Source organism: Megascapheus bottae, chromosome 10 (assembly GCF_031878675.1).
Source record: "Megascapheus bottae isolate mThoBot1 chromosome 10, mThoBot2.hap1, whole genome shotgun sequence".
NCBI classification, from domain to species: domain Eukaryota; kingdom Metazoa; phylum Chordata; class Mammalia; order Rodentia; family Geomyidae; genus Megascapheus; species Megascapheus bottae.
The window spans coordinates 29,619,350-29,680,297 of NC_143518.1; the positions used below are offsets into that span (position 1 = coordinate 29,619,350).

General features: G+C 41.4%; 1 protein-coding gene and 1 pseudogene across 1 annotated transcript; one reads left to right on the forward strand and one right to left on the reverse strand.

The window, feature by feature from the left end:
• The first annotated feature begins 19,796 nt into the window (after positions 1–19,796).
• On the forward strand, positions 19,797–20,513 carry LOC150057817 (DNA sliding clamp PCNA pseudogene; annotated as a pseudogene).
• Positions 20,514–26,607: 6,094 nt separating this feature from the next.
• Tbx19 (T-box transcription factor 19) lies at positions 26,608–59,675 on the reverse strand. Its single transcript, XM_090340506.1, has 9 exons — positions 59,586–59,675; positions 53,935–54,152; positions 43,516–43,780; positions 42,081–42,215; positions 38,315–38,376; positions 36,409–36,470; positions 34,157–34,345; positions 30,402–30,537; positions 26,608–28,129 (listed from the first exon to the last, which is right to left on the reverse strand). Exons 3-9 carry the CDS (start codon positions 43,774–43,776, stop codon positions 27,835–27,837), a joined length of 1,140 nt encoding a protein of 379 aa, XP_090196632.1. The 5' UTR covers positions 43,777–43,780; positions 53,935–54,152; positions 59,586–59,675; the 3' UTR covers positions 26,608–27,834.
• Positions 59,676–60,948: the final 1,273 nt, after the last annotated feature.

Genomic DNA, 60,948 nt, shown 5'->3' on the forward strand with positions numbered 1-60,948 from the left:
ATAATTTAAAGAACGTCTGCTATGAAATATTCACTCAGGTCATAAACTTACAATGCTACAAGCATGTATGCCCAAACATAAATGTGAAAATAAGAACATTTTTTTGGAAAGCTAAAAGAAAAAATAAATCTAGGAATGAACAAACTGAAGGCTTAAATATTACCATTAAAAATACATAATATGGGATAGGTCACTACAACATTCACCTTGATCATATATTATTAATCAAAACTTTCAGGCAGGCAGTCAAAGGCAACTGACTTATTGTGACAGATTTTCATTACCCTGAGCAAGTGAAGGAAAAATACTATTAACCTGATTTTTAAATCCTCCAAGTATTATCTTTTCAGTATCTAGCACAGCCATCATCATTTTTACCTAAAGAGCAGTCTATTTAGCCTCCAATTATTTGCTTTTAAAGATTTGTTAAAGTTTGGACAATTCAATTGCCTTTAAGTTGTCATTGGTATTCCTAACATTTTGTAATGAACTAAAATTATATTGGCTACAAAGAAATCCCCCCCAAATTTGACAATATGTACACATTAGTGTTAAATTAGCTATTATTATACTTCTAATCCTTTTATAATATAAAGAAGTGAATAATGTGGCATTTCATGAAACAGAACTTTCTGACACCCTTCACCTCATGTCACCCCACTATCCATTAGCTCACATCCTTTCCATTGACCTAGAAATTAATAAATAGCCATGTTTAACACCATCTAACCCTCTGCACAAGAGGATGATGGGAACACCAACAGCCTTTATTAGTGTTTATCTGCCTGCTCCATCATGCTAAGTGCTATAAAAGCACATTAATCAGGTGTAGTATTCTAGATGCCTGCCAATTAAGCAGGAAAACTCTTATACACACACACCTACACGCACACACACACACACACACACACAACCATCTGGATCTGGGATGGTGAAAATAACACTAATGTGGAGGGAAAGAGACCTACTTGAGAAATTGCAACCTATTTTTATACTAGTTAGATATGTGATATAATAGAACTAGTTCAAATTTTTTTAAAAGAAAAACACATGTAGTTTGTATTTGGTTACTTGAAATTGGATAGGGAAGGGGGAAAACCAAAAGGGGGGTGGGGGGAGGGTAAGGGGGACCAAGACATGTGGAAGGGTATCAATGTATGTGAATTAATGCACCTTCTATCTGGCAAATATCATGTAACCCTTCTATTAATTACAATAAAAAATATTTTAAAAAAACACATGTAGGACATGTGTCCTTATAATTTTTCAGATGAAGTGGTGCTACACCAGGCTTATAAACTAGAGGACAATAAGCTAATGTAATGAATGCTAGACTGTGAATAAAAACATTGGCATTTTGAGCAAGGCAAGTTTCAAGTTCTAGTGTCCTAATTCTACATGTCATCATGCAGTCCCTAACATCACAGTATTAACCTTCTGCTGTCTCTGTGGTTTTTTCCTGAGACTTTCAACAGTGGGACACTTTTTAGTGGAAGCTGCAGCAGCTTGGGGACACCTAGCCACAGAGAACCCAATGGGGATGCTTCAGTTGAGAAGTACCCAGTTCTGAGCCAAGGTACCAAAACCAGCTAGGAAAGAAAGCTTAGAAGAGTTAACGTTGAGAGGTTGATGCTTGTGTGTATCCCAGACTGGAGCAAGGGATGTGTAGGGGTCATTGTCTTCTAATCATTGTACTCTTATAAACTTACTGAGACAATTTTTGGCAAGATATCAGAAGCATCTTGAGGAAGAATGGCTGAACAGATCTGAGAGCAAGCCCCAGAGGCAACATCAAGGTTAAACTGTAGTGGCTTTAGAAGGCTAATATAGGCGCACTTTCAAAGTTTTGACCAGCAATTTTGCAGTTGTCACTCAAATCACTACCTCTAAACTTGGCGTCTTGCTTAGCTTGTCCCTTAAGATTCTCATATTATTAAGTCCAAGGTTCAGACTGTCTTCTTTCAACTAGACATTCTCTACTTTCCCATCCCATATCTGTTGAAGGCACACCATTCTCCCATTGGCTGAACCTGAAATCCCAAAGTCAACATGGAAACCTCCCCCCACCATCCCTCTTCCACTTCGCCATCCATCCAGACCCAGAGTTTCTTCTTTGACAGCCTCAAGTCTCTCACTTGCAGAAATCCTATCAACACCCAGTTCAAAAACCACAGCTGTGGGCCGGGAGTTTGGCCTAGGGGTAGAGTGCTTTCCTAACATGCACAAAGACCTGGGTTCAATTCCCAGGTACCACATACATAGAAAAAAGCCAGAAGTGGTACTGAGGCTCAAGTGGTAGAGCTCTAGCCTTGAGAAAGTCCAAGGACAGTGCTCAGGCCCAGGATTGGCAAAACACACACACACACACACACACACACACACACACACACACACACAGCCGCCTAATCTTCACACCACTGATCTTCCTACTTTAATACATGCTATGTGCCACTCACAATTATCCTCAAACAATGCTTTAAACATGTCACTTCCTGCATACTGAATCAAGAAGGTCAAACTATTCCATCAGTCATCAAAATCCTCTGGTTCATAGCCAACTAGTCAGTAACCAGGGAAGACAATGTCTCTATTTCCTTAAATGGGGATATTAATAGTACCTTCTTTACATGAATGTATGTAAGGTTTAGCGTGTTACTGAATTTTCGGTTAACATCTCAGGAAATGCAGATGATGAAGTAAGTAATCTCCTCTAAACACCCTTGAGATTGTTTCATTTAAACTCTTTCATTTAAATTGCTTTCTTTCAATTCCAAACTAATTCAACTCCAGTACTGAGTCCAATCATTACATTTTATATGTCTACCTGCGTGGCAGTTTCTCCTTTAGCCCCTTCCAGTTTCCCATTTCTAACCCTCCAGGAATGGAATCTTCTAGGATTGGCATGAAGTAAGGGGGAGTCCACTGCACTTAAATACTTTAAAAAAATCCAAACCAAAGTTACATTGAAGCAAAGAAAAACAGCTGGACTCAACTATTTAAAATGTAGATCTTACCTAGCAATTCCACTCCTGGATATTTATCCAAAGGATCATAAACCAGGTTACAGCAAAGCCACCAGCCCAACCACATTCGCCATGGCAGTTGCCTGAATAGATCAAAAAAATGTGGCATATATGCACAATGGAATTTTATTCATCACTATGATGAATCATATGATCTGTAAAGCAATTGGAAGACATGGGATTATTTTAAGAGGATTAAGCTCAGAAAGACAAGATTGCATGCTTTCCTTCATATGTGATAGCTAGTATTAGCATATAAACCTATAAGTAAACACAATTGGGTGGTATGCAAGTGATGACAAGTGTATTAACTGAAATAAGGTAGACTCAAGGGACAAACCAAATAGTGTAATTCCTTAGAAAGGCAAAGTTCAATGAAATAAACACCAGGAAATTGATACTTGAAAAGGGTGGGGTAAGGACAAGGGAAAGAGTAGACTGATGAGAAGAAGTCAGAAAATGCAGTCCGGAATTCAATATTTATCTTACAAAATGAAGAAAAGTAAGGAAATGGATCAGTTGTGAGGAATGAGTAAGAATGTAGAAAGGGGCAATATAGATGAAGATGCATTGTATTCATAACTGTTAAATGCCTACTCCTTTATACAACTACTTAAAGATAATTAGAAAAAATAAAAATAAAATAAATATAGGTCTTAGTTGCCAGTAACACCTAACTACATACTTTTGAGAGTCAAATATAATTATTTCACAAAGGATATAGAAATTTGAGATAGCTGAAAAGCAAACTTCTCTTCCTAGAGTAAAGCAAAAAGTGTATGGAATTTGAATCTAAATAGATTTGAGGTATAAGGCCAGCTCTTCCAATTCCTCACTTAAATTCAGCTGATGAGCATGAATCTTCTCTCAGTGAAACTCAATGGCAGGAGTCTGTACTTACTAAGAAATTATTCTCTAAGTTTCCTCAACTTCCAAATAGAAAAAAATGTTACCCACTCTTGGGCTGCTGGGAGGATTAGGTGGTACTGTCTGTAACGGATCTAGCATAGAGACTAGCTGAGGTCTCGCTTCCTGTCCAACTTTAACTAAGGTGGCTTAAAGAATGCCTGCCACTGAAAGTGAAACTTTGTCTTTAAACTCGCATATGTACTTCTTTCAAAGTAAGACTGGTGGGCAACTGCATTAGTCTGCTCAAGTTGCTATAATAAAATACCATGGATGAGTGACTTAAGCAATAGCAATGTGTTTTCTAGAACTGAGATATCTAAAATCAGTGTGCTGGGAATGTAGGTTTTATTATAAGACCTCATATCTTGTAGGTCTTTGTGTATGTACATACAGAAAACCCTTCCCAAAGGTCTGCATTCAGAGGTGGGAAGTGTGAAGCTGATACTCAATAGGGCTATATGTTTCTTGGCCTTCTATTTATACCACACAAAAGAAATTATAATCATTGTGTAGTACATTGAGATAAACTGAGGGGGTTGATGTTGCCTAAAGAGGTCCCTTCCATTTCATTCTGTCATGTTTGCAAACAAAAAAAAATTGCCCTATTCCTCAGGGGATAATTTTTGATAAAGCCAACATGCTTTGTCACTATTGAAAGTCATAATGTAAAAACAATTGTTTCTCAATTAATGTTTCTAAGCAAATGAATGTATTAGTTAATCAGCCTTACTTAGAGAAGGAGAACTGATATTGCTCTGGCTCAAGATCGCCAATGATGAATAAGAAACGAGAGTGAAAAATACAAGAATAAATAATGGGGCCTTATCTATATAGAAGCACTTGGAATTTTCTCTTTTCATCTTTTTTGTACAAAAAGCTCTTACATACAACCAACTGGTGATTTCCTCTAAAGATCTGCGTCAGTTCTCTAGATAGAACTTTCTTAGTTCACCTCTCTTCTCACCAGGTTGTGAGAAATAACAATCCAACATCTCACAAAAACAAGGAGGTCACACTCCTTAAAGAGAAGAATCCCACCCTCTACATATGCATTCACTGCAGGTGGGTTGATAAACACTAGAAAAGAAATGCAAGGAGACTATTTCCCACCAGGGTTTAGGAAATGATTTTGTGCAAGTGGATTCAATTTTTTCATGATGTATTGTTTTCCATTTACAAGATTTATATAAAAGCAACAGGAATTTTACTCTCTGAGAACATAGCATTGATTGGAACTCAAAAGTAATTGTTTTATGCTCTGTATCTTTCATCAGTGGATAAAGAAGAAGAAATCAAACCAATGAGTCTATATTGCCTCCAATTTTCTTCTTTTGAACGAAGGCAAAATCGAAGTGTATCTTTGATCACACACGTATCCTCTACCATATTTACAAAATAACCATGTTTGTAAATGTTAGAATCATTTACATGAAAGTATATTTCTTCAGAGCCAACCTACTTCCGGGGCATCTTTTCCAGCTGATGAAAGAGAGAAAGGACAACGAAATCACAGAGTCTATCCTTCTCTTGACCATCACCTTCCACATAGCCCCAGCTGTTCTCCCTCTCTCTCTCTCACTCAATTTCTGCCTCATGCCAGTCCTGTGGCTTGAACTCAGTGCCTGGGCACTGTCCCTGAGCTTGTTTGCTTAAGGCTAACACTCTACCACTTGACTCACACAGCTCTACCTCCAGCCTTTTGGTAGTTTATTAGACATAAGTCACAAACTTTCCCTCCTAGATACCTTCAAACAGCCCTCAGAAGTGTAAGCCACCAGCACCTACTCTATTTCTTTTCACTTTTACTTTGCTTCACAGTAAAGAGTTCCTATTCTGATCTTCTGTGTCACTTTACAGCTTAAGGAGATTTTTAACAGAAAAAGAAGAAGAGAACATATTTGGGAAGGAAAGAACTGTAGAATTAGCAGTAATAGAAATGTGAGGCATTTTATATCCCTTCTACTTGTTGTACCCTCTTCCTCTGTTCTTTCCGGAGTTCAGAATCCCAGTGTTCAGGTGTTAAAGACACATGAGTTTCTGATATGTTAATATTTCTTAGTTGTTCCTTTGCCTTCAGCAAGTTTTTTTGTCTGGAATCTCTGAAAATGGAAATATCTCTGAGACAGAAAAGTTGAGGACAAAGTTGAGAACCAAGGTTTCAGTGAAATAGAAAATTATAGTAGTCATAATATTTCCATGGTAATTTACAATTGATGAGGCACTTTCACAGATACAGCTTCACGACTTAGATATAAGAGACGTTTGGTATTATCATTTGAATTTACAAGGGAGACTCATAGATCAGAAGTATTGACTCTGAACTCACATTGTAATCATGGTTTTAAAAAAAAACTGAACACAGGCTCAGATCCAGATTGGCCGTAGTCAGAATCAATCTTACTCCTCCCATCTCTGGGCTCCCTCCATTCTACGTCCAACCAGTTCCAGTCTTACTCTGCCTGAGCCCCAGCCCCAGGCTTGCACCTCACCTTGGGATGAATCTGTATCCATTTACTTTTTGAAACTATACTGCATGCTACCCAGTTCAATGACAAATACATCCTGAACTTTTATTTTCTGCCAAGCTTAAGGCTATAGTATTTTAGGATTCAATCCAAAAGCTTAGATTGAAATGACTGAAATAACTTTTGAAGAGCTTCCTTCTTCCATTATTTTTCAGGATAAAGGTGGCCCAGGCATATACATGTCTAGTACAAATGATATTCTAGTAGAATGAGGGCCTCATATCTCCAAAACCATCATTCATGCACCCTGCCCTACCTCTCCGCTCCTCAGTGTTGCAGCCTATATCCTAATAGCCATTCAAGAACCCCTTGTTCTCACAACTCTTGGGCTTGTATCTTCAACTCAGTCCAGCAGCACACTGAGAGCAATTTCTCGCTCATTGGAGTGCTAGGTCAGTTTATCCCAATCTAGCCTCCACCTTTCTTGACTCAGAAGAGAGTTAAGATATTAGCTTAGATATACCAACCACCACGACAGACACCTGAGTCACCTTCATCCTTTTAAACTGCCTTCATTTCTTCAACAAACAGTGTGTACCCAGTATGTTCCTAACAATGTATCAACCACTTTCTTTATATGCGGGATTTTTAAAATTTCTCCTGGAGACATCATTAGATTTTGACCACTTATGGTTTATATATGAGGAAATGGAGCTCTTGGTACTTTTCCTCTTTCTTTCTTCCTTTCTCTCTTCCTTCCTTCCTTCTTTCTCTTGAGCTCTTAGTTATTTATCAAACTTTGCAGGACGTAAAAGAATGTGTTAGGCTGGGAGCTCCTGAAAGCCAGGATTTCACGTCCCTGCCTCATTCCATTGGTGCGCAGCATGTAGTTGTGCCACTGGACTGGATAACAAGCCAGTTAGGCCCTCTGTGCAGCCTGCCTCCTATCCAGAACTGCTGTGGATGCTCCAGGGACCCTTCCTGCTCATATCCACGCAATAAGAATTGGCTTGGATGCCTCCTGCTTTGTCAGCAGTCACCACACATTTCCAGAGCATTGAAAATGACAAATGGCTAGGTATAGAACTCTCACCTCTTCCCCCACAGAGCAGAACGAAAACCAATTGTTCAGGGCTGGGGTGCCATGCACAAACAGTAAGGTGTCTCCACACACGGGGGGGGGGATTTCAGCCTAGGCACCTGGCAAATAATGCATACAATAGACACTCTCTCCAGTGGGTCTGGAGCCCTGGGCAGCCATCAGCTCAGTTCTGACATCTCCTGGCCATAATGAACCAATAATTCTTCTCCAGGACCATACCAAATCATCAGACCCCAAGGTGATGCCATCTGCTAGTGGCAAGCATACAGGGCTTCTGTTTCAAGGCAGAAGCCTTACAGAGTGATTTTAGATGAGGGATTCATGCCAGACCCTGAAGCACTAAAAGTCAGGTATAACCTGACTACAGGGTATAGAATTCAGAGCCAACAGATTCAACACCCCCAGGGGGGAAAAGCAGGTGATTTTTCTAAGCACAATGGTTTAATCTGTTGTTTTTTCTTAGGAACCCATTAGCAGAATGATAATAATAATGCTAATAATAAAAAATGAAGTCTCATTAAATGAATAGATTCAGAACAATCATTCTCTTTGGTGGGTTTTAATTCCTGTAACGCTGAGGGAACAGCTTTAGCTCTGCCTAGCAGCTCCCACGCAAGATGCAATCTGTCTGTGTCCAAGGTGAATGAGTCAGCCTGCAGCAGGGAGGTGGCCAGGACAGCCGCAGTGCATTCTTGCTGTTTCTCAGCAATAACCAGGGTGTTTATGCAAGATGAGCTTTTAACCCAAATAACAGGTCACTTCTCTTTGTTTCCAAAGGAAGAGGATCCCAGAAGCTTCCAAAGTGGGAGAGAGATGGCCTGTCACAGAAGCAACCGATCTCCTCCAGAGCAAGACAGGTGCCTGTCCAATTCTTTCCCCGGTCTATGTTTTCAAATGGCAAAACTCTGATAGCTGCTTCCCATCCATCTGTGACTCATGGCCAGTATTCCCTGATACAAATATGACTTTGAAGGACTTTCCTGTGTCTGCACTCAAGGACCCACTCCCAGGGCTTCCTGAGCATGAATTGTGTACCAAGCCCCATGTCAAAGGTTGGAGAACTTCAGCTATGAATGCTGAAGCCTGGGATCCATCTGGGTTACACCAGTAGTTGTTTCTCTCACCTACCCAACCCAGCACAGAAGGCCCTACAGGGAAAAAGGGAAGGCTGAGCAAGGCACATCATGCCTAGTATAAGAATTCCTGCCTCTATCTACTCTGCCTCCCAAGGTACTCTCGCAGGAGCTCTACCCAGGAGCTAAGCCGTGAATGTGGGAACCTGACAGCCCTGGTGTAGCTGAAACTCAGAGCCAGCCTAACTTAGTGAGCATGCTCAGGAGCCAGCCTAACTTACCCTTGCTGCTAAATGTGAACTCGTCTTCCAGCCCCAAAGACTGGACACTCTGTTCTGGATGCTCTCCCCTTTGCAATCTAATGAGAGACTGCAACTCAATCTCTATGCCTTCCTTTTTCTGCCCTCCTCCTTCCTGCTTCCTGTCTCCCTGACTTGTTCCAGCTCTTAGGAGGCACTTGTCTCAGTAATAGGTAATCCTGAACTTTAGTCACCCTCTTCCATTTCCTCTGGCATCTCTGCTCCTGTCTCCTAACCAGTACAAATGGGCATGTATTCCAGTTACTAAATAGCCCCAGCATAATGGATATGGTCACAGGCTCTCCTGCCCAGGCTGGGTTGGAAGATTCCGTCACAGCTGTGCTCACAACAGGCAGAAGACAATGGCCACCACTCCCAGTGTTCCCTGTCTCAAAGGCAGCTCCTCACTTCTCACAAGGAATCTGAGCTTCCCAAAGAAGAGGTCCCATCTTCTTTTTTTTTAATTTGTCCATAATGGGGCTTGAACTCGGGGTCTAAGTGCTGTTACTGAGTTCTTTTGCTCAGTGGTAGCACTCTGTCACTTGAAGCCACAATGCCACTTCCAGATTTTTAAGAGGTTAATTGGAGGTAACAGTCTTACAGGGACTTTTCTGCATGAACTTACTTCAAATTGACATCCTCGGATCTCAACCTGCTATGGATTACAGGTGTGAGCCACTGGTATCAGACAGTCTCTTCTTTCTATACCTTTCTACCTTCTCTGTTTGCCAAATAACCGTATAAGTACATGCAATTTGCTAAGTTAACATTCTGACAAAATTATCATCCGAGCGTTCGTAGGTGCCCAGCAAGTAGAATGAGGGTGCCATTATTTAGAGAACTCTGATCTTCCATCCGCAAAGACAGTTTTCCAAACACCAGGATTCCTCACTGTTTGCTGACCGTCTAGTAAGTATGAGGTCACCTTCCTTGCGCCCATAAGGCTCCTCTGTCCAGTGCATCTACGCATTTTAATTTCTGCTTCCTCTACTATCTTTCCTCTTCATTCCCTTAATTCTTTGGCCCCAGCAGACATGCTTTTAAAATAAACATGGAGGGAAATGCAAATGAGAAGAATCTACTAAGCTGCCATTTGGGGTCTGCTCTTTAATTTGCTTCTTATAGACTCAGTCTATTTCTCATAACTAATTTTTATCTAAAATGAATTTTCTTGACTTGCAATTTCCTTTCTTTTCAACAATGTTAGGAAACACGTTTCCTTGTCCTACATTCTCAGTGGGCTTCTTCAGTATTTGTCAGGGGACATCAGGAAACACATCACCTTGAATTACCTCTCGTTCTTCTCTGTTTTTCTTCCATTTTCTCCCTCTCAATGCCTTGAGTTTGCCCTTCCCAAATAAAACATGAATATTTAGTTCCTTTGGGGGGCTCTATTTTGTAGAATTAGTAGTGGAAGGAGAGGATGGCAGCAAAGGGCAAACCCCACTGTGATTTTACATCTCCTCATCTGACCCAAGTAACTGGACTACCCAAGTAACAAATACTAAGGAGCCTGCCCTGCCCTTTACTCCCTGGAGTTGAGAGGACAATGACTATTCTGGCCATGTACTCAGGTAACTGAGTACCTCAATTTTGGATTCACTTACCTATTTAAATGACTAGAAGGCTCATAGTAAAAGGAAATTTCATTCAGCTATCCAGTGGCAAAGCTATCTTTCCCAGATCTTTTCCTGGAATAGTGTCTTCTCTGGATAACGTCTGGTCCTAGCCTGGTTTTCAGCACTGTCAGATGATGACCACAAAGAGATAAGGTAGGTCTGATTCTTGTACTTCAAGGACTCTTAGTCTGAGGCAAAGAGGTGTCCACGTAGATGGAATGGCCATCAAAGATGAGAAAACCCACCCTGCCCAAACAGGGAGGAGAATAACATCTATAATCTCATTGGTGTCCAATAAACTGAACAGATGAATGAGGAGGGAAGAGCACTTATGTCCAAGAACACCGGACCTGGCTTCTGCAACCATGAGAGGGAAGAGCTGATAGAGATAACTGACCATGGAGAAACCTGTATTGATTTCTTTAGGTGTCATTTCTAGTTTAGGATTGATTTTCCCCAGTGCCATGAGAAGGCCAAGTCCTGCAGTAAATGCTGAAAGCAGTACTTCCCCACCTCAACACCAGATTGGGCCAGGTACAGCCTTGTTCACCTCAGCCTTGGTCCCCTGAGTAAACTAGTGGCTTTGTAAAGCTATTTTCAACAAAGTTCACGCAGATGGTCTGACATGCAAGAGGGCTGTGCTCTGCCTGTGTCCAAGTCCATATCCATGCAGTTAAAATGCATTTCTCTGTGGAATTATTTTACAAAAGATGGCTACTTTCTAAACTTACCTACAGAGGCTCATTTCTCTCCAATATATAACTGAAACAGTACTCACTTGCAAACAGAAAACTCACTTAATAGGGCAGAAAAAAATATCAGATTGATATCAAGAATAAATGCAAAATATTTTTTAGAGAACAGGTAGTAAAGGTGACCATTCCTTTTTTTCCAGTCCTGGAGCTTGAACTCAGGGCTTGGGCACTGTCCTTGAGCTTTCTCAAGGCTAGCATTCTACCACTTGAGCCACGGCACCACTTCCTGCTTTTTCTGTGTATGTGATACCCAGGAATTGAACCCAGGTCTTTGTATATGCTAGGCAAGCACTCTACCACCAGGCCACATTCCTGGTCTCTGACAGTTCTTTTAGGATATTAGGTATACTTTTTTTCTTGTTTACTTATCTGCCTTCCATGTGCACTTTCCTGCCTGTCATTGAATGCTCTGCTCACTGGATTTAAGTAGTTTGGAATAAAGGAAGTCCTAGAAGAAGTGGAATAGGAGAGATGTGAAGAGTCACCAGAAAAGTCACTTCCAGGACTGTGGGTCCCCCTACTTGCCTAATTTCATCTCCAGCCAAGAACTCTCTCCTTTTCCTGTTACAGATAAATTGGTGCCAATATTTTTCCATTCCCCAACGACAATTTTTAAACATTGTCAAAAAGAAAGGGAAAGGCAAAAGAAAAGGAAGGAGATGGATAGAGAGGAGTGGAAGAGAGAGGAAGAAAAGACCAAAAGTAGGATAGAACAAGCCAGGGGATCCTCATGCGGCAGGCTCTTCCCAGACAGGGAAAGGAACTCTGTGGCCAGAACAGACATTACATCTGCCATTCTGTTTGACGGTCCCGAAACTAGCTGTCTTAGTCTGCTTGTGCTACTATAACAAAATACCTGAGACTGGTTAATTTTTAAAAGGGTGGAAATCTATTTACCCATTCTAGAAGCTAAAAAGTCCAACATGAAGACACTAGCATTTGATCTGGTAAGGGTGTTCTCCTGCATGACAGAAGGCAGAAGGGTAAAGAAGGAAAGAAAGTGCAAGCTAGCCATCAAAACTAACACAGTGGAAATCCTTTTATAAAGACAGGGAGAAGTCCTTGCTGGTCAGTTAATGTTAGAATACTGTGAATTTGGGAGGAGACACATTTAAACTATTGCTCTTACCTGCTCCCTATGTACAAGACTTTCTGATCTGATGAGTCTTACTAGGAGAGTCCAGCTCCTAAACACCATAAGAACCAGTAGAGTTCTATCACCCAGAATTACTAATACCAACCTTTGTGCTCTCTTTTCTTTAGACCAACAGAAACAAATATGGTTCCCACTTACCTGCCAAACCTGGTTCTCTGGCTTCCTGATGAGTTTATACTCTAAGGAATCCTGCCTAGCACTGGAGTCAGTGGATTTAGAAGTTCTTCTGTTGCATTTCTTGTCCAGTAATGGCCTTTGTCACTGAACTGGATTATTGCCCTGCTACTCAGAGCAACCCAAACAGAGATGAACCATCTCCTCCCGCTAAGCCCAGACTACCTGCCTTAGCAGCCTTTTGGCTCTTGAAGAGCTCTGAGTTGAAGCAAGCTTCCGTTTTACCCAAACAACACGCAGCTGCTTGACTTCCACTCATGAAATCTGTTTCCTCACTAACCATTTACAGAGCACCTACTTTGTCCGCCAGAAGGTTGCATGCTAGTTAAAAACAACAGAAAATAGTTAAGAACTTATACAGGCATGCTCCCAAGCCCTTTGGAAGAATTAATTCCTATTATGTTTACACCCACCCTGAAGAGTGGGTACAATTATTATTACAGGTATGGAAATGGGAGTTAAAGAGGCTGATAAAAAAAACAAAACAAAACCCAGGACTTGAGCCTAGGCAGATAGACTTCACAGCCCAGCACCATGCATTGAGTCATGCTGCCTCTCGGAAACTACCAAACCATTAACATAGTTATTCAGTTGTAATACGTGCAATGAAGGAAAACACAAGAGAGGGTCAGGAAAAGAGTACCAGAGTGGTATTTTTGCAAGAGACTCAAAGAAGGACTGTGAGAATGGATTTGCTGTGATGACTGGCAAGAATGGATTTGGTAACCAGTTCTGGCCTGTTAGAACCAGTCAGTTCCTCTTCTGTGTAAACATCGGTCCCAAGCTTTGCAGATAATGCTCACATTCCCCTTTACTCTTCTCTGCTGTTCTGTAAAACACTCCATAATTTGGTACTATGCCTGATTTCCTGGTTTCCTTCCCATCCTGGAGGTCTGCTCTGAACACACCCCTCAATCTCCACTCCTTTAAATGGCAGGCTGCAAGGGACCCCAGAGCCAGCTCAGCCAGACCCAGCATAGGCACAAGTGTCTTCACACTTAATCTAGATTCTGCATGCCTAGGAATTCTCATTATCTCTTTCGCTGTTGTATCTAATTATTCCCAGATCTTTTTCCCATGAACAGCTCTTGGCCTATATTTAGCCGATTGTTTCTCCCCCTCCCCCAGACAGTGACATTTTCACTTCATCCTGTTAGTTTCAGCCTGCTGTTTCCAGGCTTCTAAATGATTTTGAAATCTTGATTCTGTTACCATCATTGCTAGATCAAGGTTCCTGTGCATATCTAGGCAGGAAACAACCCTACTTCAAAAATAACCAGTGCAAAACAGCTGGAGATGTGTCTACCATAGTAGGTTTGCACTCAAGGTCTCATCTAGCAAGCATGAGACACTGAGTTCAAACCCCAGAACCACCAAAATAAAAACTTGCTGAAAAGCTTCATTTTTCAGTAGTTCAATTTGATTAAGATTTAATAAATTTCATTACTGTTAAAAGAGAAAATCACAGCAATTTGAATTTTGTAAATTTTTTGAGACAGGTTCTCACTTTAGGTCAGACTGGCCTCAAATTCACAATCCTTCTCAGGAGGCAGGGAACCTGCTGAGTGTTGGAATTACAGACGTGTGTGACCATGCCTTCTAATTTTATAGATTTTAATTTGCTATATTTGAGATTCCAAACTCAAGCAGCAATCTGTATTAAGCATGCTCCATGCCACCACACGAGAAGATTGTACATACACACACATGGCTATGATTATAGAAATCTGTAGTTATATATACAGAGAAAAGGAAGTACATAAAAAGAATGTGATGCACAGAGACAGACCAAATGTAGCTTGCATCAAACAATTGAAGATGGTTTGAACAGTTAGCCATTTGTGATTGGCTGAGATCCAGCCAAGACTTGGTTATAATCTCTGTTTAAACATCAAGTTAGGTTGTAGTTTATTGTACACAAAGAAAACTTTACCCAAACCCCCCCCCCAAAAAAAAAATAGGGTGGGTAGTGTGGCCTAGTGGTAGAATGCTTGCCTAGCATGCACAAAGATCCCGATGTGATTGATTCCTGGGTGCCACATACATAGAAAAAGCCAGAAGTGGTGCTGTGGCTCAAGTGGTAGAACTCTAGCCTTGAAACCAAGGACAGTGTTCAGACCCCAAGTTCAAGCCCCAGGACTGACGTGTGTGTGTGTGTGTGTGTGTGTGTGTGTGTGTGTGTGTGTGTGTGTTCAATATATAGACAGAGATGCTTTAGGACAAACAACTCTACTCATAAGCAAGGTGAAACATTACCTGGAATAGAAATTCTAGCAAAGTGGGAGAAATATTGCACCCAGTATATACTATGACAAATTTTCTAAATCATATAGCATAAATGATCTGAAAGAAATTTTTATAAGCTCACTAAAGTTTCTGTAATTCTCTGGCATTTTAGATTTAATTCACTGTACACTAGTCGTTATGATCTGGATATAGAGCAAACTCCTCCTGAGCTTGTATGCTGACTGCTTAGTTGCTTCTAGAAGTCACTTTAACAGATGTTGGAATTGTAGAAGGTGGGGCCTAGCCAGAAATAAGCTGCAAGAGGGGTGGCCTTGAAGATTCGCCCTCATCTCTGGTGCCTCTCTTTGCTTCCTGTCCACCATGAGGTGACAAACCACTTCTGCTCCTCATTCCATCACTCCCATCGCATGGGTTCATCATGCAACCACCCACTGAACTCTCTGAAACCATGGACGGAAATAAATCTTTCCTTCTCTGTTTTGTCACCACAGTGAGAAAGCTGACTCACACACCACTTAGCTCCAGAAGATGAAGGGTACAAGAAAAGGTCCATGCCCTCTCAGTGGGTGAACAGATCCAGCAAATGTAATACACATATGCAAGGGAATTTTACTCATCCATTAGAAATAATGCTATTGTGTCATTTGTAAGAAAGTGGAAAGACGTGGAAAAATTATATTAAATGAATGAAGTCAGGCCCAGGCTATATGTCTTCCTCTATACATGGAAACTAGATTTAACTTCTCAACTTATAAGTAAATCTGCTGGGTAGTAATCAAGTATACACACATGTATTCACTGGCATGCAGTAGATTCAAGGGAGAGATCGATAGTGTCATTTCTTAGAAAGGTAAAATCAATGTTCAGCAAAGTAAAACACCATACTAAGAAGGGGTAGGGTGGGGGAAATGCAGCCAAGAATCCAATTTATAGCCCACAAAATTAAGAAGCCAGAAGGCAGGGGTGGGTAGGAGAGGGGTGGATGAGAATGGTGAAAGGGGCAACACTGAGCAAGGCACACTGAATTTATAAAACCACCTTGTTAAATGGCAACTCCTTTGTACAACTACCCAAAGATAATTTTAAAATTTGATTTTTTTAAAAAGCGCATGTGCCACAGTCCTGTTTCACTGAGTCACAGGAAGATCTTGAAAAGCAAGGCAGTCAATGAAGAGTCACATAAAGAATGAAGTCATGTTTCTTGTCAACTCGTGAACTTACAGCTCTCTACAGCTTGTAAACTTACAGCTCTCTACTTCCTGTGAAACTCAGAGCTACTTGAGAGAGACCAAAACAGAGATAGGAAGATGGAGCTAGACAGAGACAGACAGACAGACACCTTTTCTCTGATAGTGGCTCCTTTCCATTCACCATTTCTATCTTTTCTTGGGGTGTCTGGAGCCATCTACCCAACAAGCTGGAAAACTCATCAGCAACAAGATAATTGTCACAAGCACAACATCTTTACCTATTGGATTTTCTCTCTTTTCTTTTTTTCCTTTCTGTCCTGTTCCTTTTGTGACAGGGTGTCAATATTACCCCAGGCTGTTCTTGAACTTCCCGTCCACCCAACACCATCTACCAAAGGCTGAGCTTAGAGACCTGTGCCACTAGGCTATGCCTCCTTGGATTGTCCTTAAAAGACTGTCAGCACTCTAAAAAAAATCCTATTGAAGTAGAAGTTTATGAGGGAGGAGTTAGAAATCAGAAATGGTAGGGGCCAGTTTACCAAAGTCTAAAAACCAGTTGATCTCACAGTGCTTCTACTCTGAGCAGACTCAGATGCTCTTGACTCTAACAGATTCCTCTTACTTTCGCTACCTCCTGGGTGTCCCCTTTGTCTTTGACTTTCTTGAAGATATAGGTAAAGGCTAGGTCAGGCAAGAAAGTCTACTTCCCGAAGGTAGCTGGGTATGTGAATGGATCCGTCCTCCTGAGCCAATCCTTCCCTATTAAAAGCTTCTCCAAGGATCACAAAGGCTCCATAGCTATGTGAATATGATTATATAAAACGGTATTGACTGAAATGAAATGGAAACGAGAGGGTATTTTTGTTATTTGGGGTTTTGGTTTTGTTTATTCTCCTTTGTCACTGCTTCTGTTTTCTCTACCTTTCGTCTTGTACGTGTTTGTCTATTTGGAGGTGTGGGGGAGCAAGAATGGTGAGGCGAAGGATGAACAAATGCAGCCAAGGTGCTCGCTAGATACTGAGTTGAAAATGAACTATACTGTTTGGGTGTGGGGAGGGGGGATTCAAGAGGGGAAAACTGGAAGAATGTGAGGGAAGGGATGACACTATCCTAAAAGAACTGAACTTCTTACCTAACTTACATACCTATAAACTCTCTGCACGTCACCTTGACAGTAACATTTAAAAATAAAAATTTAAAATAATAATAATGAAAGCTTGTCTGCCCTAAAAGCTTGACAGCTTCCTGGGATACATACAATATCTACAAGGTACTTGGGAATTCTGCAGGCCCTTCAGTCATGGACCTTCAGTAAATCAAGCAGAGCTGTCTTCTCCAGAGCTGAAAATGTGGAAACCTTCACATGTTTCTTGCCAAGCAGTCAATTGTCAGCCCTGAAAGCCCTGCACCAATCGCCTTCCAAAAAGCTTCCCTATGGATGGTTTGGTTTGGGGTGTGTGGGTTGGTTTGGTTCTTTGCCTATCTGACTCAGAAGGCACTTTTTATGCTTACATTTAGGCGGCCGCTATAGCTTTCTCTTAGAGCTGCTAGTCTTAAAGGAAAATCTGCAGTATCATTTTTTTCTTTTTTTTTTTTTCCCTTCAGTTCTGCAGCAGAAGCGCAGTGCGGAGCTGGTGGTGAGCCAGAGCTTTGCTGCCACCTGGCGTCCGCTCGAGAGGATGGCAGGCACCGCAGTGGGTGGGGCACCCAAGGTCATCCAGAGAGGAGTACTTGTTAGCAAGTATTGCTAACTTGGGCCTAACTTGCACTGCGAGCAGTGGGGCGGGGAGGCTTGCACAACCTTCTGGGAGCACCGCTGGCAGAGCACACATACCCCGAGACAGAAAGCACGGGTTTGGTGTGTGCTCCCCCTGCCCCTCCCAACACAAGCACACCAGTCACTAGGGGGTGTGCTGTGTGGAACCCGCTCCCCAGTTCCGCATCCCTGCACACCTCTCCTGCTGCTCCAGGGATGCTCCTTCCTCCTGCCTGGATCCTTCCTGCACCTGCTTCTCCCCCTAGTGAATGAACAAGAGGAAGGGGGAGGAAATAGAGAAACAGATTATTTTTCCATCTCCTACAGAGAACTGTGTGCTCTAGAGGAAGGAAGAAAAGGCTCTCAAAACCCAAGTCCTGATAGGCCTGACCAGTCATAAGGAAGGGGTGGGATGTCCTGTCAATCAACTAAAAGCTAACTCTCAGCAAAACTAGTTGCTGATTATTTCTGATCTTCTGATGTTCAGACCACACCCACCTCCACTCGCCCTGCACCCAGAACTCCTGGTATGTGTGAGGTATGCCCCCAAGACCTCCTCAACCCTTTCCTCACAATGCTGTGAACCTTCCATTCATAGAAGAGGCAGGAGTGGGAAGTTTTGATGAGTTCATTTTCTAGGAGTTGATGAGGACCTTGTCTCTGTTCCAGGAGAAGACTCTCCAGTAGTCACTTCTATCAGTCTTTACCTGCACTTACCTGGCTAGTTCTGCCAATACAGTAGGACACTTTGAGACAGGCCTATTGTGTTTTCATAGCATAGACGGGGACGGTTTTGATGAATATACTGCCTGGCAGAGTTTCACTCAAAATTAATTCTACAAGTTGATAGGACTGGGGTTGTGGAAGTAGCTTCTAATTTTTAGGCTGATTGCCCAAAGTACAGGATGCAGTAGCAAAATGATAGCTGGCATAGGAAAATACAGGCATTTGAGTCTCCCTTCATGACTGCTAAATCTGCCAGAAGCAATCTCACTGATGGAGAAAGGAGCAAGATGGCTGTTCTACTGAACACAGAAATAGGAAAGGCTTGTCGTCCATGCAGCAGTCTGCCTGCTCAGCTCAAGAGGAAAGGGAGCCACACTGATAAAAGTTCTAGAAATCAGATGATATAAGGAAACATAAACATAAAGCTTCTGAGGAGATTGAGAAAGGGGAAACTGAAGAGCTATATCCAAACGTGCCAGGTGGTAATGAGAAAGAAATATATTTGGAATCACTAAAAAGAAAATCTTCATAGATTTACAGTGCTCATTTGAAGGAGAAGGATAACCGGGTAGTATCAATTCAACAGGAAGGAGATTGCGTCTGCATAGGGCTCATTAGTGCCTGATTGTGTTTTTAGTATGTTCTCACTTTTATTTGCCTTTCATCATTTTTATGTTAAAAATAAAAAGAAATATTATTACAGTGTGCATGAAAAAGTAAAAAAAAAAACAGAAAAGAAAGAAAACCTTTAGACAAAACAAATCTATCAGAGTGTGAGCAAAGAATGCTTCGTGCACAGGGTAGCATGGTAAGAAGCTGGGAGAGGTTAGCAGCAGCATCCAGGAGAACAAACCCACAGGCAGGCTGGATGCAGGAGGAAGACATTTGATTGGTTAGAGTTGAATGAGTCTAGTTACAGGTTGGTTAGTGGTTTCCTGTTAGCATAACTATTTCACTGTTTATGTTGCAGTTTGGTTTGCTAATATAAGAATATAAAACGTTGGAACTACCCATACTAATGCCTTCTAAGCTTAAAATGTATGGAAGTAGCACTGTGGCTCAAGTGGTAGGGTCTTAGCCTTGAGCTGAAGAGCAGAGGGACAGCACCCAGGCCCAGAGTTCAAGCCCCACAACCAAAAGAAAGAGTGAAAGAAATATAGGAAGAAAGAAAGAAAACAGTTGCAGGCTCAGCCCCTGGTTGTCATGTCCCCCACTCTCAGATTCTTGCTCCCAGGCCCCGGGAAGCCTAAGCCATCTTGGACTCACTCCTCTTCTGTGTAGCTGTCATTGCGAATCTGCCACATGTTCGAGGCGAGCTTGGTCCAGGGCTTCATCCTGAACCTCATCAAGCAGGCCGGCTGGGACTCACGCTCCGGAGGCGTGGACCTCCAGAGCATGTCCTCCTCACATGTCTCCTTGGTGCAGCTCACCTGAGCTCCTGAGGCTCGCTGCCACCCCAGCCATGGCGTGAACCTCACCTACATGTCCGAAATACTGAAATGTGCGGGCAATGAAGACACCATTGCACTAAGAGCTGAAGATAATGCAATCACCTTGGCACTAGTGCTTGAAGCACCAAATTAATGAAGTTAGTGGATTTAGATGTTGAACAACTTGGAATTCCAGAACAAGAGCACAGCTGCGTGGTAAAGATGCCTTCTGGTGGATTTGCACGTGTATGCGGAGACCTCAGTCATACTGGACAAGCTGTTGCAATATCCTGCAGAAGATGGAGTGAAATTTTCTGCAAGTGGAGAACTTGGAAATGGAAATATTAAGTTGTCACAAACAAGTAATGTTGATAAAGAGGAAGAATCTGTTACCATAGAGATGAATGAGCCAGGTAACTTTTGCACTGAGGTATCTGAACTTCTTTACAGAAGCCACTCCACACTCTCCTACAGTTACACACTTAGTATGTCTGTTGATGTACCTCTTGTTGTAGACTATAAAATTGATGACACGGGACATTTGAAGTACTATTTGGCTCCCAAGATTGAGGATGAAGAAGGATCTTAAGCAGTTATAAAATCCAAGAAAATAGGGATATCATTGTGTGATAAGTAATGCACCCACTATCTGATGAATGTAACTGTAACCTGACAATAAAATAAATTAACAAATCCAAGAAAATAAAATCAGCCTTTGAGAACTGCTTCTGAGACAGCATCACCTACTGAAGTCTTTGTCTATCACCGAGTTTGTATGTGAGTACATACATAGATACTGATTTGTAAATAACCTATTGTTTGCTCCATTTCTCTACAATTTGTTTAAAAACTAAAATGCAAAGTTAAACCTTGTTAACCTAGAAATACTTCTGCCTTACTTAGAAATACTCCTGGTGATTTTGTATAACAAAAGGATCTTAAGTGTTTTCCAATTTAAATAAAGTTACCTGAATTTCAAATGTCAAAAAAAAATCTTTAACAAAACTTTCATGGATATTCAACCAAGTACCCCCCAAAACATTTCCTACTTATGCCTAACTCCTCAGCTCTCCTAAGGCCCTGGGCTCTAGGAAGGCTGGAGCACTGGAGGGATGTTTCGTTTTCTCTACTTGCTTTTTTTTTTCCTTTTTGTCAGTCATGGGGCTTGAATTCAGGGCCTGGGCCCAGTTCTTGAGCTTGTTCACTCGAGGCTAGTACTCTACCACTTAAGAGCCGCAGTACTACTTTCTGTTTTCTGGTGTTCAGTTTGAGATAAGAGACACAAAGGAGTTTTCTGCCCAGTCTGGCTTCAAACTATGATCCTTGGAGCTCAGCCTCCTGGATAGCTAAGATTACAGGTATGAACCACCAGCACCCAGCTTTTTTATGACTTCCCTGTATAAACCCATTAAAGACGTTCCGTTGTTAACTGATTCTGGGAAAGATCCATTACAAGTCCAGGACCCCTATCAAAATGCCTAGGATCTGAATGAATGAATGAATGAATGGAGTCTACACTTGTATTTCAGAGTGCTATGAGCCTATATGACCTACCACTTCTGATTCTAGACCGGTTATATGAAACCTCACCCAGGCCCAAGCCTAACTTCAAGCCTGAAGTTGAGAAAAGAAAAATCTGAAGATCACAGGCAATGTTCCTACGTTTCAAATAATAATCCAGCCCTGCCTGGGGGTGGGGGGGTGCACGCAGGAATGGGGTGCAAATTCAACAGAGCTGAGACAAATAGACAGGGTTGTCTGCAGTGAAACAAGCAACTGCTTTTACTTCATCCAACACTTCTAGACGTTTCTACAAGGCAATTTTCTTCCTGCAAATAGTTGTACTAAACAAGAGATCCACCTACAGGATGCTGAGAAAAGTGCAGTATTAGGAAGTCAAGCCACAAAGGAATGACTCATCCATATGCCTTCCCACTCCTCTGGCTCATCTCTGCTCTCTTTCCACAAAAATATTCACTCTCCATGTGGTCAAAAGAGCAGACTCCTCAGTTCCCACAAGTAGAAATCCCAGTGTAATAGGTTGACCAGCTTGTCCCAGCCTTAGTCCAGGCTGGTTTGTTTTTACATTGAAAAGTCCACATCAGTGGTGCCCTGTATCTATCTCACCCTCCAAAGGGCAAGCTGATACCCTTCCAACAGCAGCTTACCCAACGTATATCTATGCACCCCAGTTCAAAGGGTCATCTTGATAAATACAACATCTGTTAGTTCATCCCATGTGAGAATTTTTAGAATGTAAATTCAGAGGTTATGGAATGCTTTGGCAACAGCATTTTTTTTAATTATGTGTCCATAATTGCACCTTTAAAAAAATCTATTCTAAAATCAATCACCTCTTTTCCAATACAATTAATGTTTTCCAGGCTTCACTACATTTCGAGACCACATTTCCATTAATTACACAAATTATAATACTCACAAGCCCACATTCAACTGCTCTAGGAAATTCCGTTTTTACCAGAATCTGTCCCAAAAGGTTTCTGGGAACCTTTCCTCTTTCCCCTACAGAGAGGCCTTCTTGTCACTCAGTCAGTCCTTCCTGGAATCAACAACCTGCCAGTAGGCCACTGAAGCTCTTCATTTTACCTTCACCATGTCTCATCTCCCTGCCCCCTCCCCAGCCTCCTCTCAGGGAGCTTGGCCAGTAGTCTTGCTGCACGAGTCTTGAAGATCTGGTGTCAATGTGATAAGAAACTAATGGAGATAGCAAAAGTCACAGAACTTACCCTGCTTCGGGTCCCATCTCCATTTAGGAGAAACATGCAGAGGTAGTAGAAGCCTGACTATCATGGGGCCAGCTCAGTTCCACTCCTTGGTGCCTGTAGAACTGATAACCTATTTCAAAATGAGCTATTTCCTCATCTGGTACTGGGGGTACTAATGGTCTACCTACCTCCCCCCCCCCGAAAAAATAATTGTAGAAAAATGTCAAAAAAGTTGTAGCAAATTAAATTTATATCACCTGATGAATGAGTAAGCAAAATGTAGTATACATATATATGTATGTATATATAATGGAAGATTTGGGTTGGCAAAAAAGAACAAAGCATTGATACATGCTATAAGTGACAGAAGCTAGTCATAAAAGACTATACATTACATGCTTCCATTAGATTAAATCTGAAGAACAGGTAATCTGTATTAGTTGATTGCCTACCCCTGGCTGGGCCTGAAGGAGAACAGGAAGGAAATGGAGAGTTGTTTCTAATGGAAAGAAGATTTCTTTATAGAATGATGAAAATGATTGAAAATTGCATTATGATGTAGGTTGCACAACTCTTCAAATATACTTTAAACACCATCAAAGTATACACTGAGTTAGGTGAACATTATGGTATATAAATTGCGTGTTGATAATTATTTTGTACATGATGATACCTACCTCAAAAGTTTCCTGAAGAGTTCAATTAGATAATATAAAGTTTTAGTACAGTCCCTAGCACTTAATAAATGTTCAATAAATGGTAGTCATCACATATACTGAGGTTGCCCATAGGGCATTTCTAGAGCTAGTTAACATGTGGAAAACTAGATAGAGAAGTCCCACCCTGTCAAGGGCATTATTTTCCAACAGGCTGGGGACTCCCAATGGAACAGAAATGGGAGGAGGAGAACACCAACCAGCAAGTACCAATTCAGTTCTTCTTCAGTGTCATCACCTATGGACAGCCGACTCCAGCCTTTCAGCCTTTCAATGTGGACTTACCCCAGTGACTTCAGGGAGATTGCAGGCCTCAGCTTCAGACTGGAGCTCAAGCATTGATCTGTCTTGTTCTGAAGGACACAGCTTCTTGGACTGAGCAGCTCCTGGGTCTTCTGGCTTTTCAAATAGCCATTGTGAGTCTCCAGACTCTGATCATGTACACCGGTCTAGTAATCCCCTTTTATAGTACCATATATGTATATATATATATATACGAACATATATATGTACATGTGTATATATTGTCTATTTATCATGTACATATACATATATAATCCACATATTATGTAAAAAAGTATGGTGGTATTGTCATATTATATGATATATTCTACATATATGCATATAAATGTTTTATATATGTGTAATAAGAGACCCTAACATATACAAATGGTTAGTTTTATGTGTCACTAGGTAGACTGAAGGTATCTTGCAGATATGGTTAAAATATACTACCCATTGACTTCAGCTGAAGATTAAAGGAGCTGAGCAATATGGAAGTAGGCCGCATCCAATCGGTTGTAAATCCTTAAGAGCAAAACTGCAGTCTGCCTGAGGAAGAGCTGACAGCTGGGGACTTCAGTGTCCACTTCTGCTTGAGTTCACCCTGTAGATTGCAACCTGGGTAGGCTCCACTACTACAAAGCCAGTTCCTCACCTGCAGCTGCCACCTTACCTCCACTTTTAAATACCTGTCATCTTAGGAATTTTAATTCTCATGTTGGTCACAATAGACTTCCTGTTTCAAACTTCATTTCCTCTGTTGGTGAAATATTTCTAGGACAGTGGTGCGGGAAGGAGCATCATCACATAGTCCTTAATTTGGAATTAATGGGCCTGAGTGCATTCACCCAGGCTGGACTCCTTGATCTGCCTATACAATAAGTGGGACTCTGATTCAAAGAAAGAAAGCCTTGAACTAGCCAATTCTGCTCAAAGGGGCAGAGGCAAGTTGGAGCACAGAGGCCCCAAGGTACACCAGAGGCAGCTCCTTCAGAAAAAATATAAATCCTATTCCAGAAGAAGGCTGGGATGCGGGGCTGACATCATATGCACCTATGCAGTGATGGTGGTGGGAACGCTTTGCTATCTGCAGAATCCAGAGGCTCTTCTCTTAGGCTTCCAGAGTTCTACATCTCCCTGCCCGGATGTTCACACTGTTTACCACTCAGCTCAGTAAGTTGACACCAGATAAAGAAAATAATAAGTGAGGTGAAAGAAGGGCTACTCGAATGAGTAGTTCCTTGCTACTCTCCCCCCAATGGACCCACAGTTCCACACGGCAGAGTCATATTCTTCCAGATGTGATATTTAACTTGCTGATAGGAGACAGTTATTCTATCTTTGATTGCATGAGTAGACATCTCCCAACTCCAATCATCTTTTCCTGAGATGCTTTTCTTAATGACCCAGATGATGGACCAATCACTGAACTCATATTATACCATCCTCCTTCATCTTCCTCTGCATTTTAAGGTTATCCGCTGAGTATCCAGTAACACTGACCAGACTTAGTCACCAGTGCCAGCTTCAGCTAATCTCACTATTGTTCTGCACATGACCCAATCCATCGGAGCAATGTAAGTAAAAAGAATGAAGATCATCATTGCCTTTTTGTGGCTTATGTTTCCTCCAGACATGGAAGAGACATGGGAAAGCTAAAGCTGAAGATGAGTTGTCACATCCCCACTGCACTTACTAAATACTTGGAGCATGACTGTCGCTAGCAAGGGCTAGGGAAGGGTTTTCTGGGTAACAGGAGGTCACCACAGCCTACAGCTCTAACAGAATAAAGTAGAACTATTTTTGAAGACTTATCAAAATGTCATCTTGCAAAGATGCTATTGTAGTAATATTTTAATGGCCTCTAATGATGTCACAGAGAGACCTGGAACTCAGAAACATCATTGTCTTTGGAACATGCTGATCAAGAAATTGTTCAAAGAACAGTCTGTATGAGTACACTGTGCCTTAGTCACTGACATAGCAATTAGTGTCTCAGAGCTGTAGCCAGGCAACCCTGAGTTGGGTAATGTGACTTCCTAAGTTGCTATTGTAGTTGAAATGGCATGGTTTCCACAGATCTGAGTTAAAGGGGAAAAAAAATGAAATGGCAACCAACTACACTTTTGTATTGCTGTCAGTTGTGGGGCTTGATCTCTGGGCCTGAGCACTGCTCTGAGCTCTTCAGCTCAAGCTAGTACTCTACCACTTGACACAACACCACTTCCCTTTGTACACTTGAGTAGACCTTTCAATAGGTCATGTGTAGATGTCTCTGACTGCATCCTGAAAAGAGTAGTTTGCTTGGTCTCCATAGTATCTGTGGAACTTGATATAGAAGCCACAGAGTCTAAGTCCCCACAGTGGTAGTTGAAGTTGATATCTGGAAAAGTACTCATCACTCAAGTCTGGAAATCTTACTCCCAAGGTCATTAGCACCTTGAGAAGTGGGTAGAAAAGAGAAAGGAAGACTAATGAGATAGCGATTTTGCTCATTGATTACAGCTTTACTCCTGACGGGGGCAGAGTGTTAAAGTGTATCAGATGTGAAATACCTAGAGTATTCATTGTTCTGTTACTCTGTTCTGGTAAGATGTTCCCAAGTCAGTGCCCAGAGCATTTGCTTCAAGTTCAGATTCCTAAACTTCAGCCTCCAAAGATTTTAATCCAACTGGTATGGGGTTGTATTCCAAGTTGCTTAGGAATCTGGATGTCCTATCAAGAGAGAGCCAGAAAGTTAGAATTTGGAATGCAGGCTGAAACTGTGTTCTTTCTCCATGTACCACTTCTCAGCCACTGATAACTGTGTCTCATAACAAGTGAGGAGCCAGGATAACTCCACCATGTTTCTGGGTCCCCACAGATATACTATCATGTCAGATCTCTGGGTTCTGCCTACCACCAACCCCACAGGGTCCTTTTAGCACATTGGCAATTCACACCAAGTCAACTCAGCAAATGTTTATTTGGCACCTATGGTAGACAAGGCACAGTGCCAGTTGCTATGGACACAAAGACAGATAAGCAAGGCCTGACCCTCAAGAGGTTTACAGTCTAGTAGGCAAAGAGACATGCTCACAAGTAACAAAAATGCAAGAACAGCATGAGGTCAGCTCGATGGTGCAAAAGCAGGGCACAAGAAAAGATCAAATACGTCTGCTCAGGTGACCACTGTCACAGATGGTATTTTGGCTATGTACTAAATGGTGTTTTGGTTAGTACTGGCCAGAAGGATAGGATCCACGGAGGCGGGACTAGAGAAAGGATATGTTATGCTCTAGAGGAGGAATGGAGGAAGGAGAGTGCAGTGGATGTCCACAGCAGAGAGAGCTGTCTGCCTTGACTAACGGGCTGATAGAACTGGAGAAGGGCTGGGAGGGGGCAGAAGATCTATGGGGATGATAAAGGTCTGCCTGCACTCTAGCGATGGTAAGCCACTGAAGGTATCAGAGCGAGGGAGTACAGGACCTGACCTAAACTCCAGGTTCACTGCCATCAATAGCCTATGATTCTTTTTCTTTTTCTTCTTTCTTTTGTCCAATCTTGGAGCTTGAACTCAGAGCCTGGGTGCTGTCTCTGAGCTTTTTCTGCTCAAGGCTAACACTCTACCACTTGAGCCACACAGCACCGCTTCTGGCTTTTTCTAAGTAGTTTATTGGAGATGGGAGTCTCACGGACTTTCCTGCCCGGGATGGCTTCAAACTGCAACCCTCAGATCTCAGCTTCCTAAGATTCTGTTTCTTTCTTGGTGACTTTAGGGAATCACGCTCTCTCTTGGTCTGGCCATGTGTACTTTTCCAGACCACACAAAAAATAGGAAGCAGTTCCTTACTAGGCAAACTATGAGCTCACTTCACAAGTACACATCAGCTCCAGAGAAAAGGAAGTCATGCTTTCCAGAAAGCCACCATTTGAGGAGATGGACAGAGCACAAGGAAGGAACTCAGCCGACTTTCATCATAGCAAGCATAAGCTCAGAGAAAACGGGAGTGCTAAGGGGAATGGTGGAGAGTGAAGGGGGTTGAATGACATGATTAGCATCATCCAAATTTAATCACCTCTTACAGGAATCACCCACCAGCTGTCCAGCCCACAGGGTGAAGGGACCCTGCAGTCTAATTCACTGGAATCAACAAGCTGGGGTGTGGAGAAAGTTCTCTGCTGATTGAGACTCTTGGACACTTGCCTAACTGTCCAAAGAGGAGGGAGAATGGCGCCCACCCCCACCTGAGCCACCCCAACCTGGAAAGGGATGTGAGGCCACAGCTGTCCAAGTGGATACAGCAATGCTGGTCACCGAGGGCTCCCCCAAGACCTCCACCCCAGCCGCAGTGGGTGCCTGGGTAGGGAGCATAGAAGAGGGAGATGTCACAGCTGGACTGCTGAGGAGAAAGGCTCCGGGGGCGCTGGGGTGCACCTCTGGGCCTGACCCAGCAGAGCCCCCACCTCCATTGCTGATGGTCCACAGGCACGGGTAAGGGCTGCAGAGACAGAGAAAGAGGGAAGGTTTGATGAGGTGAGGCAAAGAACTTACCCTGGTCATGCACATCCATCCCGCTGTGCAGGGCAGTGCGGAAGGGGACTTCTGCTCATGACTCTATTTTTAGCTAAGGTAGCATGGGTTCCATGGAACGAGAACAAAATTAACCATCCTGAGACCTAGAGCCAAAGAAGTTTCTCAATTTTAAACCTAACATTTCATTCTTCCAGGATTCTCCTGCAGCCTATTTAAAATGGGTAGGGTCAGCTGGGTGCTGCTGGCTGGGTGCTGGTTCATATCTATAATTCTAGCTACTCAGGAGGCTGAGATCTGAGGACAACAGTTCAAAGCCAGACTGGGTGGGAAAGTTTGGGAGGGAGGGAGGGAGGAGAGAGGGGAGAGAAAGGGAGAGAGGGAGGGAAAGAGGCAGGGAGGCAAGGAGGCAAGGAGGCAAGGAGGGAGGGAAGGAAGGTAGATCTCAGGCCCTAACCCAGACCTACCCTCTAGCCAGATTCAGATTCTGCATTTGAACATTACTCAGATTATGCTGACACACAAGGCAAAAAGGGAACTGTTATACAAGGAGTCATCACGTTCTCTTCCTAGTTCTAAAAAATCATATTTATCTGATGGCTGCTCAAGCCCTGTCTTTCAATTGTTAATATTATTTTACCTTCTCAAAATTATTTTTTATTAAAGAATTTATTAACATTGATTTTTACATCATATTTCAAATGTCATGTTTAGCAAGCAAATATTCACAAAGGGAATCTCTATATACAATCACTGGTACATAGATTTTAGAACGTAATTAAAATTAAGCTGGGGGTTTGTATGTCATAGATACATATTAATCTAAGTAATAAAACATTATGTCTATAGAGTATATATCCCATCATAGATTTTAATGTCTGTGTAGTTTTGTTTATATCTCTGAGACCATGTCCATAACCTACCCAAATACTGAGTCATCACTCTTGTACTGTTTGGATCTAATATTTACATATTAAGGATACCATGCATCTTTTGTTCCTTTGGTATTGACTTATCTCAAAATTCTGAAAATCTGTGTTGAACTTAATAGCTGACACTGACACCTTTGTTGCCCTTTGGTTAATCTCATATTGTTACCTGTATCTGATTTTGTTACCTAGTATATTGTATATACGTTTATTTGTTTATTTGAAATAGGAAAGGGAGGGGGAAAACAAGATGACTGGAAGAGGATAGGGGGAGGGAAATGAGGACAAAAACATGAGAAAGAGTATCAATGTATGAGAAGTAATGCACCTACTATCTAGCAAATGTGGCTGTAACCCCTCTATACATTACCCCGACAATAAAAAATAAAATTAAAAAAAAAGAAAGTTGGGCCAGGAATTTGCCCTAGTGGTAGAGTGCTTGCCTTGTATGCACAAAGACCCAGGTTTAATTCCTCAATACTACATATACAGAAAAAGCTGGAAATGGTGCTGAGGCTCAAGTGGTAGAGTTCTAGCCAAGGACAGTCCAAGGACAGTGCTCAGGCCCTGAGCTCAAGCCCCGTTCTGGCAAAAAAAAAAAAATCTGGGGCCGGGAGTTTGGCCTAGTGGTAGAGTGCTTGCCTAGCATGCACGAAGACCCAGGTTCGATTCCTCCATACCACATACATAGAAAAAAGCTGGAAGTGGTGCTGAAGCTCAACTGGTAGAGCTCTAGCCTTGAGAAAGTCCAAGGACAGTGCTCAGGCCCTGAGCTCAAGGCCTTCTAAGAAGGCTAAGAAATTTTCCCAAAGTCACAATGCCAATAAAAAAGGGTATCTGAAACTCAACTCACACCTGTCAGTCTCCAGTTCCTCTTCCATGAAGATGTTCTGACTTCAAAAAGACAGAACAAAATTCAAGTCTCTGGTGTGAGAATTCTGTCACAGGTCCTACACTTAGCCAGGATTGGTACCCGCAATGCTTCCCTTTAGAATGGGGAGCTTGTGCGAATATAGATAATCAAAGTTTTTGATTTCTTTGTATAAATTCAAACTTCCCCTCTGATATCGCTGTAAGTCAGTAAATATGTGTTACTGGTTCAAGATCAATGAACCCAGGCCACAGTTTTTTCCCCTATTAAATATGGAATGCTGCAGCTTCAAAAGAAAGAGTAAATACTTTCTCCCCCATGTTGTCATATTCACTAACTAGCACCTTAAAATTCTGGATGAAAGCTTGGACTGAGCCACTTAAAATAAAAAGATGGAAGTCTCATTGTTACAATAAAACTCCAGGCAAGGCTGGCCTTACCTCGGTCCTGCACTGACTGGCCCATTGGTGTGAGGTACAGACAGGATGCTGGTATGGGGTGTAGAGGATAAGGAAGTCCAGTTTTCTGGTCCTGAGAAAACTTGCAGATTATTGCTTGAGCTTTCTATCAAATTCACTTTGGAGAAATAATAATAATTAATTCAATTAATAGGGCATATAAAAGTGATCAATGACATTATTCCTGGATTATGTCACAGGCACAAGAGGTTATTAGTGGTTTCTGAAGGAAGCAGAAAAGAGGAAGAAATTCAAGTTTATTGAATACCAATCACATGCCAGGTGCTAGGTAATATTTACAATTGCCACAGCAACAACTTCCTGTCTCCATTGTATACATGAGGCTCAAAGGGAAAGAGATTGATTTGCCCATTGAGACACAGGTCTAACTCTAGGTACCATACTCCCCTTTAAGGATGGACCGCTTATAGCTCTTCCAACATCTGCCAGTGTCCAGAAGAGATTTGTGAGGTCCAGGACTGTGCTCTCCTCAACCATTCTCAACAAGAGAGTCTTTTCTCAAGAAAAAAAAATGACAGCATGACCTCACTTGTACATGCAATCTAAAATGGTTGAATACATAGAAGCAGAGAGTAGAACAGGGTAAAGGGAGGAAAATGAGATGCAGTCAAAGGACACAAAATGTGGGTTTGTGGGAAGAATGAGTCTAGAGACCTAGCATACAGCATGAGAACAACAATGCACTCTATTGTGGAACTTTACTAAAAGAATCCATGTCAGATGCTCCTAACATGGACAAAAGTTAAGTAGTTATCTGAGAAAATTGATTTATTAATTTGCTTGACTGAAGTAACTATTCTAATATGTATATTGAAATTATCATGTTGTAAACCTTAAATACATAATTTTACAGAGGAAGAAAGAAGTGTCTTGTATATATTTAATTCTTCCTTATGCATTGTGTATATGAGAAAGAAAGAAGAAAAAAGGGAAGAAAAAACAAAGAAGAAAAAGAAAGAGGAGAGAGAGCAGGAGAAGGTTCCAGTATCTGTCCCTAGTGCTATGGTTTGAATATGTTCTTTTCAAGCTTGTGTGTTAGGAATGTAATCCCCCCATACCAGTCAATGGTGTTGAGAATATGAGATCTTTAAGAACCTTCATGTATGAATAATGCTGCTATTGTTGTATTAGTGGGTTCTTCATAGAAGGTTGAATTTATTAATTTAGCCTCTCTCTCCTTCTCCTACCCTTACCTCTTCCCCTCACCATCTCCTTTTCCATGAGATGATTCCTTCCATGATAGTCAGAAAGGAGTTCCTCACCTAAGACTGTTCTTTACAAATTACCCCAATTCAGGTATTCTGTTAGAACAACAAACTGAGCCAAGGTCCTTGGCTTATTCTTTTCATAATCCAGCACTTTCCACCTCGTCAGCCTTTGCTCTTACCTCTTCCAGTTGCCCTCTTGCTTCCAATCCTCACTCCCCATTCTGTTCCTAATCTGTTTCCCAGACAGATCAGACCCTTTCACTTGTTTGTGTCTATTCACAGCACTTCCTCTACCTGGAATGCCTGCTTCCCACCATCTGTCTTTTGCTCTTGTACTCTTTTATCTCTCTCTTTTGAATCATCCTTCAAGGATCAATTTAAATGATAACTTCATGGACAACCCTCTCTGTCCCGCCAGAAAGATATAGCTGCTCTTATTCCTTCATTCCCGTAGCATCTTGGCTTGAGCGCTTTATAGATGGCTTCTCAAACTTTAATGTGCTTATAAATCACCTGGGGACCTTGTTAAAATGCAAGCTCTGGTCCAGGAGTAGAGTCTGAGCAAGTTCTAAGGGGATGGTGCAGGTCTGACGCCCATATTAAAGCACTCACAACATTGTGTTATGATCAATTCTGTATATATTTTGGTATCACTGAGCTCCTTCAGGACAATCTTCATTTCAGCCATCTTCTGCTTCCCACTGCCTGAAAGAACCTGGGATTTGGCAGGTGCTCAGCAGAGGAGTTTCATGTGCAAACCACCAAAACAATCTGGAACTAGGAGGACATATTGCTGGTTTCCAATGCCACTAAGCCACCTGTCTCCCCCCTCCTGACAGCAGCTGTTGAGGATTTCAGAAGGAACAACCTGTATGACACCGGGACAGGAATCTGGTGGCCAGGAAGCACTCTGCAAATGCAGGGCTTGGAGTGTCAATGAGGAAGGAAGGAGGATCTCCCATTCCATGAACGTTATTCACTGTCAGGCTGTCTGCATTGGAAGGAGACCTCCATAATGGTATGGCATTTGATCATTTTGTTCAAGTGCTTGCAGCAGAGCCTGGTACAAAGTTTGTCTTCAATAAATATTTGTTGATTGCCACAGAAACTGGCACAAACAAATGAATACTTGACCAGGAGCATGGCCTAATGGTAGAGTGCTCAACTAGCATGCATGAAGCCCTGGGTTCTATTCCTCAGTACCACATACATAGAAAATGCCAGAAGTGGTGCAGTGGCTCAAGTGGTAGAGTGAAAGCTTTGAGAAAGCCCAAGGACAGTACCCAGGCACTGAATTCTATCCCAGGACTGGCAAGAAAGAAAGAAAGAAAGAAAGAAAGAAAGAAAGAAAGAAAGAAAGAAAGAAAGAAAGAAAGAAAGAAAATTTGTTTCATGAATAATTGAATAAAATTTAATCTTTTCCTCTTCGCTTTAAATAAACAAATCTAAGGGCCAGGCAAGGTCTGGGCATTCAAAAATAAAAGACAGAAAAAACAAAAGTAAATGAAGAAAAATGTACACAAATATCAGATCCAACTTGAAAAAAATTAGGAACCTGCATTTTGAATGGCTCATGCCCATGATCCAAGCTACTCAGGAGGCTGAAATCTGAGGACTGAGGTTCAAACCAATAGGGCAAGAATGTCCATGAGATTCCAACTGAGTTCCCAAGAGCCAGAAATGCAACTGTGGCTTGACTGATACAGTATCATCCTTGCACAAAAACAACCTAAGGGATAGCAGCCAGGCCCTGGGTTCAAGTCCTAGTACTGGCATACATCAAGCAAAATGAAAGAAGAGAAGAGACAAGAAAATAAAAGGAGGGAGGGAAGGGGAAGAAAGGGAATAGAAAGAAAGGATAAGGGAGGAGAAGAGAAGGATGGGGAGGAGAGAAAAAGGGAGGAGAGGAGGAGAGAAGATAGAAGAGGAGAGGAGGAGAGGGGAAAGGAGGAGAGGAAAGGGGAGAAGAGGGGAGAGGAGGGGAGGGGAAGGGAGGGGAGAGGAGAAATCAGGTTGTAAAAAGATTGAATTTGACTGATTCCAACTGAATCTGAGTATGGTCTGAATGCAGCTCCCTAGAGAGCTTCCTAATAATGCTACAACCCTGACCCATTAGTTCCTAAACTGAGTCATGAAAACAACTATAAGCAACAGCCATATTAAAGCAAAGACTGAATTTCAGACCCCACAAATAGACTTAGACTTTAGAGGTCAGCCTGAAACTGCTATGTAAATAAGTACACTGGGACAAGGCCCCTCACCCCCATTAGAAGTACACAACTGAGTGCTCTATGAAATAATAATAGACCACTAAAACTATCATAACGATACCATCAAATACTGGCATATAAAAATAACAACACATTGTAACAACAATATGCAATATATATCTGTAGATGAAAGAAGGTGAAGAAGTATCTCCAGATACTTCTTCTCTTCAATAGTTGTTTATCCATTCTTCTCCCCCTCCCCCAGCACATGCCCAAGGGTTTAATTAGAACCACACACCTGAGGGAGAATGGTTTCTATGCATATAGGCAGAAGGGTAGGGAGCCTGCCGGTGTCCTCGGAGGCCAGAATAGTGCTCACAACCATGGTGGGTGTGCGGAGCTGGTAGAGGCAAAGGAGTAGCATACTGGTAATTGGTATTGCCGGCTGCACACATGCCATCCGGATTGGAGAAGATCCAGCCTCCCACTAGAATAGACAAGAAGAAGACACAGAGGCTTCCACACCAAAATCAGATGATCAGCTTCTTCTCATGGCTGTTTCTTGTCAATGACATTGACTATACTGCTACCACTCCCTTCCCCATGGGCAGGTGACCTAGCTTCTCTGGAGATAGATAATAGGTCCTACCAGTGTGGACATTTTCAATGTCAGGATACAGTTATGTAAAATACAGCTAAATTACAGACATTAATAGAAGTACAATGTCAGGATACAGTTATGTAAAATACAACCAAATTACAGACATTAATAGAAGTTCAAAAGTGAGGGGACTACTGACCTATGTAAACATTAGCCAAGGAGGCACTGGGTATACGTGTACCTTGATGGTCTCTAGCCACTAGGGGCTTTGAATGTAGTTACATACAGTGAAAAAAAATCTCTCCACTTACTGGAAAAATGATGCCTTCCATCACCAAAATTGAATCCTGAGTATACAGGAGAGAGAGAGAGAGAGAGAGAGAGAGAGAGAGAGAGAGAGAGAGAGAGAGAGAGAGAGAGAGAGAGAGAGAGAGAGAGAGCTGACCTTGCATACCTCAACAGCAAGCACTCCGCATGATAATCACAAAAGCATCAAAAGATATCATAGGAGTTAATGAAGATTTTGAAAGAAAGTGAGTTCCTTGGCAAAACTGAAACTTCATAATGAGGGCTCTGAAACGAGAATTCTGTTCTTCCTCCAGATCTCAGCGAGCATGACTGATGGCAATTCAGACAGGACCAAAGTCTGCTTAAGAACACTGACTAAACACTATCACCTGGATATCTACAGTGTTGTAATGGAACTAGGTAATGGAACCTACTCTATCACTTAAATACTTCTGAAATATAAATAAGATATACAGAGTTCATATTACACCGTGTGGGTTCAATCATTTCAAAAAAGCCCTCTTGTCATCTTCATTTGCCCACTGCTGTGTAAACAGGTGACCCAGGAGATCCCTACCTGATAAGGGAGGTCAAAATTGACCTGGCTAACTATACTTTTTTGCATATTATGGGATGGCTAGTCAAAGAGGTTGTAACACAAATATAGTTCTGAAAGGCTATCATTTTGTGGGGGATATTTGCACATATAGTAGGGATAAACAACATCTAGAGAGACTTCCTTTATGGCCTTATTCAGAAATCTCCACAGGACAGCACTCTGAAGGCTATTATCTACACAACTTTATCTACATCACACAAACTCTGTTCAGTGCACTTTCCTCCTTTCACCACTGCAAAATTTTTGTTACCACCTCCCCACAACCAGCATCCTCAAGCCCTTGCTACTTTCTGTGGTTCAAAATGCTACCTAAGCTTCAAGCATCGAGCCATTTCTTTGAGTCTCCTCTGTCTCTCTCACGTTTCTATATATTTATAATGGTATACACTTCTGTGAATCTATCTCTTGTTAGTTTATATCATTGACTAAAGTTACAAAAATTTTAGAGGGAAATGAGAAAAGCTAAAACTTCCCAAGAGTGATTAATTAAATCAAGATTCAAGTATCCAGGCAAGAGTCCCCCAAAACCAATTAGTTTGAGGAGAGAGTGGTTAGTGGAGAGAATAGTACCCTGTAGAACATTCAGCATTGCCTGTGGAACCCCAGCTCTTCCTCAGGCTCTCCAGTTGACAAGTGCAGACCCTTCCTCACATTTGAGACCACAGATTGCTTGAGGCATTACCCTGGTGACCAGCTCCAAAATTAGCAAATAGCAAAAGAAATCTACAGCAGGGAATGGAGAGTGCCAACATAGGAGGTAAGACCAGAATTCGTTTTTGAGAGCTCTTTGCCACACTCACAGCAAATCCAGAGGTAAGAAAGTCATCAGTTCATTTCCACCTCCTGCCTAAGATTTGAATTAAGGCCCTAAAGTGTAGAAGCATTGTGCTCCCCCACCCCCAGTGAGAACTCTAGAAAGGGCATTAACATGTCTTGAGAGGCAGGAATAATTCGTGGAGTTTTGATTTGGAGAAGTCTGAGTATGGAAGGAGACAACCCAAAGTAGCCCAAGCACCTCCCACTTACTATTTACCCAACTCACAGTGAGAATAGGTAACATGCTGGCTCTCAGCAACAACCTCTGGAATGTCTTTTAGGTGACTTCTGAAAAAAGAAATGAAATTTATAACTCATGCTAAAAGTCTAGAATAAAGTATACCCCAAATTCTCTTCAAAGAGCAATGAATTTCTGAGAATTAAAAGAAAAAACTTTTCTTTTCCTCTCAAAACTACAACTGTTCCCTCAATTCTCCTTCATTTAGGAAAAGAGAATTTGCAACTGTCATAAAACTGAAATTTTTTGTTACCTCTATTATCTAACATGTTTCTGGATATCCCTTTTTATATCTTACTGATCTGTGATTATGGCTCCACCTGCTAAGATCTCTACAGGATTTAGGGCCACGCTTATGATTGCAATATGCGAGATCTACCAATGATCCTATAAGGGAAAACAGACATACCCGTTTGCAGATTAGCTCTCAAGGAAGTAAACTGACTTATGCAAGATCGAACAATCAGAAAACAGTAAAGCTAAGACTCCAAGCAAGAACTACTCATGCAAAGTTTTTTTGTATTTTTATCATGTTATGAGGAAATCATTTTGAATCTAGATTCTATCGTCTGATGCATCCTTTATGACTTTTGTTGCCTGAAAAAATAACTGTGCTTGCTGCATCAGCAAAATTTGTTCAAGTATTGAACAGGACTAAGTCCTGTAATAACATCTCATTATAAAAATCAGTCTGCTAGGGCCAGGAGTTTGGCCTAGTGGTAGAGTGCTTGCCTAGCATACATAGAAAAAAGCCGGAAGTGGTGCTGAGGACCAAGTGGTAGAGCTCTGGCCTTGAGAAAGTCCAAGGACAGTGCTCAGGACCTGAGCTCAAGGCCAGGACTGGCCAAAAACAAAATCAGTCTGCTAGTCCAAAGCCTTTAAAAGAAAAAGTAGCCACAGAGTAGCCAGCACCCTAGCTTCTTGGGAGGTAGAGATTGGGAGGTTTGAACCTTGAGGCCAGGCAACACAAAACATTTATGTAACTTCCATCTCAACCAATAAAAGTTGTGCTTGGTGGGATGTACCTGTCATCCCAGCTACTTGGAATGCATATATCATAACCCAGACTACCTTGGTATAGTTTCATACCTAAGTAACATGAACCCCCATTACTCACTTTTTTTTTAAAGCTAAGAGTAAATATACACAAATAACTTAAATCCAGGTATGGTAGTATATACCTGTAACTCCAGTACTTAGAAGGCAGAGGTAGGAGGATGTCAAGTTCAAGGCCAGCTGGGGCCACTTAGCAAGACCCTGCCTGAAAATATATATGCATACATACACACGCATGCACATATACACACATACATTTATTTTTAAAAAAAACCATACCATTGAAAAGTGAATGGGAAGCTAGGGGCAATGGCTCATGCCTATAATCTAGCTACTCAGGAGGCTGAAATCTGAGGATCAAGGTTCAAAGCTAGCCCAGGCACAAAAGGACCTGAGACTCTTATCTCCAATTAACCACCAGAAAACAGGACATGGGGCTGTGGTCAAGGGTAGGGCTGTAGCCTTGAACTGAAGAACTTAGGGACAGTGATCAGGCCAAGTTCAAGCCCTACGATCAATAAAAAAAAAGTAAATGGGAAAAGGGCAGTGAATTTCTAAAAAGTTAGTTCATATTTTTTTTGATGGGGTGGTGTTACTTTGAAACAAGGCTGATGAAATGCTGCCAGCTAACGGTTCTCCCAGCTACCTACCACAGGAGCAGACACAGTCATCATTTGGATCAGGCTTTGTTGAGTGTGTTGAACATGGATCTGAATATTGAACGTGCATCTCTATCAAAACTAATGCAAGTATTCCTAGTGTCATTCCTTTCAGGAACTCATAAATGCCACACCTGTAGAACTCAGTCATATGACATTACTGAACTTTCTCTACTCACCTTTCCTTGGCATCCAGGAAGGCCTTGGCAAAGGGGTTGTACTTGATTTTGAGAGCTGTTATCTTATGTTTGCAAAAACAAGAGGTGTTAGCGAAATCCAAACACTCATGAGCAAATAGAATACTTCATGTTTACCTGTGAATTTCTGTAAAATCAGAATCATTCTCCCTTCCCTCCCCCCATCCCCATGAAGCATGAATTCAGGGTTTAGGTGCTGTCCCTGAGGGGTTTTTTTTTTTGTTTGTTTGTTTGTTTGTTGTTTTTGCTCAAGCGTAGTGCTCTACCAACTTTGAGCCATAGTACCACTTTGGGTTTTCTGGAGATTAATTATAAATAAGAGTCCTATGAACTTTGCTACCCAGGCTGTCGTTGAACCATGATCCTCAGAACCCAGACTGCCGAGTAGCTAGGATTACAAGTGTGCTCCACCAGCTCCTGGCCACCATTTCTTTTTTATTTCCTCCCTTCGGGTGTTTATTTGTTCACTCCTGTACTACACTGATATTGCTCTGTGGCTGAAAAAGGACATCTCATAGTGGCATGTGGCAAAATTGAGAAATGACGGGTAAAGCTAGTAAAGAAAAGGGTAATGCATTAGGAATGTAGAAATGAGTAAAACCTTGCTGAATCTTCCCTTACTTCTTTTTCATTTTTTTCCAACAAGCTTTCTGAGTATCTTCTACATTTAAGTCCCATTTCTTATCACTTGGAACACAGTGAAGAATAGAACAGGGTGACCCCCACCTCTCCCTGACTATTCAGTTGACCATTAATTCCCAAATTCTTGAATCGTCATTGATTGGGTCATGTTAGTCAAAACACATAATCCCTCCATCCATCATGACTGTCTTTGTCACTCCCAGTCTTTGCCTGCTTCGTGTCTGATTAGAACCATCCAATACAAGTATAGAAATAAGAGACACAGAGACAGAGGCAGAGATTAAGACAGATAGAGAGATAGATAGAGAGATATAGAAAGAGAGATAAATAGATGATAGATAGATAGATAGATAGATAGATAGATAGATAGATAGATAGATAGCAATGGAAACAGAGATGAAATATGTTTGGGCTCCTTAGCTTGTGAGAAGAAATCAGGAGAAAGAGGAGAGATGTGGAGTTGGGTATATATGTCCTAGTCTTTTTCTTAACTTAAACCTGGAGACATCAGGGTGGTAAGTGGATACAAAGGAAGTATTTGTGTTTCTCTAACTCAACTCCAGGCCCATTGGTGTGCCAGGAAAACCTTGTGTACACAGGAAGAATCTGCAGTGAGATTTTGTATAATTTGATGGGCACAGGCATGTCTAGTTCTGGAAGTAGCCTGATTAGGCTACAGAGGTTGTTGAATGGGTCACCAGAGCCAGGCAGGTGATTCAAAAAGAACTGGCCAGGGGCCAGTGAATTTGGGCCTAGTGGTAGAGTGTTGGCCTAGCATGCACGAAGACCCAGGTTCAATTCCTTGGAACCACATATATAGAAAAAAAGCCAGAAGTGGTGCTGAATCTCAAGTGGTAGAGCTCTGGCCTTGAGAAAGTCCAAGGACAGTGCTCAGGCCCTGAGCTCAAGTCCAGAACTGGCAAAAAAAAAAAAAGGAAAAGAAAGAAAGAAGGAAAGAAAGAAAGAAAGAAAGAAAGAAAGAAAGAAAGAAAGAAAGAAAGAAAGAAAGAAAGAGAGAACTAGCCGGTATGTACCACCATCAAAAGCTCTTGAGGGCTCCCAAAGTCAGCAGTCAGATGACAAAGGGCATTGACAAAGGGAGCAAGCAGCATACAAATGAGTGAGGGGCCTGGATACCAGAGGGACTAGGACACTTCAAAAGCCAAACTCTCCCCTCTTGGGCTGAGTTGCTATCAGGGACAAAAGCAGGGAAGGCTTGGCTGAGAAGTGTCATCCTAGAAACCCACAATAGGTGAGAACTGTTGGTTCATTTTGCTGCCAGTAGCCTGTAGTCCTACAGTCACATTCTCTCTGCATATCTTTGTCATGAGCTAAATCTGAAATCTCATTTCCCCCGTATCAACAAGACAACAATTTCCAACCTAATGATCACTAGAATCCTCTAGGAGAGACTGGAAATTACAGATTCTCAGGCCCATCTGTGGAGATTTCGACTCTGTCACCTGGCGTCTTTTAAAGCAGCAATAAGGTATCATTTTAACCTATCGTATTGCCAAAGCAGAAAAGGACTGATTACATGTTGAGAGGATATGGGAGGTACCAATTGATGTCATCTGGGAGGAAGCAATTGGTCAACATCTATCAAAACTTTGAATATACATTCCTCTTAACAAAACAATACTATTCCTAGCTGTTTTCCCATTCAAGCAGACACCATTACAACATTATTTGTAATAGTAAATAAAACAAATAGAGACAAGCTAAATATCAATAGGTATGGAACTGATTACATGAAATCAATATATGGAATATCTTTATAATGTAACATTATTGGGAGTAAAGAAAAAGGGATATGCCTCAATACACACATTATACAATGAGAAGTTGGAAAAAATCAAACTAATAGATACAAATTGAAACAATTTATGTGAAGAAATCTACTTGCATATATATCTTTATATCACAGTAAATATGTAGAAAGAAACAACATGCGCTGTTATTGCTCTGGTGTCCATGAGGAATGGAGCAAAAGAAAAATCCCATCTGCTTTTCATTTTTCCTTTGCATACATCTGTACTATTGTTCATTTAATGAATAAATATTTACCTTAAAGTTAAAAAAAATTATATTTAACCAAAAGGAATCCAACATTGCTGAGTTTTACCTAATGATCAACAGGGCTAGAAATCCCTTGGGGACATAAATGATCCCAAACAACTCAGTGTTTAAGCTACTGAATATGAGAAGATATGACTGTACTCAGATGTTAGGAGTCAACAAACTAGACAAATAGCATTGAAACACACACACACACACACACACACACACACACACATGTGTACACATTCAATGGATGTACACATTTGGATCAATCCCCATAGATTTGCTTTAGAGCAAAAGAAAGTAGGCCCCAGCTATCCCTGTCCACTCATATTGCCCTGTTCCTGGACATACCTGGCTCATTACAGGCCAAGGGTCTCTCAGGGTCTAAGTGGCAGCAGAAAAGGATATAGTGGGTTGCAACAGTTCATATCTTCAGTGTCCTTCAAAGCTCCATTGAGCAAAGGCTTAACATCAGGGTGGTGACGATTGGGAGGCCTATCAGGAGATCCTTGAGTCCCATGAGAGCATACCCCTTGAGTGACTGTGACTCCATCCATTATCACTTTTTTTTCAACCAGTCCTGGACCATGAACTCAGGGCCTGAGCACTGTCCTTGGGCTTTCTCAAGGCTAGAGCTCTACCACTTGAGCCACAGTACCACTTCGGGTGGTCCTCCTGCATGCTAGGCAAGCACTCTAACAGTAGGCTAAACTCCTGGCCCCCTTGTCACTTTTTTTGTTTTGTTTTATGCTCCCTATCATGAAGTAATTTTGCTTGACCGTGTGCTCCTCAAGCCCACCTGACTAATCATAAAGTGGAACCTCAAAAACCATGAAACAAAATAAGTATCTCATGACTATATTATGATGGAACATTGAATCATACCTAAGGTTCAGCAAGCAGGCAAGAAGCAGAGAATAGCTTCCCTATCTTCTCTTTCATCCGTTAGCTCAGGGCAATACAATAAAAGGACCTCTGCCCCTTGGCCATGCTGTCCCAGGTGACATTTGTGTATACATGCTCACATGCACACATCTCTTACCTCCTCATTCTGGTAGGCAGTCACAGCTATGAATTGGGTTTCAGGGAAGGAGCAGTTCATGACCATTCTATGGGCCCCTCCAACACGCACTATGTGAATCTGTGGTTCATACTTATGCAGAGAATTCAGCATGATCTGCGACATGGGGGATAAAGATAAAAAGGAAGCCATGTCAAACCTGGTATATCACTGGCAATCAGTAAGCCAGTCCCTGTGGTTTATTCTATCTAGCAAGGCAAATCCTAGGTCATCTGAGCTTCCATCCTAGCTGCAATGGTAAGAAATGAATGGAGGCAATTTTCCTGAAGGCCCAAGGAGCTTAACGTTGATGTTGACTCTTAAACTGGGCTCAGGAAGAGGTTGCTAGAGAGAAACAGGCAAAGAGAGACAGACGAACAGACAGAGTTTGTTCTTACTCTCCTATTTTAGCACAATAGTGTACATTTCAATCCATTTAAGTATGCATCTTTTCATAGGAAGACTCTCAGAACTCAAAATGCTGACAATGACATTTTACTAGTGACTGATATCTGATAGCTGTATATAATCCGCTCTTTATGAATCATATGAAAGGCTCATGCTGTGAAACCAAGTAGACAATAACAATTGACTTTTTCAATTTCCTGTTTTAATAAAGAACTGGAACTTTGTGGATATTACAAAGCCTGGCTGGCATTATCTGTACCTTCAAAATGGCAAACTCCTTCACTCCCTACCAGCTAAGCTCAGAGAGAACAGAAAAGTTACAAGATAACTTAGGCCATATACATAATGTAAAAACACAGTCAAAGCCTTTTCTTCCCATCCTTGCCTCTAATACTCCAAATAATCTGAATTTTACAAATTAACAACTCAACAGGGCCTAGTATTTACATCCTACCACAGAAATTGAGAGGGAAAATCTCCTAAAACATGTTTACTTTAATTGGAAACCTTAAATAAAACCTTCCTTGTTTAAGGTTTGTTTGGATTAGTTTTTTTTTCTGAAAAACCAAAGCTGATTCAATATTCTATTGATAATTATCATAATGCCCAAGCAGAGGAAGTAATTATTTCATTTAGGAGGAGCTTTTTATTAAAGTATTTGTCTATTGCCAACATGCCACTTACACCAAAAAAAGAGGATACCAAATAACAAAACCATGGTGCCCACAAACATCTCCCTCCCCAGAGGAGCTGGGTAAAAAGCACAACACACAAGACCAAACTGAAAAGAGCACCATGATTAAGTAAACTACTGCACTCTCTCACTCTCTTAACATCAGGAAGTCCATTAAAAACTGAAAGCACCAATTAAGAGCTGTTTATTCCTGTTTACATTTGGACCTCAGGGAATAATTGGCTTCTGTGGGAGAAGAGGCTGGTGAGGACCCCTCTAATTGCCTAAATGCACCCTTGATATTTCTTGATTGGTGTGTGCTGAGGCTGTGCATACCTGCCCACCTCCGTTGAGCTTGTTGGTCAGCTTCACTTTGCTGAAGGAGATGGGAGCTTTCATCCAGTGGGCCCCGAAGTTGGGGGAGTCAGGGTGGATGTAGACGCAGCTGTGGCTGGAGACCTCCGGCTTGCCCGCGGGCACCCATTCCCCATTCACATACTTCCAGCGGTGGCTGTCGGTGGGGACAAAGTCCAGCAGAAGGGAGTACATGGCATTGGGGTCCAGCCCTGTGACACTAATCTTAAGAACAGGAAACATCCGTCTACAAGAAAAGCCAAGAGAATTCAGTCATAATGTGTAATGGACATCCTATGAAATGAAGAAAATGGAGGGAAAGAGCTGGGTTGAAAGGCATGGGGCAAATGATGAAAAGGATGACACAGCCCGAGAGGTATTGTACTCATAAATGGATTCCTTGAGTGGGATCACCTTTGTACAAGTACTTAAAGATAATTTTTAAGTAAAGGAAGGAAGGAAAGAGAAAAAGAGGAAAGAAGAAAGAAAGAAAGAAAGAAAGAAAGAAAGAAAGAAAGAAAGAAAGAAAGAAAGAAAGAAAGAAAAGAAAGAAAGAAGAAAGAAAAGGAGAAGAAAGAGGAAGGAAGGAAAGAAGGAAGGGAGGGAGGGAGGGAGGGAAGGAGGGAGAAGAGAAAGGAAGGGAAAGGAAGGGAAGGGAGAGAAGGAGGGAAAGCAGAAAGAGAAAAAGAAGGGAAAGAAAGAAAAGAAAGAAAGGTCATAATCTCAAAAGGAAATCTGAGTATTATCTCCATGTGTTCTCTAAGGGAGGTCAAATAAACAGGGACCAAACTCCCTGCTTCAGTTCCACCAGAAAAATGTGCTCCATTTTAAAGTCTAAACCCACTGATCTAGTCATTTGCCAGAGGAAGACTTGAAGATACACACCCTGGTGCCACATTCTCACAAAGCTTTCTTCAAATTCTTTTTTTTTTTTCTTGTGGGTCATGGGGCTTGAACTCTGGGCCTGGGTGCTGTCCCTGAGCCCTTCAGCTCAAGCCTATGGCCCTACCCACCTTGAGCCACAACCACATTTCCCATTTTCTAGTGATTGATTGGAGATAAGAGTCTTGTGTTTGGGCCAGGAGTTTGGCCTAATGGTTAAAGTGCTTGCCTAGCATGCATGAAGACCCGGGTTCGATTCCTAGGTACCACATATAGAAAAAAGCTGGAAGTGGTGCTGAGGCTCAAGTGGTAGAGCTCTAGCCTTGAGAAAGTCCAAGGACAGTGCTCAGGCCCTAAGCTCAAGCCCAGGACTGGCAAAAAAAAAAAAAAAGAGTCTCGTGTTCGTTAGTGCCCAGGCTGGCTTTGAACCATGATCCTCAGATCTCAGCCTCCTGAGTAGCTAGGATTATAGGTGTGAACCACCGCACCCAGTTTCTCTTCAAAGAATTCTTCTTTGTACCAAAATGCCACCAATGAATCCTTCCCAGACTTATGAAACACACCATCCCCGAATAATGGTAATAGCATTGCTATAGAAAAATGGTTGCTTAATTCCAAAATGACCAAGGGGAACTCTTGGCTACATAAAGGCCAGTTCCTTCCCTCCAGGACTTCTTAGAGCCTTTAACACCCTTGTGTACATGGTGGACTTTGAGGAAAAGTTGTCGGACTGTGTGTCTAACCTAAACTTACATGACAATGAACCATCTTTTCTCTGAGTAGCTATTTTGTGGAAATTTGGTTTTAGGGAGCACAGGTTTAAAACTACATGGATTCACTGACCTTTCTTTCATCTTCTAGAATGATTATTAAAAATCTATCCAAATTTGGAGAAGATATACAAATAAATGACTTCTGATCCTACAGTGTGATTGGAGAAGCTACTCAAATAACTAGCTTCTGATCCTACAGAAGGCACACTCATTAGCATTTGCTTCCTCTGCCATTGAGACGTCTTCCTTCCAGAAAGAAAAGGAGAGGAAAGTTGTCCCAGACAGGAGAGAGGCAGGTGGATAGCACTGGTGCTTCCAACTTAACAAAGTCACATAAGGTGCAACTGCAAATGAGAAGCAGACTGGCCAGATGAAGGACAAGGTTGCAAGGACAATATGCCAATATTTCCAGAGCATTCATTAGGCACCAGACATTGGACTAACACTTGACAAGAATTAATTACGTTCTTACAACAGCTTTATGAGGATGTCTTGGTGTGCCCAAGGAAAGAAAATTGGTTTAAACAGGCTAGGTCAAGAAAGTGAAGTAAATTAAATTACTTGTGTTTCCAAACCCAGATGTTGGCTGAGAATTGCATCTCCCATCTCACCTCTTCTTACTAATGTGATGTCCCTATCCTAAGAAGGTGGCCTGTGCAATGTAAACTTTGTTTCCTGACTTTTTGTTTTGCTCCTCATTCAGTAGAGAAAACAGAAGGTTTTTCTATTATTTTCTCTTGATGACATATTGGACTATTCTCTTATATATATATTTGTAATTATATATTTTCTTATATAATTTAAATATTTCCTTATATATTTTGATTATTTTTATACATTTTAATGTTTCCATTGGACGGTAGCTCGGACCAGCTGGACATAAAGTAAGACCTTACTGAGAAAATAACCACAGCAAAAAAAGAGCTAGAGGCATGGCTCAAGTGTTAGAGCACCTACCCAGCAATCATGAGACCCTAAGTTCAATCCCAATGCCACAAAATGTCCTTCCTGGTAGTGTTTTGGATATGTTGCATCTCATTTAAGTCTTGCTTCACCACTTGAAGGTATTGTTATGCTCATTTTCTGGATGAGGACACTGGTACTCTAGAAGCCCAGAAGCACATGCTTTCCCCCTCCTCCTGCTAGCCTTCTCTTTCACTAGTCACTAATCTGCTCTCTTTTTACTCTTTCTTTATGGAGACGTCTAGAAAATTGATATTTGGGCCACAGTAAAAGGATCACTTTCCTCAATGTTCCCTCAATCTCCACACCCAGTTAAGAGCTTTATTTGCTCATTGATGATTTCTTCGTGCTGGTTCTATAACAGGAACTGTTCAAATGGGGATCCAGTGGACAAAAGGGATTCACAGACCCATGAGCTAACATGCTAACAAGGAAATCAGGCAACTGGAAAAGGTGGTCGTTGCTCTCCATATGTGAGATTGTTTTCAAGCGCCAAAGTACGAACCAAAACTCTTATTCAGAGAGTAGGATGAGAGGCCTCCCAGTGAGACACTAAAGGGTAAAGAGCCACATGAGTCAACCTTAGGTACATCAGAACAGTGCCATTGGACGCAAGACTTCAATGAGAATACATCAGTCATACAAAATGTCACAGGGGTGCACTGAAAGGAACAGCAAGCATTACAGACTGGAGGTTGCAGTAAGCATGTTCTACCAAGAAGCTGAGAGTGAAACTAGCTCAGGAAAAAATGAAGGGAACATTAAACTTCTCACCCCTACTTCCAATACGACAGAATCCTTCTTATTCTCTCAGCTCTACATGCAGGTCTCGAAGGACACAATCCAGAACAACCATATGATGGTATCTTTTTCTTCCAGTCGACATTCAGAGCTCTGCTTGATGTTTGAAAGAAGCTATGATTTCAGCTACTCAGAAGGCAGAGGTCATAAGGTTCTCAAAACTAGCCTGGGCAAAAAAATTATCAAGATTCCCACCTCAACAAATGAACCAGGCAGGAAGGTTCACATCTATAGTCCCAGCTAGCGGGAGGTATGGCTAAGATGATCACTGTCCAGGCCAGCTATTGGTAAAAATATATAATGCTACCTGAAAAAGTAACTGAAGCAAAAGGCTGAGGGTGTCACTCAAATGATAAAGCACATGCCTAGCAACTAGGAGGCCCCAAGTACCACTAAAAAAATTCATGATTACATGGTCCCACAAAAAATATTCAACATCTCTAGTCATTCAAAAAAACTCAATAGTGAAATACCATATTGTGCCCACAAGTATGTCTAGAATAGGAAAAAACTAGATGATAACAAATATTAGTGAGGATATAGAGAAAATGGTATCTCATACATTGCTGATAGGGATGTGAATTGGTGCAGTCACTTTTAAAGCACCCTGGCTGTCTCTCATTCAATTAAATAAGTAGTTATTCCATGAGCCTACAATTCTCATCCTATTTAGCAATGTATACAGGGAAGGTGAAAACTCTTCACATGAAAATATGGGCACACAAATGTTTGTAGTATTAGTATTCATAAAGGAAAAAATGTAGGAAGTCCCAAATATCCATGACCTAATGAACAGATATAAAATGCATTATATCCATACAGTGGAATATTACTCAGTCACAAAAACAAGTGAATATATACTATAACATAGATGAGCCTTGAAGAGTTTTGCTAAGTGAAAGCCTTTCACAAAGAGTCATATATTGTGTGATGCCATCTGTGTGAAATAACTAGAAGATAGGTCTATAGAGACAGAAAACAGATGGGGTACAATAGCTTATGGATTTAAGTCTTTTCTTTAAGGTTGTGAAAATGTTCTAAAATTAATTGTGGAAAAAGACACACAACTCTGTGACTATAATATGACCATTGTACAGTACCCTTTAAATGGATAAATCATATGTTGTGTGACTCATATCATAACACTATTAATAAATATGAAGCAACTGAAGCATCCTATCTTCTGGAAAGTCATATCTAAGAAATAATAATTCATTGCTTTAGGTTCTTCATTACCCCATTTGCCAAGAACTTTATAATTAGCCTTAGTTTTATTTGTCTACTTGGTTTTGAGACAGGTTCTCAGTAGGTACCTCAGGCTTGCCTTGAATTTTCCATTCTCCTGCCTTGGCCTCTCAAGTGCAGGTGTGTATTACCATGCCTAGTGTTTTTGTTTGTTTTTTGATGGCTACATGAGTAAACAAAGAAGTATCTTGTACTTTTTTGTCTCCTTTCTGCCAATCAGGAATAAATGAAAATTATGTCTACTTGCTAAAGATCCAGGAACTGGAAGTAAGCTTGTCTCTAAACCAATTCATCTACTGTCACCTTTGCTCATCTCCTTCCCCCAATTTGTCCTGCCTCAGAATAACCCGGATGGCCTTGAAACATTATCCATTTACCTGTAATACGTAAACAAACATTCCTGTCAACAAAGATACTCATGAGTAGCAGGCCTTGTTTTCAAGGATGAACTGAGCTTCTCATCAACTTGATCATGTCCCTATGCCCCACCCCCATCCCAGGAGAAAATGAACCATCAAAGCCTGTGAGGAGTTTAGCAACATGTTCCTCAGTCCCCAACTCACCCCCGCTTCACTCTTCCTTGAAGATTCTCTACAGAGAAGAAAAGAGGTAGACACAGATACAGGGAGGGAGTACAAGGAAGAAAAGAGATAATGGTGCTAGGTAAGGAAGTACTTCCCAAAACACCATGATTGAAGAGCTGGTGTTGGGGTTTTGTCTGCAAGTTTGGCATTGGTTTCACTGTGAGGCTAGCTTTCATTAACAACCACACTGTTGGAGGATGCTTAGAAAAGAGAAAATCTGAAAGGGGAAAGGGGGAGGCAGGACTGTGCATTCAGAGGCAGGTTACACAAGCCCATAAGATCCTCTCCACTGTAAATGTAAAGATCAAAGAACACAAATCATGGGCTCCAATTTCCAATATGGATTTGAGCACACCACATCCCAACCTTCATTTTTCTCCTCTCCTGAACTAGCCTCCATAGAAACTTAGAATATCAGCTTATCAGGTACAAACTCTGTCATTTCCAACACTTACTCATAATAGCAAATGGACACACCAATTACACAGGCAAATGCTCCAAAGCTCTTAAAAACTACTTGATGCAAATTAAGTTAAAAAATAATTTAATCATATGGGAAGACACATGAAATACAACATTTCCCCACTGGGCGAACACCTTATCATTCAAGAAAGAAAGTGCAGAGAGTTAATCTGTTTGTCTCTCTAGTTGGAAATGTCATGAAAAGTACAAGAGCTCAGCTTAAAGAGAGATGACAGGAAACCCAGGCCGGGTGCCCTAGAGCTGTCTCAAATGAGCTCTATCAGTATTATAATTGTCACTATTACATCTGAAAAACTATTCAATAAAAGTTTTAAATAAAAGAAGGGGCTGGAGGAAAGAAGGAGGAAGTGAAAAAAAAGGTGGAAGAGGAAAGAAAGAACAGGGGGACCATTAGGATCCCAGTTTCTGGAGATCATAAGGAATACATCTCCAGATGAAACTCCTTCTCTACAGTACCTCTAGTCAGCATCAGAGACAAGACTCTCATTTGTATATAAATATATATACACAAATAGAAGATCTCACTTTGATAAGTCTCAGCTCTTCATCAGTCCATCCTATGTGAACTTAAATTATGCTATTAGGCAGAACGATGAGACCATAGATGTGCAGGACTTCACCTGCTCCAGTGAGCTTCTGAGAAAAGTGGAAAGGTCAACAAAGTGAAAGGGCCAGGCAGGAAATAAGAGCAGAAGGTATTGAGCCATGTATTTCATTAATGGGCTGCCAATTTTCCCCAGGTCTGGCTGAGGAGATAGCATGGAAGGCATGGATTTGGAGGAGACAGAGATCTCTAGCAAAAGAAAGGGCACAGAAAGGAAACCAAAAGAGACAGATGACTGGAGGGTGGTGGAGAAAGAAGGGAGTAGAGAAGAGATGAAGCAAGAAATTTCTGTGTCAAGAACATGCAGTTCTACTAATATTTAATCTGAGAAGTAAGGAGATTGAGAGTGATTCCATACCACTGTCATTCCTTATCAACTACACCAACTTTTTAAGGACTTTTCCCACCTCTTTCTAGAGAAAAAGGGAGTTTTCCATCTCCTGGAAAGAGCATAACCTAATGGATACAAAGCTCTTAAGAAAAAGATTAATCACAAGAGGGGGAAGAGCTGCAGGGCACTCACTACAGTTATATTTCTTGTATAAAAGATATTTTTCAGATAGCTAATATGAATGACTTCAAATATGAAGAATTGTAAACTGGGTGAAATTTAAATTTTTAAATACTGGGCAAAAATTTACTTAGATGAGAAAAGATACTTAAGTGGTAAAGGTACATACACTCAGATATACATTATTTCCTTGGATCTTAAAATGTTTCGGAAATGTTCACGCTGTTGAAATACATGAACCATATTTTAATTTGCTTACTGTACTTTTTTTATTGTAAAATGTGGCCACGTTAATAGCCAAGTAATTGAAGCCAGGATCTTAAGCTACTGTCCAAAAGAATAATCCATTAATAGTAAATTCTTTCTACAAATCACACGTAATAAAATTTTGACAACTGGGTCATCATTCATCTTTGAAAGATGGATTAAGGATTTGGAGTCATTTCTAAAACTGAAATCATGTTTTTATTTTCCTTTTAACTAAGAGACAACAAAATTAATGTGTAGTTACAGATTAAGAGAAGGAACAAGTGTAATTACAAATCTTAAAGGCACTAAATCTTGCATTGGTTGCAAGTGTGGGACTCATCTAGAGAGATAAATATAAATATCAAGCAAAGTTCACAGTCTTGCTATAATAAGTACAACCACAGTTTTCTCACAATGCCCTTAAAAAGCATTTCAATATCATGCATCAGCTCTCACGTTCACAATTCTCCTAGATGTGAACAAACCATTTATTTCCCATGCTGCATTTTTATTCCAAATTAGATATCAGGAAAGGATGCATTTTGTATTAGAACAAAAGCCTGCCAAAAGTTCAGCTCCCTTCTACTTTTTTCCTAGTAACAAAATTTCTCTCAAGGTGCCCTAAATGAAAAGGTCTGTTTGTGTTTTGTACTTTTGTGCCCATGGGTACCAAAAGCCACCTGAGCATGAACTGGATGTTGGGAGTGAATGTGACTGTGCTGCCATGGAATTTGCTTTCAAAACATTTGCATCTCCTTTGCTAGCGAAAGCTATTACTTTGACAGCCCCGTAGTGGAATAGACTTTATATAACCCAAGAAATACCAGGGAAGTTCAGTTTCCTTCCATCCCTCATTTTTCCCTCATTCACAATCACTGCAACAGTTTTCCAAACCTCACAAGCACACAATCACAAATGAACACTCCCCCTCAACACACAGGCAAAAGAAAGCAGTCCACCCGTCCACCCCTTTGCTCTTAGTCTTCAACTAATCCAGAATTCTGGCAACTTTTCTGTGCTTAAGAAGTAACCATACAACTTCCAAATAAGACAGACTTTTACATCATCTGAATGGAGTAGAAGCTCAGGTCTCTGCCAGAGTACGTTGTCAAAAATCAATAGTTTTCTGACATTTCAACGCATTTCTCCAGCATTATATACATGTATAGGGCATCACCTCTTCATGGTGACTTCCCAGAATCTCCATTTACAATGCCTGTAAGACAGGTGGCTTCATCTTCCACTCCTCAGAGGAGCTCAGAAAAATTAATTAAGTTGGCTGGGGGACAGCCATGGGAGAGAGTTCACTGAAGGTGTTTAATCAGACAGACCCTGCCACCTCTGAATGCGGAGCAGCAGCCTCTTCGATATTCAAGGGGTCTCACCTCCCTTGCTAAGCAGTGCCAGCCAGGCCAGGCAACAGATACACTCACCTGCCATTCTTGGTCACAATCATCTCATTAGTGACTTCTTTGAATCTCTGCCAGAGGGTTGCATCCTCCAGGACGATCTGAAGCTGCTTCTCTGTAGGGTCGCCTTTCTCCCTCCCTGCCTGGAGCTCACTTTCCACCACATTGAGCAGGCGAGAAACAGAGCCATCGCTACTCTTCTGGGTACCTGGATCAGTCATGGCCACAGGGCCTCTCAAACTTTGCTGAGAGCCACTGCCTACTTTACCTCCTTCTAGCTCTTTCCTTCCCTCACTTGCCTGCTTTTCAAACCCAGCTGAATGGTTCCTGAGGAACTGGAAGAAGGTGCCTGGGCTCTTGCCTAAGCTTCCAGTCTGCCACCCCTGAAAGTCTCCAAATTATACCACCAACCTGTTAAGCTTCAGTTGGGGAGCGGGGTGGAGGGAGGGGAGAGGTAGGGAAGAATAAGCCTTCTCTTAATTACTCATTGGATCAGGTGGGAGCCAGCCTGGCTTTCCCATTGGCTGCCGTGCATAGAGTAGACGTTTAAGAAGGGTACTCCATCCAAATTATCAGGCTTTTATCTTGTTGTACCTGAAGAGGTCTAATCGGTGTATTGAGTACCATTTTCCCGTTAATTAAAATTATTCCAGGCCCAGACTGCAACAATCAGGCAAATCATGTTTGTGTATAAAGCCCGTGGCATGTGGCACCTATAGGGAAGGACATCCTGGGGAGAATTAAGAAACTTGATGGCTGTCCTGCTACAGTAGAAAATCTAAATTTCCCCAGCAGCTTAAACAGGTATTGAGCCTTTAGAAAGAGGGTTGGCAGGTTCGGAAGTTCAAAGGCACAGTGCCAAGAAACAAGACTAGTGTGTTGGGGGATTTAAAAAAAACAAGTGATCTGTGTGCCATACTCAAGGTTATGAGTTCAGGAGCAAAGAAAAGTAAAGGACCTCTTTCACCAGAGGAATCCCCTCTGGTCATCTTTCTCCTAAGAGATCTCACACAGTCTTACACCCTACCCACCAAAAGGGCCCCATTTGCCTCTGACAAACAGAAGAGAATTGAATCTTGTCCTTCCTTCTTAGAATCCAGTGCCCCAATCTCTTTTTCTGCCTATTTCTAGCCAAAGAGAGGGAATCAAAAGACAATTCATGGCATATTATCCTAAGAAAGCCCCTGCATTCATCACGTGGAAACAAAACTTATACTGTTATGCAGAGCAATTTTAATCCTTGGTGTCCTGGGACATGCTGGTTTTCCCCTCAGATGAGGCTAGGCCGGCCTTCCAGGGTAAATGCCCACACTTCCTTGCTGATATAACTAATAGGAGAGAATTTTTCTTTACACATCACATTAAAGAGCAGAAATCGTATGTGAATTAATGCACCTTCTATCTGGCAAATATCATGTAACCCTTTTACTAATTACAATAAAAAAAAAATAAAGAGCAGAAATCTAGGGTTGAAGAAGCACAGGAACAGAAGCAGCTCTAATCCACTAACTCTAGAAAGAGCATAAGGATGGCTTTTTAAAAATATCTCATTAAGGAAGTGGTGCTGTGGCTCAAGTGAGTAGTAGCCTTGAGCTGAATAGCTCAGGGACAGCATCCAGACTGAGATCAAGCCCTATGACCCACAATACTAATACTAATACTAATAGAAACTAAAAAACAACAAAACATAAAAAGCAAAATGTTAACCTAAAGTCAGGTTAAAGACGATGCAGAATATCCATTCAGCATTTTAATGAGAATATCAGATTTATGTTCATTATAGATGAAAATGACATAAGAAAAATGGATTATCCAATAAAAAATAAACCAGGAGAAGAAACAGAAAAGGAATATCCTTCTCATCCCTGACTAATTTCAGCCTGTGCAGAGAACTTACGTGTACAAATTATGGAGCTGGAAGATGTTTTCTCCTAATGCTTCTCCATTCCCTCTTGGATTCAGTTAATAGGAGACTAGCAGGTAGGACCTTCCCAATCTTCCTTTGCGTGCTTGCCTTTTGGAATCTCCCACACACATTCTTTTTCTTTTCTTCAGGCAGGGTCTTGCTATATATCCCAGGCTCTATCAAATTCTTGTGCCTTCTACTTCACCTTCCTAAGTGTTGGAATTACAGGTATGTGTTACCATGCCAAGCCTATACAAATTCTTTTCTCTGTATTAGTCACACTTTTCACTACTGTATCAATTACTCGAAGATTGTAAAAAGAGTTTAAAGGAGAGAAGATTTATTTTGGGCCGTGATTTTAGACATTTCAACCCATAGTTGCTTAGTTCCATGTTTCTGGGCATTGTAACGAAGCAGAGCATGATGGAAGAAGGTACAGTGGAAAAAAAGTTGTTCATCTGTGGCAGCCAAGGAGCAGAGAGAGACAGAAGCGATCAGAGACAAAAATCACCCTTCAAAATGCCCTTAGTAGCTCACTTCCTCCAAACTTTGTGAAGTGTCCACCACTTCCCAATAATGTTATCAAATTATAGACCCAACAATGAGTTAATCCATTGATTACTCCAAGGGGTTAAAAGAAAAAAAAACTTCATGATCCAATCATCTCTCAATAATTGAACCACTCACCTGTGGACCAAACCTTCAACATAAGAATTTTTGTGGGGAGGGGACACTTCATAGTCAAACCCTAACAATGTTTTATAGACATTCTTGTTGAAAATAAAGAGAATATATTTTTAGATTTTTAAAATAGATTTTAAAACTAGGACATTTCCCAATTTCTCATTTTATGCACATTTTTAAAGTTGTTTTTTTAATTTCCTAACTAGCTGGGCTCTGGTGGCCCACACCAGTAATCCTAGCTACTCTGAGGCTGAGATCTGAGGATCACTGTTCAAAGCCAACCTATGCAGAAAAGTCCATGAGTAAACTACTCAAAATGACCAGAAGTGATACAGTAATATGGTAAAACACTAACCCAGAGGAAAAGAAGCTCAGGGACAGAACTCAGGCCCTGAGTTCAAGCCCCAAGACTAGGAAAAAATACTTCATAAAACCCTCATCTTCTGCAGTTCATAGTGCAGTCTGGTTTTTACATTAGTGGATTACTGCGTTCTAAATTGCCCTACAAATGCTTCAAATTACTGTCCCATATATATTTTGTAAGGTCATAGACAAGCATCTTAAAAAACAAATCACTCATTTTCTCTCTTCAGGAATCTCTACAGCACTGAGATTTTCTGAAATAAAAGTTACTTAGACAATTTGCAAAAGGCTCTTGCATCTTCAATACTTAATGATGGCTTCATCTGCATTTTATTTGTTTAAGCATTTTAGTTTCACCTCCTATACCACAGGCCATACTTTTAAATATAAAAATCTAGTAGCTAGTCGGGTGCACAGTGGCTCATGCCTATAATCCTAGCTACTCAGGAGGCTGAGATCTGAGTATCAAGGTTCAAAGCCAGCCTGGGCACAAAAGGACCTGGACCTGAGATGCTTATCTCCAATTAACTTCTGGAAAACAGGAAGTGGGGGGGGGGTCTTGGCTCAAGGGGAGGGCAATAGCCTTGAGCTGAAGAGCTCAGGGCTAATGCCCAGGCCCAGGGATAGGGCAGTAACCTTGAGCTGAAGAGCTCAGGGACAGCATCCAGGCCGAGTTCAAGCCCCATGACCCACAAAAAAAAAATCTAGTAGCTATTATAAAACAGGTCACCTGTAATTATTATTGATTTATCATTCAGTATATCACAATGTAATGAAGCAAATACAATCCAAAGAAAAATGAACTTTTCAGGAGCCAATAACTCACACCTGTAACCCAGCTACTCAGGAGGCTGAGATCTGAGGATTGCAGTTAAAAGCCAACTTAGAGGAGCTGGAAATGTGGCTTAGTGATAGAGTGCTTGCTGAGCATGCATGAAGCCATGGGTTCAATTCTTCAGTGCCACATAAACAGAAAAAGTCAGAAGTGGTGCCACAGCTTATAGACAGTGCCCAGGCCCTGAGGTCTAACCCCAGGACTGGCAAAAAAAAAAAAAAAAACAACCAGTTTAGACAGAAAAGACTCTTATCTCTAATTAGCCAGCAGAAACTGTAGATATAGCTCAAATGGTAGAATACCACCATGAGAGAAAATGGTCAAGCAAGAGCACAGGGTCCTGAGTTTAAGTCCTGGTACTAAAAAGATTTTTTTAAGAAAGAAAAAAAAAAGGAAAGAGCAAAGAAAGAAAAAGAATCTTTGAAAAACACTAGAAGATAACTTCCATTCCAAAATTGTTTGAAAAGCTTACAAATAAAATTGAATACAATGAATAATGAAGTACTATACTTTGTCAAATGACACAGAAGATTAGGCATGGTAAGCATGAGGCTGTAGTCCCAACCACTTGGAAGGCTGAAAAGGGAGGATCACTTGAGTCCAGGAATTTCAGACCAAATGCATACTTCCTCCCATAATCAGGAAAAGCTGGATTTCCAACTAAGTGTGGAATCAAATAAAACACATACACACTACTCCAAAACTTAATTTCTCATCCATGAAGAAGGTGATTTGATATGAGGATGCAGATGGGAGAACTGAGATCTCTAGCAAATTCCAAAGCCCGTCAACTTCCGATCCCTGTTAAGTCTTTCCAGGTAGGGAAGATTGCTACTCTTCTCCATCACACATAACATGATGTCCACAACCTGCCCCTTCAACGTTGGCTCCAGCTATTCAGCAATGGGTGCCAGTAGGCACTGGCAGCCTACAGATTTTCCCTACAGAGATCATTAAGGATAGATGCAGGATTATACAGCAGACATGCCTGGAAGTCATCCAAATTGTCTACATCTTGTCAACTAAGCATAACAGGAGAACTTGCTATTTAGCTAATCCTATTGTGGACAGAGGAGTAGAATGAAGATTTCTGTAAATAATCACCCCGAAGCATCTGTGTGCACATCTGGATTTTCACTTATAGGTCCTCTCCAAAGAAGGCATGCATAAAGTATCAGGAAAGAGTGAAGAACTAGAGAAAAGTCTCCTCATGGGAAGAACCCCAAGAATGATGAACAATCAAAGAGGAGGCACAGGACAGGCTCGAGTTTCTCTCCCGGACACATCATGTCTCCTCACACTAAGAAGCTTCATTCCTTTAAAAGTTCAGCTCTTGACTTAGAAAAAAATCATATTAAGTAAGCCAGACTCAAAGGAACATAGGCTCAATGGTTTCCCTCATTTGTCATAATTAGTTTAAACATTGGACTCTCCTAGCAGAGGTTTACAATAGGGCAAAACTTAAAAACATAAGGCCATATAGGATGAGGCTAAATGAAAGGACCTCCAAGATATAGAAACAAGAGCCATAGAAGGTGTGACTGTTGTTCTTAATGTACTATGTTATTTCTCATCTTACCTTGTTATCTGGTATATTGTATATACGTTTATTTGTTTATTTGAAATAGGAAAGGGAAGGGGGAAAACAAGATGAGGGGTGAGGTAGAGGAGGGAAATGAGGACAAAAACATGAGAAGGGGTAGCAATGATTATTAAGAAGTGTACATTCTATCTGGTGAATATAATGTAACCCTTCTATTAATTACAAAAAAAAGTTCGGTTCTTACAGGAAATATGTGAGTTCCTTTATCAGGTGTTACAACAAGAATTCCAACCAGTAAGGAGTTGGCAGGAGTAGGAGAGCCCTGTCATCAGGAACTTTCCTCCCCAGGCTGGGGCCTACCGTGCCACATCTTCCACATGGGCCACTTCATCAGAAGAAATCACAAGGAGAGATCCAAAAGAAAGTGTGTAATACTGTGCGGTGTGAATTTTGCCATGAATTACTCTGTGTCTGTGAACAATTAATTTTGCTGTACCTCTTTGTCTTTATACACTAATACGCTAAAAGGAGCTGAAAGGAAATCTCCAAACTCCCCCAATAGTCTTTGATTTTTATAAATGAGGATGATGATAAGGATGAAGGCATTTCCCTGGCATCATCACACCTTCCTCATTTGCCTAACATCATTGAGGGCTCACTTTAGGCAAAGGATCACATCAGATCTGATCCCAGGGAGAAATCACAGATCAGGGGGGAAACTGTCAAGTTTCCTGCCATGGAAATTGTCTAAGGAAGCAGAGAAAAGAGAAAGCCTGCCATTCCCTGGGTCCTTCTGTACTCTGAGACCTTCTCAGAGTACAGAACACTTCTGCTCAGTTGTGAAAAAGCAGTTTAGCCGGGGTCCAGGAAAGGGCTACATTCCAGGGAGAAAATTCCAGAAAAATGTCAAAAGGCACATAAATATCAAATATTCAAATAACATCCAGATTAGCCAGTACACCACTAGACTAGACTAGATTAAGGGTTCTCAATGTACAATTTCCAAAAAGGAAACCATTTCAGGTTCATTTATTATGATAATAGTCACATGTAACACCCATGCATTTAAGGTTAATTTCACTTAAGACAAACAAAAAGATTTAGTTTGCCTAGCATGCACACGGGCCTGAATTCAACCCCAAGCACCCCAAAAGAAACATAAAAATGAAATAATTCAAAATAAAAGGCTACAAAAGCAATAGTGGAAGTACAACTTGAGAATCTCCAAAGATAGTAAGAAGATAACTGAAGTTTAGCAAATGTCATCACAAGTACAGAGGAAGACTGGGTAATTTTGAGCAAGCAGACAACCAGATCCGCTGTGGATGAAGAGCCCTTCAATGGCAGGACATAGGAGAGAGCAATGTAACTTTTGCAGGTTCTACATAAGGGGATGTGACTGGGCGAGTGTGATGGAGGAGGAAAGAACACAGCACATGGAGAGCCATAGGAATCTGTCACCACTAAAGATGGCTCTTGAAGGGTGAAGGCATTCACAAGGATTGTTCAGGTGACCAATTGTGCAACTGAGAAAATGACAGGACCATTCGTCAGTATACAGAACCCAGGAATTCCAGAGCAAGAAGGAATGACATTACATATTGATGATGGGCAAGAGCATGAATTCTCTTCCACTGCTGAGAACTGCACTCAGGGCTTCAGGTATGCTAGGCATACTAGGAGCATCCACTCTGAGGAACATGCAGGGAACCACTGAACATTCAGAGCCAGGAAGTGAGGAAAGGAAACACACAGTTCTACCACCTCAGACCTTGAACCCTGCTGAAGAGATTAGGGAAGGGCCTCTTCTGCCTGGCAACTTGACTTCTACCTCACTGGCCCAGCAGCTGCTATGCTGCCACCGTTGTTGGCAGGGTAGAAGTGAGGGACAAGGAAGGTAGAAGGTATTAATTAAATTGTACAGTCTAGCGGATACCTGATAGTACTATTCCGTATTCTGGTGCACAGTGACCCATGTCTCCAACTTAAGGGATAGAAATTAAAAGCCACGCAACCTGAGCTGACAAGCTTGAGCTCTTGTGCACTGTGCTTGTGTCCCTAGGCCCAGACCAGAGACAATCCATGTCTGCACATTCAGTCCTCAGAGACTGCAGAAACCTAACACCTATCTCCACCACAGCCAGGGCCAGCAGGAAATTAACACTCACCCAGGTACTAGGACATAATTAAACTCAACAAAAAGACAGCTGCTGTTACCTTTCCTTTTTAATCACCACCATGCAGCCCAGGGATTACTAGCTTTGGGGTGACTCAGGGAGGATTACTCTTTCATTAGTGTCTAGGGTCAGTTCCAACACCAAGTCCTAAGAGCCTTTTCGACACCCTCCCTTACAGCCATTTCTAAACAGTTAGATTTTGCAAGCCACTGGCAACTTACTCTTGCCACATACTCCTTACTCAAATATCTATTATTTTAAACACCCCACAAACATGACCTCTGCTCTACTTAAGTTTCTAGGTGTGTACAACAATGTCATCCTAAATCCCCAATATAATCTGTAACCATGACCAGGACTAATTTTGGCTGATCCTCCAGGATGATAAAGGCAATAAAAAAAAAATCCTGGCTTTCCCAGTTAGCCACAGTCTATCTACCATGTCCTCGGAAGACACAAACATGCTGACAATCCAGGCAAATCTGTTGCAGATCCTTTTGTCTCCTCACAGTGCATACTGGTCCCAAGAGGCTGAGACCCAAATCAGCTTTCAAGAAGAGGTAAGAACGATGCTCTCAAGAGAAAGACCTAGCTAGCCCAGGGATGGGACTTCCAGCCAACTGTCTTACTGTAAAACCCTTGCATCCCAAAAGAAGCTCTTTGAATTCCCTCAGCCTTTAAAAAATGGGGATTTGAGACTGGTGCCAGTGACTTAAAGCTGTAATCCTAGCTACTCAAAGATGGGAGGATTACAGTTCAAAACCAGCCAGGTCAGTGAAGTATGTGAGACTAACTCCAATTACACACACACACACACACACACACACGCACGCACGCACGCACGCACGCAAAACAAAACCAACCTGGAGCTGTGGTTCAAGAAGTAGAGCATTAGCCTTGAGCAAAAAAAAAGGTCAGGGATGTGGGGGGAGGAGGGAACGCTTCTCCATTCCTCATTTTGCTCAGAACTAGTCTTGTATACACCTGTTTCTTTACACCAAAGAGGAAAATAAAACCCTAGCTATCTTGGTCAAGGAAAAGGAAAAATGTAGGACTGAAGAAGAGATATATTGACAAATATAGCCCAAATCATACTCTATACATAATGATTTGAACCCTAAAGTGTGAACGAATTGTAGCCTAAGAATATATTCTCAGAATCAAGCAACCAAGTCAACCAATCACAGCCACTGAGAGCTTCAGCCAATCACAGGCTACCTATATCCATATAGTGAAAATACTAACTGCAACTAATCAAGGCATTTCTTGATGTCACTTAATTTTCTCTGTCTACAATTTCATGCAGTGGGAGGGACTTTCAGAGCTATAGTTGGTCTCAGATACTGTCAGATCCTTAACTATTTTCATTTAAGTTAATCTTAAATGCAACCAATCTTGTTTTT

What these genes read in the sequence shown, in the direction of transcription:
- Tbx19 (XM_090340506.1), bottom strand. Translation starts at nt 43,776, where the DNA reads ATGTTTCCTGTTCTTAAGATTAGTGTCACAGGGCTGGACCCCAATGCC. An exon ending in AGCTCAACGGAGGTGGGCAG is followed by an intron (nt 42,216 to 43,515) that starts GTATGCACAGCC and finishes CCCATGTCGCAG; the next exon opens with ATCATGCTGAATTCTCTGCA. An exon ending in TTCCTGGATGCCAAGGAAAG is followed by an intron (nt 36,471 to 38,314) that starts GTGAGTAGAGAA and finishes TTCTTTTTTCAG; the next exon opens with AAGTCACCTAAAAGACATTC.